Raw genomic sequence first — 72089 nt, 5'->3', positions numbered from 1 at the left:
AGCAATTTTTTTAAGTACTGGGGTATGTAAATTATTATTTATATATTCTGTATTCAATGTATAACTGAGAATAATTTCAATAATTTAAAAAGATAAATTAAACATATTATGATGTTATCTATTTTAATAATAGAATAAGGATATACAATATTTTTTACTTGTAATAGTAGTGGTGTTGATTTTTTTAAAATTTAGTTACTGCTTGATTTTTTGCATTGAACTATTGAACAAAGACCAAGAGTTCCAATGAACTTCTATTACATTTACTTAGCAATGCATTTCAAAGTAAAAGAAAAGTTTACACAATCCCTCTTAAAATACAAATACATAAATATCCCTGCAAATATTGAGCCACGATGTTACAAAGATAAGAACTGATCCTCAAATACATGAATCAAATGATTTTAGATATTTCGCTATTCTGCTTCATCTCTACTCTTCATAGTTTACAATTCTGTATCAAACATCGTGAAATTCATCCTGTTAATTAAATTAATTAATACTAACATTACATGGAATTATCGAATCACGAACGTAACCTTTTCTCGCAGTATTTTACAATACTTTTATCAATAATACAACAATTATTTTCACAATATAGTGTCTTGGAGACACGATATTTTAATTTTTTCACCCCTTTTGTGTTTTTAAACTTTCTTCAAAATAATCTTTAAGTCTTTGCTATGAAACATTACTTCTTATTACCAAAACCTATATACCAATTTTATGTATAAAATATAGACACAATAAATATAAAGATTATTTATTTTTTTCTGAATTATCACATCCTAAATATTGGTTAATGTTTAGCTATGGTGCCAAAATGGCGGCGCATTCGGTCTCCATATTGTTTGCACATGTAAGTGCACAAACAAGATGGATACAGTCAACAGTAACCGAAACACGCCTATTTTTAAAAGTTTTTTTAAACTAAACAATCTAACGTAACCTATTCTAATAAATTACTAAAATTACCCATGTAAAATGTAAAATTACTCAAAAAATTAATCATATGAAAAATGGAAAACTTTGGTAATTTATTAGAATAGGTTAGGTTAGGTTAAATCTGTGTCTTGCCGCCATGACAGTTTACGTAGGTAAAGATCAACCATTAAAACATTCAAACGTAAATTTGCTATTTACATTTCCTGTGCTATTGTTTTAATTTCCTGTATTTTTAATCTTGATGACTTAGTTATATTTGATTTATTGAACCTTCCACTCCCTAAATCGAAGATATGACTACTTTTTTCGAAGACATTTCCTTTATTTCTTACGTTTTCAAGTATTCCTTTCTTCTGTTAGATGGTTTCAGGGCAGTAGTAACCCACGTTCTAACCTAACCCAAACCTTTTCTAATAATTACCAAAAAATTTTGTTTTCCATTTTTTTTCCGATTAGTGATAATCCATAAAAACCATTAGCCGAATTTTCCTATTTGTTAATTTAAAACGAAATGTACAAACTTAAAAATAACACAAACACCATTCAAAAACAAAACGACATGCACCTTCTGTCTACACCAAACTAAAAATTTGCATAATTCTTCATATTTTCCGAATAGAAATTTTTGATCAGTGCATCTGTTTTTTGATCATTTTTTTTCGATCAGCTTGATTGATCAGTTTAATCAGCGCCATGTATGTTACATTTTTTATCTCGCATGTTGTCGAGGTTTCCAGAAGCGCTGCCATTTTGGCACTATAGGTAACATTATCCCANAGTTTGATATAATTTAAATCTCTTGAAATATCACTTGTAAACCGTTTCAACAGAAAATTTAAGAAACGTTATTATGACATTTTATCTTTAATAAGGTATAGGAAATAGAATTAACATCATTTTTTTAAATGAAGATGTTAATTCTATTTATCCGTTTTAAAAGTTTTTACGCATTTAACCTATAAAGTTTGAGGAGAGATTTCCTTTAACCATCTGTTCCTATTATTTAATACATAATCATCATTTTTTAATACTTAATAACCTATAGTTACAATAATACGTTACGTTTTTCTATGACTAAACTAAAAAATAAACACAAACAATAACAATTATTAGATTTTAGCAAAACAATAAGTGCATGCAACGTTAATTGTTCTTAACTGTTTCAAGTTCCGTATTGTAATTTATTTATAATAACGATGTCTTAATATAATTAAGACAACGTAAATTCTTATAAAATAGACATTAATAATATATAAAGATTATAATAAAAATAGTTTAAAGCCTTTAAATTCAATTTAAAACGACTTACTCCAATTTTATTAATTTAAATGTTTTTTCACAAATATAATTTATAAATTTTTTATGCTATATCAAGTACATTTATAGATTCAAATCCATCACTTTCTTTCCTTTCTTTTCTTTTAATCAAAATTCTGTTCATATACAATTCTTGTTTTCTTAACAAAATAAAATAAGACTACTTAAATGTTCGAAAATCTATTTTAAAAAAAAATACGACTTTCATAGAAAAAAATTATGCACAAAATCGTAGGATTGTTATTAATTTAATTTATGCCAAGTAAACAGAAAAATGTTCTTCGGAATTACATATTAAATTAATTTAACTTACTAAAATATACAATTGTTATTTATAGTAAATTATTTTACTCAAATTAATATTCGTTTCGCTAAGCCATTCACTGATATTATTTCATCCGTGCATTAGATAGAACTTTATCACATTTTACTGGTCAAGCTAGTGTAAAATTTTATTGGAAATAATGAAGAAAAATGTTTAAATTTTGATTTATTATACTTTCATGGACTTTAAATCTAATTAAATATCTACGTATTTAGTTAAAATGATTTTTTTATTTATCGTGAAACATCCAGTTTACCAAGACTTTGTTTATATTTCAGTTTTAGTTAACAAATTATCGGTAAAACTAAATACTTATTTTAAAAAATTTAAAAAGTGCGAATTTTAACGACTCTATATTATTTTATTCCGGAGAAAAGAATCCTGATTGCCAATTTTAAATGAGTACAGTGTATTATAATAATAATGTTAAGCTTAATAAAAATTAAACACAATAATGTAGTCTTTATTCATTCAAACGTTATTATTACCAATAGAATAAAGAATAATAGTAACTGTGATAATTATTAGTACATAAGGATATAGCGGACTCGATTTATTTTTGAATTATAGTTCACAAAATAATAGTATTATACAGGTTTTGATTTACAAAAAAAATTATTTAAGTAACAAATTAATTTAAATAGGTTATTTTTTTATATCCTTATTATTATAAAACATCATCATCACTTATCTAGTTATAACAACTTCAGAAAGCCAAAACCTATTATTATTTCGGACTAGTAATAGATTTTTATATTGTATATTTATTTAAAGTTTCTTAGTGAATATTCAATTTTAAAAAACTTTAACAATGTAATTTATTAATCTTATAAAATGTATATTATTAATTTAAAATTCTTTTATGTATTAAGCCTACATAAGTATTGCGTGATGTTAATCTGATAGATAGGTGTTAGGGTCAAGTGTCTCCAGTTACTTTTAACCAGTCGATGTGAGGAAGTGACAGGTCGTGTAACATCAAGTCTTGTTACGATACTATGTAATTCAGATAAATTGTAGTTGTTTTACCAGTAGTCATTTCAAATTTTACTAAAGTTATTACTCAATTTAGATAGAAGGTTTATTTATCCGTTAAGTTAAAATGCATATATAAATTATAAAACATTTAAAATTTGAAAACAAATTAACAAATTCGATTATACAAATTCTGAACTGTTCGTACAACAAGTAGATTAGAGTCTGACGCAAGAAAGTTGGTCTAAAGTTGAAAATTTGTTGCCACACTGAACAACACAAATTGACAAAAATGCATTGCGCTAAAGATTACATGTTGTCAAATTACCAACGGCTCTCAGTTCTTTTCAGTGATGAAAAGAAATTATGGTAGGCCAGATGAATGGGCTGATCACTGATATGATTTAAGGAAAAAGGAGCACAGTTTTTTCAGAGGATAATAGATCTTTTATAGTGTGGGACTGCTTTGGATTTAATGTTTTATCAAATTTAATGTTTTTAACTGGTAGACAGACATCTAAATATTATCATGCCCAAAATGATAATATTTTGTGTTTAACTCGTTATGTAACTGCAAAATATCGAAAAACAATTATATGACATTGTACAGTGCTATAAATAAAAGTTAGTAACTACTTGCATTCTTAAGAAATACTTAATATTTAATACACTTTCTGCTGTTTATAAAAAACGAGAATACAGCTTCTCTCGCGTATTTTATAAACACGTATTTTTCTATTAGAAAACATTACACAATTATTTCTATACATTGCCCTTTAATAATTGAAGAATGTAGTCAATTATTTATTAAATATAAATAATTACGAAAGTGATTCATCCCCTCGTGCCCGCACACAAAGGAAAATTAAAAATTTTTCCTTTTTTTGCTAACCTCTGAAACGTAACTTACTGTTTTGCATTAGTACTTTCTTTCGTATAGCATGAATTCGCATAAATACATCGTGTAAAATTACATTTCACTCANTTCAGCCAGTGTTGTTTCTAACTATTCAAATTAATCTAATTTATTAAACTTAACGAAGAAAAATACTTAGAAAACAAATAGATATAATTAATGTCCTATATAAAACTTTCCTAAATAAAATTGGCCTTTCGCTGTTTATTTGTTTACAGAATATAGTATCGAATGACATTAACTACACGTACTACTTCTAATCTAATTTTTAGTTTTACAATATCTCTAGATGATCTATTTATTTAAAAATACAGTGAAACATGAATGTAAAAAATTGATATAACTTCATATTATTTTGTGTTAAATCTATACGGTAATTATGACATATTTACTAGTATTTGATGTATTTGATACATATTTATTAAGTAAACACTGTTGTGAAAAGATTCAATAAAAAGTAATAATAATTTTGAGGTCATATAAAAAATTTAGAAACTGAAAATAAGTGTATAACTTGTTCAAATTTTAGTTATCTTTTTAAAATTATTTTATAAAATTTGAGGCTATGATAAATACACTTAGAAAAGCTATGTTTAAACTAATAGTTTTCTACTGTAATTACTTCTTAAAATTAACGTCCGGTATTTATAATTGCTTATTATATTGTAGCCTTCAGCTATTTCTAACTACTCTATGTTTCGAATCTACGTTGTAAAAAATCGAGCTAAATCTGCTTGATATACGTAGAACGAATGTATTAAATTATAAGTAGGGCAACAAAAAACGTTAAAGCTTAATAACATATTAGACGTATGGCTTGGATATAAATATTGATTTTGTTATGTCACTGAGAAAGAATTTGAAACTTTGATAAAATAAAATATATATAAAATATAAAGAATTACATTTTTAATATTCTATTATCATATTATATTAAATTTTTTTTATAAATTTATGCTATATTTTTCTTTACAATTTTAAGAAGACTGAAGATTTTATAACAATTTATGATGTCTTAATATAATTAAGACAACGTAAATTCTTATAAAATAGACATTAATAATATATAAAGATTATAATAAAAATAGTTTAAAGCCTTTAAATTCAATTTAAAACGACTTACTCCAATTTTATTAATTTAAATGTTTTTTCACAAATATAATTTATAAATTTTTTATGCTATATCAAGTACATTTATAGATTCAAATCCATCACTTTCTTTCCTTTCTTTTCTTTTAATCAAAATTCTGTTCATATACAATTCTTGTTTTCTTAACAAAATAAAATAAGACTACTTAAATGTTCGAAAATCTATTTTAAAAAAAAATACGACTTTCATAGAAAAAAATTATGCACAAAATCGTAGGATTGTTATTAATTTAATTTATGCCAAGTAAACAGAAGAATGTTCTTCGGAATTACATATTAAATTAATTTAACTTACTAAAATATACAATTGTTATTTATAGTAAATTATTTTACTCAAATTAATATTTGCTTCGCTAAGCCATTCACTGATATTATTTCATCCGTGCATTAGATAGAACTTTATCACATTTTACTGGTCAAGCTAGTGTAAAATTTTATTGGAAATAATGAAGAAAAATGTTTAAATTTTGATTTATTATANCATACTTGAGCATTTTTATAAATAACTCGAACCTATGTAATACTCGTTTATAACTTTTATATATTTACTTTTAAAAACTAGAACTGTAGATTATCATAACTCAAAAACAATTAAATTCATGTTTAAAACAATTTCTTAGAACAATAAACATATTTATTATTTCCCATAAAGATAAGGAAAAAATAATAGGTAATAAATATTTTAAACCAACTCTTTGTATATACGTAATAAAAGAAAATCAAAATTATTCAAAAATATACATAGCCTATTCTAAAACTGGTAGATAATTTATTGTTTTCTGTACGAAACAAGTTCTTTGAACATATATTTATCTTAGAAAGTCAATAAAAGATCTTTTCGCCAATAATCGTGTTGAACGTAGCTCATTCAACTTATCAGATTTTAAATTATTTGTAGGACCCTAGGCTAAAAAAAAATATAATTTTATTTCCTTCAAAATGTATCAATTTAAGAATAGTCTACTCAATTAAACTATCCACTTTTATTATTTATTATTTAATAGTTTATCTAGGCTTTCCTGTAATGCTTCCTTTAAGATTTGCACTTGTTTTATATCAGAAAAACTAACAATAAGATAGGGATTATATTAACAAATATTGTTTATTTAAAAAACAATAATTTAATTTTTTATGTATTATATAATCATTTATAAATAAACATTCCTCATATTGTGATAATAATTACTGATTTGATTATCTTTTAACATTTTAAAAGACTTCCTTCTCACGTTATACATAATGTAGACGGTCTACTATGTGTTTTTCAATAATTCTTATTTACCATTCCGTACCCAAATTGCCTTGACACATTAAACTCTTTGCAACTCACGCATAAAGTACATGGAACTAACTGTTGGACATCGATCAGCACCAATGATTAATTAAAAATGACATTTTTTTTCAATCAAAGATCATTAGAATTCCTAATTAAACTAATTAATTTATAAGCAGTTTGGCATAGTCATTGAAAGAATATTATTATAAATTTCATTTTAAGAATTTCAAACATTTCATTTTGTAAATAGTAAAATATTTAATTTAAAATTTCATTAATAGATGGCAGTGGTTAAAAAAAAAGTACAGATGATAAATCATGGACAATACATTAAACGATTAAATGGAAAAATGACAAATGAAAATTTTTTTAAAAATATTAATTGATTCTTAAAATTGAATAAAAGGAATTGGGAACTGCATAAAAGTTTTTAAAAATATTTTCCAACAGAATCTAAAATCTCAGAGATTTGTATGAAATTTCTGATAATTGTCTTCATTTTTTACAATGAATTAATATCCTTATCTAATTTTTATTAATTGTAAACATTTTTAAACATTTTCTATTTCGTATTAAAATATAATTTTCAAGAATTTTAAACAAACGTAGCAAAAAATTATATTCATTATCAGGTGGCATTATTTAATAAATTCCATTGGATGAATTACTTTTATCGTCCAACTTTGTTCTTAAATCTAAGCTTTTAGATATAGAAGATTTCAGAAAATTAACCATTTAGATATGAAAGTTTGAGAAAAAATAAAGAATTAAGCATATGTGTCTACGTAACGGGAAACGTATGCATATTGTAGGTTGTTCACCCTGTAACATAGGCTGACACGTGGCACCGCCTACCAGCTCGGTTTGTTTCGGAGAGAGTGGACTAGTTTTCTTGTACAATCTCCCTCAACAAGATACTCCGAACACAAAAGGACACCATATATGACCAGAAATGAATAGCATCAGGAAGAACGTACATCACGAGCATTTTACTATCAAAACTTGAAGTACCTAATTATAACAATTATGACATCTTTTCTGCCAGGATAATCATAACTTTAAGGAAATCTCAATAATAACAAAATGATTGATTCAAATATTACTTATATGCAAAACAACAAAAATAAACATACAAGCGAGAATATTTTATCTTTAGAAGAGAAATACCTTCATTGTTACATCGTACTATAAATCCATCTTACAGTAATTTTAAAAATAAATTGAAATTTTTAAATCTTTTTATATATAAAACTCCAAGGTTTTATTGCGTGATTAATTTTTTATATTTTTTTTTCTTAAAAAGTGAAAGAAATTTAATATCTGAAGGAAAAATTTATTTAAAAATTAAATTTTTTCTTTAATTTTTCTGAAAAATTAAACTTTTCTGTACGAAACAGATTTAAATGAATGCAAATGAAATGGTAAAATAACGAATATAATGTTCGTCTTTAATAAAAATAATTTTCTGTGTTATGTTAATATAATGTATGTATTGATATAATAGCTGAAATCACAAAGCAAAATAATTAAAAAAACAGAAGAAATAGAATAAAATTCTGTTCACACGCACGTTTATCGCACCCAATCCCTTCGTCAGACCTATTTGAACTATAGATGAACACACAAAATTTACATATTCGTCAAAATTTATTCTATTGTATATTGAATGGAATTAGCCTATTTTTTATATTGTTCATTTTATTATTTAAATTTTTTTCGTGATTTAAATCACGTTTATCGTGTATAATTTATTTCTTGTTTTACATTTGTTCGACCTTGCAGTCTTTTATTATATTAAAATAATTATTTTAATGATTTCTTTATTAACGTCAATATATAAGAAACGTGATATATAAAAAGTATATATATAATTGGCAATACAATTTTTGAAAATAAATTACTTACGCATCTAAAATAGCGGATGAGTTTTCTACTATTCAATTCCATTCTCTGAGATTTTCTTGTAGAAAACAAAAATATGAACAATTTAAAATAATTAGATTTATTTATCGAGGTAGCAAATTGTTTTCTAAGAAAGGTTTTTCGCTTGAATAAATTATAAAAAATAAAGTAGGCCTATTGTAAAATATTCAAATAAAAATATTTAAGCATATTTACTAAACAGTAAAATGATCTTTTTGTAAATAAATAATACAGTTAACCTTGTCGGAAAGTGTACAGTACTTTCACACCTTTCAAATTACATTTCTTTGATAAAAATAGAGGAAGGAGAAACTAAAATGAAGTTTAAAATATTCAAAAGGTCAACTAGTTTTTAAATATATTCTAACAAAAATTAGATAATAATATAATTATCAGATGTTTTATTCATTATTCACATTTACTACTATGAAGTAAAAAAAAAAGAGGAAAGCTATATTTTTCTTTTGTGATTACAGACTAACAATTACTCTGTAGATCTAATAAATACATTTTTTCATAGTAGACCTATATAGTCTTATAGAACGAATATTCGGTGACAGTCTTCACTCTTATTTAAAATAAAAAATTATCTTGTAGTTGTAAAATTCGTGACGACAATATGGATCTGGAGTTCGTCGTGATCCGATGAAAGCAATTAGGTTATGCAACTTTGACGTGCTAATCTGGATTTATAGCTTCTCTTTTTGATTTTGACATTTTGTTCCAATTTATTAAGTAACAGATTTTTCCATATCAACCATTTACTTTCTGAAATGTAAGTTTTTTCCCCTCTTTTTTAAGTTTTAAACTCTAAATAAATAAGCAAAAAATATTGTAAACATTAACATATTCATATACTTTACCAGATATTTTTCAAGATATATAACTTATTTTGAAATTTCAGTTTTAGCAGAAGTCAGAGAATTAGGAAACTTTGAGTTAGACAAAAATATATGGACTCCTTTGGAGGTCATTAAACCAGAATTTTTATAATATAATCTAAGTGAATTCTTCTATAATTTTTTCTTTTTGAAAATATTTTAAAATAAATGAAAAGTGCCCTTGTAATAAATTTATTATTTAAATTTATTTAAATAATAAAACATAATTTTTATTTTTAATTATATTTTTAAATTTGATATTTTTATAAAGATCATGACAATTTATATTTTTCTATGTAGATTTTTACAAGGATTTTTAAACATGGTTCTATGAATGATTATGAACAATAAAGATGTAAGAATTATCTCTTAACTTTAATTATTTTTTACTTTTTTTTAAATCGAAAATTCTTAATTAAGTTTATATAAAAAATATGTCTTTTTATATTCTAAATTTGAAGCAAATTTTACTAATTTGGCCTATAAAATGATGATAAACTTTTCTACATATCAATAATTATTTACTGTTTCAAATATTTAACTGATTTATCCTTGATCTACTCATCATCGTTTCGTTTTGTCCTTCATATGAGTGTAAAACAAACACTTAACACTTGTTGAATAATTATTTTAAAATAAACTAGAAATAATTAATAAATAAAATATTTTAAGTAAGTTATATTAATTAAACTATTAGAATAGACATACTTAATATTAATAATGTATCTTTGAAATAAACTTAAGAGAAAAACTATACAGAGCAATCATTAATTCAGAATTTTGTTATAATTTTTGTAAATTCTTAAGTAGAAACATACACGATCGACAAAATTATAGGTAAAATGATCGAGAAAGTAACGAGTGTTTTCTATGACCCAAATTCCTTTGATGTGTTGGTCCGAGGTCTACAGAAGGTCGCTCTGGATGAATTATATAGAGTTTGCCTCGAGCTTATTGATGACACTAAGATAGAAAAATATTCAAATTACTGTTAGTAAATAGAGCAACGTCTGGTTAAGTTGCAATTCTCGTCCTTATATATTTTAAATGACCTGCGAATGTCCGTTCTAAAGTAATAACAACAACGTGTTTAATAATATTCATGTAAGCAATTTATAATATATTACACAAAAATAAATAAAAAGCAAAATTTTAAATTGCCACCTTTCGATAAACTGGAATAATTATATAGACCTAGTTAAATGTGTCTATTATCCTGATGACAAAAAGAATTAACTGAATTATAAAACCTAAATTATTTTTGACAAGATAAATAAGAAAAAATACTTTACGGACTATTGTTTTTTACTTGTAAAACTGGACGATAAGAAATTTTTCTCCGATAAAATAAAGTAAAAAATTTAGATAATTGCTTCGTAACTTCTTGGCAAAGTTCCGAAACACAATCATTCTTACTGTCACTTCAACGCAAGTTTTAAAATTGCGATGAGATAACGCTTGGTATTCATGACACTAACAGAGAAAACTTATTTGAAGGAATTAAAGAGGAATTAGACTAAGAAATTTGCCACTTTAATTCATATTTTATTTAATTTATTTAGAAATAACCACCATCAAATAATTATTACATTTTCTTAATTAAATATAAGTATTAAACAATATGTCTCTATTATTTTCTTTTGTGTATTTTAACAATTACTTTATTTGTCAAGAACCTTATAAGGAAAATTTCAGTCATGCTAAATTTAGACAAGTAATCAAATTTATTGAGGTATTCTTGAAGACAATTGGGGAAAAAGTAGCATTATATGGAGAAAAATCTATCATCAACATTCGTAGATAGCAAAAGCATGACTCATTTGGCCACGATTTGGTAAAAAGTAATATAATTCTATGTCATTAGTGCATTTTCTAAATTTAAAAGGCAGATTATTTTAAATTCAAATTCAAACAATTTTACAGATATAAAAAATAATAAATAAAGGTTTTTACTTCCTCTCTTGTAGTTATTAATTAACGTATTGTTATATTCTAATAATAGATTTTTCCCCTTTCTTAAATAAAGATTTATAAAATTAAAAATTGATAATATATAATATTAAATTATTTCAAACTTTGATAATTCATAATTTCCATTTAAAATAGGAAAAATACTATTGAATAATATAAAAATTTTATGAAAGAAATTATTATTTTTTCAATAAACATAATGAACAATTAAAACCGGATCAATAAATGTTTAATATTAGAGGAAAATGTTAGAAATTTTGTGTTGTCATTATAATATGCTACACAGCAATACCAAAAGAACTAAGTGAAGGTTCAACGAACCATTATATTTTCAAGTTAAAAAAGAAAGAAAGAAAAAAAGATAGATTTAAGATAAAGAAAAGATGTAAGCTAAAACAGATTTAAATAGAAAAAGATTAATTGTATGTTTTATATTTCCATTTTTCATCACGATAAGATAACATTCTTGATGCTATTTTATACGATAGAATTTTTCAAAAGTAATTTAATTTTTCATATAATTAATCCCCTTTGTCACTTATAATTTAAGATCATATCATCAACTTTCTGTTTTAAAATAAATATAAGCTTAACAAAAGAAAAATATTCACTTACGCCATTTTAATGGAAAGGCTTAAACGATACCAATCGAGTAAAATGAGATTTACGTCATAAAATTAAGTATAGTTAATAGATCTAGGTTATTTTTCCCAGTTTTTAATAATTAAAAATCATAAATTTCATTTCTCTTTATAAATAATCAATGAAGGTCATTCACTCTTACATAATATCAAGTCAATATATGTAATATGGAATTTAAATACGATTTCGTAGTATTTTGAAATAAATTGCTTAAATAATAAGACGAAAATATTGTAGTAATATTTTTATATTATGAATAAATTAAAGATGACTTAATTTTTTCCAAAAATTACTTTAGTTTTTAGTATTTTTCAAATGAAAAACTTCGTACGATAATTTACCATTCCTTCTAAAAAGATCTGTCATAAGGAAATTCAGTTTGTCACCCTTTTCGAAACTATAAAAGTTTCGGATTTCATCTCCCGAATTCCGTGTAGAAAAATTCTTAAATGTTATTCACCTTTCATTAATTTATACATGTAAACCATATCATATAATTAAGATTTTTTAACTCTCAATCAAATTGTAATTATTTGTCCAGAAGGAAATTTTTCTGTAGAAATAAAAAGATAAAAAAATACCAAAATATATTATTTTCTTTAAAAAATAAAAAGAAATACTGTAAAGAACTTGATATACAAGTAAATATTCTTAACAAGACAGAAACGGCAAAACAGGTGAAATGGCAATGATTGTAAAAGAAAAATATGTTATAAAGGAAAAATTTATTTTAAAATCTAAAAATGTGATATTTTTTCATATAAAATTTTACAATCATAATCAATATTTTATATATTTCTCGTGATTAATTTCGTAATAATAAAACAAGAAACTGATAAGAAATAAAACAGCCGCTATTGTATAAAAAAATTAACCTTATCTATAAAATCTTTTTAAAAATAAATTTTATTTCATTATTTTAAAATTTTACATCTGATTAATCTATATTTTAATGCAATTTTCCGGTTTTTGAATTATGGTGGAAAGGTCCTCATGCATCATTTCATCTTCAATATAAAGCATATCTGATGCCATTATATCATAAACGAAAAATTTCATCATTATAGATATGAAATTCATATCTGTCGTAAGAATTTCGAATTACCAGTAGTCTATTTAATGTATATCGATCGATTTTAATGTACACATTTGTTTTTAAGCATTGAAAAGGCAGAATTTTAAACTTTACAATGCTGCATCTTTATTTTTAAACATTATAACATATCGTAGATCATTTTCCACTGGAAATTCTAAGTTTATACGTTGTAATGTCGCGGCCTTGGATAGAACCCTTGTGGCACCCGGAACCTAATAGTTACCAATCACATCGACCTTGGATCCAATGCTTTGTTTTCACTTAAGTATAACAAGAGTGTGTCCTTGGTTTGTTCTTGGTTATTAAGATCACGATTCTCTCCAAGCCGTTAGAACGAAAATATAGCTGTTGGCTGACAAGTAAAGAAATAAATAGATCATTTAATTTACCTCTGCGCTCGGATAGAACATGGAGTGTGGCCGATTCTATTCAGTTTCTTATTTTCCTGTTGATATTCTATGATGTTGACATAATTGTCTACTCTTAGATAAAAGTTTATGTAGAGAAATAACAGGAAGGAATTATTTTATTAAATGATTTTATGTCTGAGTTAATTTTTTCTGATAAATTTTTGGATAATTTATCTATTTTGATAATGTACAAAATGACCTATTTCACATTGGTTACTTTCATTCGGAAACATTTGTTATTCGTAGAATAACTTGACTAAAATTTACTATTTTCAATTTCTTTTCTTTACAAAAGGCTTTATCTAATTAGCTAAATATTCAAAATTATTTTAGTCAGTCAAATTATTATTGTGTATTTTAGAAAATATATTATCTATGCCAAATTTTTTTCTCGTTATTTTAAGGACACGCGCTTTTTATAATTATTTTTTAGGAACTAGACTTTCGAGACATAAAAAGAAATATATTATTCCTAAATTAAACGCTGATAATTGTTTTAGCCTACATTTTTTGAAACAATTGCATTTAAAAATTTCTCTTATTTGTATGAAAGTCTAACCGTTTCCAATTCGACAAATGAGAAAGTTATTATTCATTGACGTAACAATAGCATTATTATCCTACGAGAAAACTCATTGCATCTTAAAACTCGACTAACGATTGTCCTTATTCACGTTCTAATCACATGTTACGTTTGATTAAACGAGAGTAGGATGCGAAAACATTCAAGATGATCAACGATAGCTATCATATTTATTGCACCGATCTCAATTTTTCTTTATAAGATGTTGCTACAAATTTGCTTAAGGGAGTTGGGCAATGTTCCAACTCTCAAACTTGGATCTGCAACTTTTTTGATAGTTTTTTAAGGTATCGGCAACTTTGATGTCTACTGGCTTCCTAATTTCTGGATAAGTGTGACTAGTTTTTTTGTTTCTGCTTTACTTATAATGGACGCCTACGATATGTTAGAGCTAATTAGGCTAATGAACGATTGGAAATTGTCATGTAAATGTTGTATGCTTATTAGAGAAAATTTTAAACAAATCGATACAATTTCCAATCAGTTATAAAGCATATTTATCAATTTATAGAAATAACAGACTTACATTTCGTGAGAAATTTATCGTAGCCTTCCCACTGTCAGACCTTCAAACAGAAGATTGGGTGGGGGTGGGTGTGTCACGACTTTTCAGATCATGATATTTCTTACGACCTTTCTATTCTTACTGCATATGAAATCTGATTTATAAGAATTTTTACTTCATAAATAAAGTAAAAGTTTGTCTAATCCACGCTTATATAGTCAGTTTAGTCTACATTCCAATCTAATTAGGCTATGTCCTTTTATTTAAATGATCACTTACATTTTAAGTTTGCCGATTGATTAAATAAATATTTAAAGATATATAATAAACTAAAGATTAGTAAACATGTCTTAACCTCAAAATTTACGAAAGACATTTCAAACGGAATAACAAATAAATAACAGGTGCAAAACGTTTAAAATTGCCAGTAGATATACAAGAAAAACTGTCTAATTTCTAAATTTTCTCAATACTTTCACATTTATTAAAATAATAATTAAATAAATTTTAAACATCAATAAGAAATTTGTTTATGATTTTTTAAAAATTACTTAATTGTCGCCATTTTGTGAATTAATTTATTATTTTAAAACTTCTATTTTTAAAATATTTTTATAATTCTCTTGTTTAAATTCTTATAAATATTTAAATATTGTTAAGGCTTTAACAGCCAACATTCTTTTATTTTGTTGTAACAACATCCGTTTTATACGATAGGTTATAGGTGAACAATGTGACTAATTTACTTTATTTCTTTATCGTAGTTTGTAATTACACAGACATATTAATTTTAAGTATCGTGATATCTTACATATTTATTATCAAAATGAATCGGTGCATTAAACGAAGACCTGTAAAAATATTTCATAGAAGATATAAACGTAGCTATTAAGTGTATAATTTCAAGTTAATTTGCTACTGATACTGATCTTTAACAATGCTTTTCAGACTTTTAAATTCTCATTTATCAAAGCCTTTGTCATAGGTACTGTATTTACGATACACTCAATTCATCAGCCAAATTTTCTCTTCATAGGAGAAATTTAAACAGGCCCACTTCACATTCTAACCTAATTTCTCCTGAAACTAAACATAGATGGCTGGAAAAAATCTCCACCTATATGACAGTCTTTCTACACGCTCATAAGTTGATTGATCGATGAATGTTTCATCAATTTAGGACATCAGCTTATTAACTACATCTTTAAAATTAAAGATTCATAGGTTTTTATTAAAACTTCCAAATTAGAAAAGTAACCAATAAATATTAATAATTTTAATAATCATAATTCATCAGTTCAATTGTATACCTCCATTGAATAAAATATTTAAATTTTAACTACGAAATATTGTATTTTCAATGGTTTTTATTGCGTGAAGGATGCGATAAAATTATAAATCGATGACAATTAATAGACAATTAATTAATGTAATTGAAAATAAAACAATAAGTGACAATAAACAGATAAATTACATAAAAGTAACATATATATATATGACAAAGAGATTTTTATCACACCGATCAAAAAAAGGGCGTTTGCAAAATCTGTAATTAAGAGGTTAAACGAGTTTCGTTATTGATATATAATATCAATATCCTTGGCATTTTAACAATATGATGTAATAAGAAATTAAAAATTATTTCAGTCAATAAAAGTAAATCATATTATCGACCTTGCATACTGAGTTCTGAGTATTGCAAGGAAACATTAGCTAATAGATTTAGTAATCTGAATGGAAAACTTATATAGATACACACTTATATAATAAAATAAACTCAATTATATTTGACGTATGTCTAAATAATTTCAAGATATTGTAGAAGTGGTTATATGTTGCTTTCGGGATTCACCTGGAGGCGTTACAACTACTTTTCTAAGCATGAAGTGTGTACTTATTTTAATGAAAAATGTTCACGAAACTGTAACATCAGCCAAACAAGCGAATAACTGAAAATAAAAGTTAAAAATATGCATATAAATCTGTTCATATAATTGTTTTACATAATTTAAATTTAAATAAGGTTTCATTATTCAAATACAAATTACAAAAACAACATCATTATAATTTCAGCTTGTACAATCTTCTTTTCCTACAGCTTATTTAAACATATGTTAATTAACGAAACAATTATGTATTACGTATATAAATATGACGTTTATGTTTAACCAGTTAACCATTTTTAAATATTAAAATCTTACGGAAGCGAAAAGTAGGGCAAAAGAGTATCTTCTTACGGGACCAAATTACGTGAATAGAAAGTGCAGCAGCAGTTAATGCCCTAAAGCATTAATAACAGTGAATGTGGCATGCGATCGACCGGCTGTCCGCCAGGAAACGGGCCTAGTTTTTTGACACGTGATCGGTTTCGCGATTATGCCACCAGATGGCGCGGCCGTTTGTATCCCGTTATTCATTGAATTGACACATATTAGAACGCGGTTAAGTTTGATGTTTTGTTAGTTCGAGTTAAAGCGGTGTCAGGTGCTGATTACTCGTCCGTATCTCACTGGGAGAAGTTTATAAACTTCTTTTATCCATTCACTTTTTCAGATATCAATGCAAGCTCTTTGAATAGCTGGGGAAAAAAACGGAATGATGATACCTTTCTCCTTACTCATCCTTGTTACTTTATTAAGTAAGTATTTACATTCTTTTAAAAATGTTTATTTATTATTTTACATTAAGTTATCATTATCAAGAGCGTAATTTTTTTAAAATAAAGTTATTGATATATATTATAATTTAATTTTCATATGTCAATCTCGTTTCTACTGAAGAACTAGAGCGCTTTAATCTGTATATCGAATGCAACAAGTAGATTAGCTAATATAAAAGTATAATTTTTACGTGATAGTTTTATATCTACTATTAACTGTCTTTGCAAATAATATATTTCCACACCACATGTGGATATTTAAGAAATATAGGGCCTATATATAAAAACATTGCCTGAAGTCATTTTACCAACTTTTGTAATTTAATAAATTTAACCCATTTTCTAATAAAAGGACGCGTATATTAAGATCACATTTTAATATTAGTGCATTTATGAAGTTAACGTTTTTAGAACAAACTAATATATATAATTTTTTTAAATATTAAACTTAATATATATTATATTTCCTCTTTAAATATGCACTAATTTGAAAATTAAAACAGTTCACATGCTTATAATGTATTTAATACTCATTTAGAGGAAAATAATAATAATTCTTTTAAAGGTAAAATAATAATAAAAAATATAATTTTTTATTTTTTTTAACTTCAAGCTCTCTTTTATATTAATTAAACTTATCAGAAATAAGCAACTTACTTTAGTTTTATTTTATTAAATTAATTCTTTATTATTTCATTATTTGAAAAATTATGAAAATTAGAATTCATTGCGAATTTTTTAAAGCTTTTACAAATTCTTAATTTTAATATAAAAAATTATACAAATTTATCGAAACTTTATACGAAATCTTTTGTAATTGCATTTAGTAATTGCAAAATTATTAAATAGTTTATCAAGAGATTTGATTTCAAAATTTACAAAATTAATAGAAAAAAAATCTTGTTTTTATAAGTTTGAAATATCTTTATTGTTACAAAATTATAATCGTAATATTTGCAAAAAATATTTTATGTAAAAGGTTAAAATCGCTAATCTAGTTTTCTAATGGAAAAAAAGAATTTCGGCTTAGTGTAAGAAAAAGAATTAAAATCTTAACAACCATAAAATTTTTTTTCTTTCTTTCTTTTCTGCTGTACTGAACACGGATCAAATCCTCATCAGTACTTAGCAAATAGTATTCAAATAATTCCTTTTGTTCTACCCACTAATGTAATGCCTACTCTTACTATCAAATATACAATTAAATCCATTCTATTGCTAAAAAGAAATTAATGTATTTAGTAGATGTTCGATGCAATCAAGCTAGAAGAAGAGCGTAGGCTAAAACTATTATTGTTAAAGGGTGTGGTACTATCAAAATCCAGGTTACTTCTTTTCGAGCTTAAGACAAGAGAATTACAGACTTCAAACTGATATTTAGAAATATTTCGAGACTAATGAGGCCTCTATGAAGCAAGTATCGTATTGTTAACAATACATGAGACATTAAAACAAATGCATGAAGCTTTCTGTAATCTATATGCGGAAAATTCCTGTGCTACATCGAAATTATAATTAGTTCTAAGGGTGAAAAAAGTTTCAAACCATAATTATAAATTACACTCTTTTTTGAATAGTCATATAATGGTTTTTAGCGTGTTTTAGTCACGTGATGGCAAAAAATTAATAATTTTCGAATGACATAAAATTATTATTATTATTAATTTTTACATTTATCTTTAGAAAATGGACGAATAGTAAGCTACAATAATTTTGACTGATTTTCTTTTATGAAATAATATTTAAAATCAATTATATAATGCCTTTTTTGCAGGTACAGGTACCTCATTATCAATAATATCGTCAAACGGAACAGTGAGTATTTGTCTGTTTTATGCAAATCTAATTGAAACTATTACATTATCATGATAAAATAAACATTTTTCGATAGAAAGATTTAACTATATTACTGATAATAACATCATATTTAGCGGAGTTAATGAGTTATAAATGGCAAATAAAGCTTTATCATGTTTAGTGAAGTGATATTTTATAACATCACAAAAGAAATTATAATTATTCTTAATAAGATTAATTTACCAGAGACAATTTGATTGTTTATTTTATAAAATAAAAATTGCATTAACATTAAAATAATGATTTTTGCTTGATTGAATAAGTGGTTACAATTGTTTTGACTAGAACGTAACCTTATGAAGATCGACCTTCTTTCAACTGAAGCGTTATATTGAAGTTTGCATTCGTTAGAGCGTTAAGAAATCTGTTGTCTACTTTTTGTTAAGACTAGAAAATTACTCTTATTGCGGTCGTTCGTCGATTTATAACATTTATCCTCAATCGTATAAAATTTTAACCCAACGAAAAATACTTCGAGTAGCTCATACAAATAAAAATTTCTTGCCTTACCCTATTTATTTAGAACTTTTGAAAATTATGTAACCTCTCGGCCATTCTTAAAAGAATTTAAACCATAAAAATATAAATAATAAATTCCCCGGAAGACATCAAAATAATTGTCATTTACATTATCCAGTCAGTCACGCTTAAGGGTCTTAAACTGCAAAGGCCTATAGCCTATGGGAATTTTCAATTGAACATAATGAATGCATACGGGTGATATGGGTAACAGGCTAAATGCTTAAGGTTAAGGAACATTAGACTACGATTAAAAATAAAAAGGAAACGTGACTAGACCTATAGGTAAACGAAACAAAACAATGCAAATGAGATCAAGTTCAGGTATTAAAGAAATGAAAGTTATAATTCGAGGAGGAAACTTTTCACTATTCGGAAGGAAATATGAGCGTAAAATAAGATCGATGAGATTGTTCAGTATGACTATAAGATACGATAGCCATGTAGAAAAATCAGTATCCACGAACCGAATAATAGACATAAGTTGAACTAAAATATGTTAAGTTTAACTTCAATTTTTATATTTTAAACTGGACTATGTTTCTTATATTTTAATTATTTTAAAAAATATAAAATTAATTTAAAAACTATATAACAAAAATTAAAATTTTTCAATATAAAATACGAATTTGTATATATAATAAAATAATTAATCCATAATTCTGGATTAATTATTTTCTTTCCTTTTTCTTTCATTCTTTATTTCTATGTTTTACATTTTCATTCTTTACTTCTAACTTTCCTGTTTGCAGCAGCATATTTTATCTCATTATTAAACTACAACTGTACACTATACAGATCTTTACGAATTAATAAAAATTTTTTGAACAGAATACGAATGTCATTTGGCAAAAATAAATAATCTTAGAATATGCATAATCATTACCATACAATATGAAGAATGCATCACGTATATAATATATACATATATATAATAAATATAAATAGGATATACATATAAATAGTACATGTATATAGGATATATACATATACTATTTATATGTATATATCCTATATACGTGATGCATTCTATATACTTAATATGTACAGTACTGTACTATATACTATATGCATCCTATATACTTAATTACTTTATAATATTATTAAATAATGTATTATAATATTATTAAATATTATAATACATTATTTAATAATATTATAAAGTAATTATTTCTTTAATAACTTAAAAATAAAGAACGATTTAATTAGTATAAATCGTTCTTTAATATGCTCTTATCGCGCTGTGATGAACCTATCTTCACTTGTACTTAATACAGATTCATGATGAATGACGTATTTTAATATACAAATTCATTTAATTAATACATAAAATTAAGTATACGAAGTACAGCACATGATATTAAAATTTACAATAAGGTTTTATGTATATCTTAATATGAACACGTATGGAAACATTAATCAATCAAATTAAAAATGTGGAGGTCTACATGTAAATCAAGTATTGTCATTCAACAATTCCTTATTTAACGATAATTCCTTTATTCTTCGTAAACAGACTTAAAATTCAAAATATAATTGTAACTTTATTGCTTTTAGCAGACATAACATAATTCCTTTTGGCAAGTTATAAATTCTATATCAATTAAATATTAATTTAAAAGTAAAAAATCCTTGAAAAGTTATGTGCAAAAGTTTTAATTATAAGTGTAGGATCATAAACAGTAAATATCCTTCCTAGTAAATAGCAAAAATATCGCGATATACTTAAGTCAGGAATGCAGAAATCAAAATACCTGACAAGATAACTGTCGGCTGATTTCCAAATTACTTTCGTGACTGGAAGGTACAGTATAAAGTTCCCTTTAAAATATCTTTGGGTGCCAAAATTCACTATTAATTTAGTATCAAGAACCTTATCTTGAACGACATTTGAAGGCTATAATTATCATAAGAAACTGGTATGGTACTCATTATTCAAAAACCATAACCTAATTTTGATAAAGCATATAACCTTCGAATATTTTTCCTTTTCTTGGTCGTTTTAAGGCACTTGATATTTACAAGTCGAATTAATTTTAAATAATAAAATGTTAAGTAGGATGCCGTTCAATGAAATCTAAAAGGTCTTTAATTCTATTCCTTAATATCTAAATGTTTCATTCATATTTTTGTATGTCAAAGAAAGCGAGTTTTCCATTGATATGCTCTGGAGTTAACCCCAAAGTCTAAGAGGATAGTAAAGTATTTATCGTTATCGAAAGTCATGAACTAGTATTAAATAGGTCGGACGCTACCTACAATCAAAATTTTAATGATTGATTGATTATATTTATTATAAAAATTTTTATTGATGTGGCAATTTCACTAATTTTCAAAAATGTCTGCAGGTGAAATTTACTTAATTAGTTATATAATTCAAAAGCCTAATTGTAATAGAATACCTTAAATTTTAAGTATGGGCCTTATTATTTCGATATTAATTCCTCGGTGTTATTTAAATTGCCAAAAATTCATTTCAGATGAAAAATACAATTTAATTGGCGTTTTTTTTTATTCCTTTAAGAATTTTCAACATTTGATTAAATAACTTAAAATCTGATCATTAAAAGTTGAAGCCAACTTAACGTTGCAGTTTCTATTGTTAAATAATTGATTAGAATCTAAGTTCCTATCATTTTTATTGAAAAAGTCATTATTCACTATTAATAAGAAACAACAACTTAAAAAAGGAATCTAAAGTTTCATAGTCGAGTGTTTATCATTTGTCATCACAATAGACTTTTTATAAGTATGCTTTATAATTGGATACCCTGAAGGACATGGATGTACTCTTTCTTCTTCAGCACGCTTAATTCTATACACCGGTTATGAGGTTATTGTTTTCGACACCTAGATACAGGTAGAACGGATACATTAATATAACTTTTTTTAAGATTCGGGAAGAGTTATAACTAAATGATCTAATATTTAGATCCATTGAAAGTGAATCACGAACAAAAACAGTGTTTTTTGAATAACCTCTCATGTTCTACAAATAATTAGGTTAATATATTTATGAAAATATTTAAGCTGCTTCCTAACATAAATAATGATATTCAAAACTTAAGTTTATATCTTGTTAAAGATGATGCTATTTTAGTAATATGTGTCGAATGTAATTAGTTATTTTTATTTTTTAAAAATTTAATCTGATAACAAGCATATTGTAGCGTTACCCATAAGTTTTTTTTTATCTTGTAAGTGGAGGTGACTTGTTAACCTTACTTAATTCTTTATGTCTGAAAAAATAGTAAGGTACTGAAGATATGTATAGATCTTAATAACAGAATAATAGCACATTTGGTAATGTTGTCTGTCGTGTTTTTTATTCTAATCTTTTTCATGGAAATATAACACTATAATTATTGTTAGTTTTATAGTTTGAATTAATTTAAACACATATCCGGATAAATACCGTTCTAACTAATGCTCAAGGATATTATTTTATGATTCAATATAAATACTTACTTTATATTTTTATTTCTCATTCAGTTAAAATTGTGTTAGTAATCACATATTAAATTCTTAATATAGCTGTTATATATTTAAATAAATTTATAGTATATGAATTTCTTTTATATTCGTTTCGACAACTTGCTGAAGTTACTTCCTGATCTTTAAAAAAAAATTAACTATTTTCCTAAATTTAATTGCTTCATCCCAATTATCTGTGTTAGCGATCTATTTTATTTCTTCGTAATCTTATTCATTAAATAAACACATCAGATGACTTAAAAAGCCTACTTTAAAGGAAGAGGTTTGCCTTTATAAGTTGAATTTATTTAATATTTAATTATTTTGATAAATAAATTTATATGCTATCTAAAAAACAAGCTTACTCTAAGTTTACATCTAAATATGATTTATGAATTAAATAAAAAATTTAATCCATAAATGAACAATATGGTCCTTTAATCACGTTTTATTAAACTGTTTATAAATGCTCATCAAGAAAAAAATAGTCTAATTTCAGTTTGTCAGAAACAAGGTCGCCAGGTGGTCACTTATAACTTTTACCCACCCTTTTACCTTGAGTTCAGGATTAATTTGCTTATAGGCATGCAAGCGTAAGGATACTTTTTGCAGTTTTCAGTTTTTAATAAACGTGACAATTTTAATAAATTTAGTTCATTTTTTTTCCTATTTCAAAATCTTTTCTTTGTTAATTATCTTAAATTTATATTAGACTATATTTTTATTATTTTAATATAGTATTTTAATTATAATTAACGTATTCCGTATATCCATTAACATCAACTATAATGCCTCCGTAAAACGAGTTTAAAATTAATAACTAAGTAATATGGGCATTACTATTTGTAAACAACTTTATCGAAAACTTACAATAAAAATTATTGATTAGTATTATTAAAACATTGAACTAAATATAAACCATGATTGAATGCTAACATTGTTTATGAAGTAATTTATAATAAATTCAGGTTAACGCCTGTGGCTAATAGTCGAGCAAAAAGATCACGTATTTAAATTAATTTCCTTATTTTAATTTTGCTAAAGATGTTATAGGCTTGTATACTAAACATTGCAAAAATATATATTTAGAAAAAATAACAACAAAAATTTATTAAAAATCATATTTTGATTGTGATCTGAATTATAAATTTACATTTTAATACACTTACTAGATAAGAGATAAATATTTTAATAGTGTGTTAGTTATATATTCATCAATAACAGTGTTATTTATTATAACAATTAATAAGTTCTCAAGTTAGCCTTTATGTTTTATTAATCACGCATTGTAGTTTGAGAATTTTACATATGTATATCAAACATCATTATTTAATTTTTGAATATATTTGTGATAAAATTAACAAAATTAATAAGAAATAAATGGTAAAGCTTTATTAAAATTTATTTTAAAATTTAACAAACCGATTTATTTTATCCTAATTTTATTTATTAAATTATAATAAACTTATTACGAAGTATTGATCACAATCAGATATGCAATATTGTATTACGTATGCTTTAATAGTACATTTATAAATGATATTTAGCTTTAAAAAGTACAAGATATATAAAGTATCGCTACATTACAACGTAAAAAACCATTTTATCATAGTTTATTAGCATATTATGAAATGTGAAATTTATTGCTTATTGATTACGAAATTAGCCTATTAATGATAAAATAATGCAAATTAAATAAAAATACAAAAAAACCGTATAAAAATACAAGAATCGAATTCAGTAATACAGACCAAGGAATATCTAAAATCTCGAATTACCATCACGTAGAATGCTGAAATAATCGCAAAGAAAATTCAATACAAATTCTCAAATTACACAGCATCTTTTAAAACAAAGCATGGATTCTGATAATGGAACTAGACATATCCTGAGGTAATAAAAACATTCGGCGTGATGCTGGCAGGTGCGAGGTACATGTGTTGTTGCTGTTTAGGGAAAAAAAATATTTAAAAAAAAATGAAAAATTATTCAATATTTCCTACAGTTCTTTACACAATACAAACTTCCTAAAGTTAACATTTCATACTATTATAAAAATCTATTTTATCTTTATAAATATACATTACATAGAGTTATTCACAGAATTAAAAGAAAAAAAATCTTCCTGTAAATATCTAGAAATTCATTTTATGCCTGAAGCCAAACCTGATTCTGTCTACAAGAACATAATTTTGAAAAATGGATGCAAATAATGGTAGTAGTGCAGATATTCCTGTTTATGTAATAAATTTCAGGAATAATGTATAATAGGTTTACTAGTTATTTAATAGAATAAAAGAGATCTTTTGTATATATAATTCATATACTGGGTCTGATTCGGATTATTCTTAACTATTTTAATTATTAATCTACGTTTAAACTCTGTTTGCAAGTACAAATATATTATCGTCAAAGCAATTAATACCCAATTAAAATCTATATATTTTAATTTCTTAAATTCATTAGTTTTGTAATAACTATTTTGAAAATAATATTTATTTCAAAATGACACAAAATAGATTTGGCCTATATTACATTTATTAGGCCTTATAATTCTAAAATAACAGAGCTAAAGTTAAGCAAATGTCACATTTGACTTTGAATTTTTAAGTAATAAATATATGTTGTGAATGTAGTTTTATACTGGTCTAAACATAACTTTATTTAAGTTAATACTTTGAATTATAGATTCATATACTAAAAATCCCAAGTTTACAAAATGGTAATTTTGGGAGCAAACGAGTAGTTCTGCGATTAATGTGAACTAATTTCAAGACAGGGTTTTTATGAAAATAGGTTATTATTTTTTCAATAAACGCTATTAAGTGATATCTCTTATTAAATATTGATTAGATAAGGTTTATTGATTTTCTACTGTGTACGTATTTTGAAAAATGGACAAAAAATAAGTTATGGTAATCAGAATGCATTAAAAATTAATTACATTTTTAAACGAAATTTAAAATTATTTAGAAATGTTAAACCAAAATGTTTATATTAAGCGATCTATTATTTTTAATTTTAAACAAAAATTGCAAATAAATTAAAGTAACACTGTATTGTTTTTAATTATTGAATTTTTTATTACTAATAATAAGAGTAAGACACTTAATTTAAATATTATACTGTATTAAATTTATGACTGTAAATTTAATATATAATGATTAAAAAGAGAATTCATTTTAACTAAACTTTAAAAAAATAAAGATGATATTTATATGCGGACGAAGCAGATACCATTTGCATGCATTATAGAACATGCTCCCAATAACCCAGTCACTCAAGATAAGAAATGCCACACCTTGCATTGAGAAGTTTCATTCATTCTCTAGAGAAGGAAGTTTTGCTAAATCTCTGTAGATAGCATGCTAGTATTGCCTGGAGATCAGACGACAGACTACATCATGCAGAAAGGAGAACAAGCGTGTGGCTAATTTAGTAACCATGAGATAAGAAAAAATCTGTAACTCTTAAATATCTTTTAGAAATAAATTGAGAAGGAAACATATAACATTTTTTTCCGTATAAGTTAATTCTGTTTGTTAGTGGCTTAACAAAATTATAAAATTTACACGTTCAAAGAAGTTTTTAATCGTTCTAATGACATTTTAAAATTAAACTAATTATTTATCAATCTATTAGTTCCTGTTTAATTGATTTAATTAAGCAGGAAGTGATATAAAACATACAATTAAATTAAATATTTTTGAATATTTTTGCGATAATCTATATAAACGAAAAAACCTGCGAATGATTCGTAAGTTAATTCAGGTTAAAAGTATCAAAGGTATTTAAATTTTTATGGTAGTTAAAATTAGATATCGTGAAGACATTGTCAATACTTATTCATTAATATTCATAGCCATATTGCCAAGATGCTCCTGTAGTTTGACGACTGCATTCGTTTTTTTTTTTAAATATTTAAAGCTATAGGCTAAACTCGATTCTTTATTTTTTCGACACTTCCTCAATGTTTATTGTTTATGAATTTATAAGGCATTGCTGTAGGGTTTATTTTTTTATCTAAGAAAAAAGTTTAAGTTCTATCCTGCGGTGTTTTATTTTTCACATTCTAAATAGGACTGTACAGTATAAAAAATCGAGATAAATTTTCATCCTGATATACATTTAAATTAAATAGAAGTTATTAAATTTTAAAAATCTTATTATTCATTTTATTATTAATTTAATAAGGACTTAAACAGAGATAAATAAAATCAGTTTTATATACTTATTAAATTATCAGTGCTAAAGAAAATTTAATTATTTAGATTTGTAATAAATTAGATCATGAAGCCATTAAATAATCTGGAGCCATTTTAAAAAGGAAAAAAAATGGTTAAAGGCATTAAAACACTTTAACGATAAAATAAAACTGATGTTTTTTACCTCATTAAATTGGCAAAGTTCTGATGAAAGATTATTCACAATATCACTATTATGGTTATATTTTATAAGAAATGTACCGATAATCGTGATCGTTAAATTATCTTACAAGATCATTATAGAAGTTAACACAAATTTAATTTATAACAATCTATTATACAATCAATTTTATTTTCATATTCGATGCTAAATTTCGATGAAGCAATCTTATATCGATATTTATAATTTAGTAATTTTATTTGATTTTTTTTTTATTAAAATAAGTAATCATATAAAAATTAATTCAGATCTTTATATAAAATTAACAAAACTTCCATAGTTGAAATTCAACTTCTTGTTCAAAATATTAAATTATATAGCTAACTTTATGATAACATCAAAAAGGAAAAATTATTTTGCTGGTCTTTATATCTTTCAAACTTTATGAATATTAAATAAGTTTGTTTAAAGGGAAAAAAATGACGGGAAATGCTTTTGACGGGTTTGCTGCAATAAGTTTCATAAAAATTTGATTGTTATATAAAAGTTCACAGATTTTCAAATTTTGTTTGTAAACTGTACTGTACGTTTAAAATATTTATGATATTTACTGAGTTTATAGTTATTAATTTAATCCATCTTGCTAATATATCGAAACTAAAGGAATTTTTTTTATCTCAGTACGAAGGTATCCAACAATATTGTTAGTATTTTTTCCTCTTATGGTATTTTATAAATTTATTTTCGATAGCCTATGTTATATTATTTTTGTAAAGTAAAATTATTTTAACAGAACAAAGTGTATTGTACACTATATACAAAATTTCTTTAAATATTTTAATATAATAATAAAAATTTAAGTTATTAAAAATTTAAGAAGTATCGAAGAAGTTATTCATTTTTTTTTACAAAATTTATATTAAGACCAAGCAGACACCGGTCCAACTATTTATTTTGAGATATTTACTAGTTGAAAACTGCAAAACACATGATATATTATAGGTGTTAGTAAAAGAAGAGGTTAATCCAGGAAGGAATAATACCAACTTTCGAAGATTTCCTTTTACATGGAGACGAGCACATTTTCCCATTATTCCACCTCGTCTTAGAGTAAAATCTATCAATCGAGTGGTATCGTCGACAACCAGCACAACGACAACGACGACAACAACAGAAACAATTCCAACTGATTCAAATATTCGACCAATTGATATATTTGAAATTTCTTCATCGGATAACAGTCCAGCTATTGTATGGCCTGTGCCAAGAAGACCTGCATCTAGAAGATTCCGAACTCCTTCATTCACAACTTCTGCACCTAGGGTATTACCAAAGTTGCTTCAACCGAAACCCACTCGCCCAGCAATATACAGTTTGGATGGATTTGTACCGAAACCTTCTATACAACGAATAAGCACTACTGAAGCACCACTAGAAATTCGCCGACAATATCTTCTTACTAACAACAACAACAACAATAACAACAACAACCACAACAACAACAACAACAATAATAATAATAATCTACACGAGAAACGAAAAAAGAAGGTATCAATTGTCATTTTGAAATATATTTTTTAAGAACCTAGATTATTATTTATCTCTATATTTACTTCCTTTTAGCAGAAAAGTCGCCAGTCTCTTTACGAAGATGACGATGATAAAGGTGATAAATATGGTTTAGGTCGACGTAAAAAACCTGTTAGCAGATATACAGCTTTCGCCAGGAAAGGTATACCAGGTATAGATTATCCCGTCAATGTCAGAATACCTCAGACAAACTTTGATTGTAGCTCACGACTTGGTCCTGGACTGTATGCTGATCCTGAAACAGACTGTCAGGTAGGTTTGGACAAAATAAGGTCAGATAATGAGATAACTATTTGCAGATATAACTGCCTTTATATTCATAAAACTACACTGAATTTAAAGCTTAGTAGTTACACAGCTGATAACTGATAAAGAACCCTATGTTATTTCTCTATCTATTCAAGACAGAGAAGGGAACAACAGTCAATGTTCATTGTTTCGAACAAACAGAATTCAAAAAAATTTTATAAAATTATTTAAATATTTCTCTTAACGTTGTGGTGGACGAATTCTCATTCGTCCACCACAATATTAAGAGAAATATTTAAATTACATATTGATTGTTTTCTTACATACTGATATGAATTCTATAAGAATTTTAAACTATTATTACTTTTTAAAATTTCTTATTGTTATTGTCTAAATGTCTTCAAAGATCCAGCATACGATGTCAGAATATACACTCAAAGAAAACATACCTTGAAGACATATTCTTATGTCTGCAAGGTATGTTTGCTTATAAAGTATACTTAAAATATAGAGTATGTATTAAATATATATTAGTTAAATTTTCTGCGGACCAAATTTGATCTTAATAGGTCACTTTAACGCTCACCATTAACATCAATAATAATTTTATCATCATATTGATGATGATGATAAAATTATTATTGATGTTGAGTGTTGATTTTATATTAAATTTTTATTATAATTATATTTAATATATTATATAAAAAGTTAGAAGAGTTGTACAATAAAAATAGTTCAACAGCAACACGAAAATTCCAAATTAAATAAATCTTTCTAGTTAGAATAATTCATATTATTTTAAACAAACTCAAACACTTTAAAGTTACTTGATACGGATTATTATAAATTAAGCTTTATTTAGGAGATTATTAGTATGCTCTTGTCAGATTAATTTATGAACAAGGAATCGAAAGATTTATTGTTCAATTTATATGAAGAAACCTAAATTCTCAAAATTAGGGCATTATACAACTATAATCTAGAACAACTTTTATGTATTCGTATCATTTTTCGAAATATATCAAGTCAAGTTATAAAGTACAACAGTTTATATTCAACTCAAAATTTTATAAATTATTCTTTTTCAGGTATGGCACATGTGTCCCGGTGGTAGCCTCGTACCGCGTCACAGTTTTCTCTGTCCAAACGGAACAATTTTCAACGAATTTAGAAGAATTTGCGATTGGTGGTACAATGTGCGCTGCGAAAAGGACGACACGAGGAAACGAAGGTCTGTAGACGAATTGGCTCCCGTCTTCCAACTTTAAATATTGATCCACCGTTTATAAACATTATCATCTATGTAAATATGTATTCATCTGGAGAACAGTGTAAAGGCTCAACTAACTAAACTTCTTATTCCTTCAGCAATCATTATTTATGGGATTTTGATTAAGATTCAGTTCGAGATGACTGATATTTAAAAACAAACAAAAATATTTCATTAAGAATACGACTTATTCTTATGAAATTTTCCATTTTGTATATAGTCTATCCTTTGTAAACGAAATGTATGTTAGATATAACAACATTACATTCATTTAATAAAATTGCATTCTGTAAATTTTCAAAAAAACTGTAACTAAAATATGCGCTTCAATAGAAGATACAACTGAAAGATATACGGCATGTAAATTTAAGATGTATATTTTTCATATAAATATAAAAACTGACTAAAATCAAAATTTTAAGTCATGGAATAATTCAAGAAAGGGAATTGTTAAGAAAAGACTTTTATAATTGCATAATTTGCACAAGTATTTTTATAATTGTTTTAAAGTAAAGTTATTATTTTTAATCTTTGAACGTTTGAGTTAACGGTTTTCAATATTCTTCTATCGGAAAATACTTTTATAATTGCATAATTTGCATAAGTATTTTTATAATTGTTTTAAAGTAAAGTTATTATTTTTAATCTTTGAACGTTTGAGTTAACGGTTTTCAATATTCTTCTATCGACATCTATTTTATTAATTTTTCAGAAAATAATAAAATTCACAATCCAAATTTCTAATCAATAACTAAATTTGGACTATCAGAAAAACTCATTTATCTCATTTTAAAATTTAAAATTATTACGTTTATTAAATCATTTTTTAAAGTGAAATTTTNATAACTGCCTTTATATTCATAAAACTACACTGAATTTAAAGCTTAGTAGTTACACAGCTGATAACTGATAAAGAACCCTATGTTATTTCTCTATCTATTCAAGACAGAGAAGGGAACAACAGTCAATGTTCATTGTTTCGAACAAACAAAATTCAAAAAAATTTTATAAAATTATTTAAATATTGATTGTTTTCTTACATACTGATATGAATTCTATAAGAATTTTAAACTATTATTACTTTTTAAAATTTCTTATTGTTATTGTCTAAATGTCTTCAAAGATCCAGCATACGATGTCAGAATATACACTCAAAGAAAACATACCTTGAAGACATATTCTTATGTCTGCAAGGTATGTTTGCTTATAAAGTATACTTAAAATATAGAGTATGTATTAAATATATATTAGTTAAATTTTCTGCGGGCCAAATTTGATCTTAATATCTTGACAGGTCACTTTAACGCTCACCATTAACATCAATAATAATTTTATCATCATATTGATGATGATGATAAAATTATTATTGATGTTGAGTGTTGATTTTATATTAAATTTTTATTATAATTATATTTAATATATTATATAAAAAGTTAGAAGAGTTGTACAATAAAAATAGTTCAACAGCAACACGAAAATTCCAAATTAAATAAATCTTTCTAGTTAGAATAATTCATATTATTTTAAACAAACTCAAACACTTTAAAGTTACTTGATACGGATTATTATAAATTAAGCTTTATTTAGGAGATTATTAGTATGCTCTTGTCAGATTAATTTATGAACAAGGAATCGAAAGATTTATTGTTCAATTTATATGAAGAAACCTAAATTCTCAAAATTAGGGCATTATACAACTATAATCTAGAACAACTTTTATGTATTCGTATCATTTTTCGAAATATATCAAGTCAAGTTATAAAGTACAACAGTTTATATTCAACTCAAAATTTTATAAATTATTCTTTTTCAGGTATGGCACATGTGTCCCGGTGGTAGCCTCGTACCGCGTCACAGTTTTCTCTGTCCAAACGGAACAATTTTCAACGAATTTAGAAGAATTTGCGATTGGTGGTACAATGTGCGCTGCGAAAAGGACGACACGAGGAAACGAAGGTCTGTAGACGAATTGGCTCCCGTCTTCCAACTTTAAATATTGATCCACCGTTTATAAACATTATCATCTATGTAAATATGTATTCATCTGGAGAACAGTGTAAAGGCTCAACTAACTAAACTTCTTATTCCTTCAGCAATCATTATTTATGGGATTTTGATTAAGATTCAGTTCGAGATGACTGATATTTAAAAACAAACAAAAATATTTCATTAAGAATACGACTTATTCTTATGAAATTTTCCATTTTGTATATAGTCTATCCTTTGTAAACGAAATGTATGTTAGATATAACAACATTACATTCATTTAATAAAATTGCATTCTGTAAATTTTCAAAAAAACTGTAACTAAAATATGCGCTTCAATAGAAGATACAACTGAAAGATATACGGCATGTAAATTTAAGATGTATATTTTTCATATAAATATAAAAACTGACTAAAATCAAAATTTTAAGTCATGGAATAATTCAAGAAAGGGAATTGTTAAGAAAATACTTTTATAATTGCATAATTTGCACAAGTATTTTTATAATTGTTTTAAAGTAAAGTTATTATTTTTAATCTTTGAACGTTTGAGTTAACGGTTTTCAATATTCTTCTATCGACATCTATTTTATTAATTTTTCAGAAAATAATAAAATTCACAATCCAAATTTCTAATCAATAACTAAATTTGGACTATCAGAAAAACTCATTTATCTCATTTTAAAATTTAAAATTATTACGTTTATTAAATCATTTTTTAAAGTGAAGTTTTATTAATAAAAAATAAAATAAAAAATATATAAGTATAACCTATAGAATAATAATTATAGGATTAATTTTTTATATTTTTCATTATAACATAAAAAAATCTCAAAAATTTATAATTTTTCATTTTTTATAATAAATATTGCGAAAAAAAGTTTCATGAAAGATATCTGCAAATATATCTTTTAAAAAAATAGCAGATTATTTATATACATACAAATTTATATTAAATTTGATATTTTATAGTAATAAGCTATTTTCTTAAAAGCCTGGAATATAAAGTATCCTTAGATTATTTATTAAATTTACAGATCTTATAAAATTATTTATTAAATATATTTTATAAATATAAGTTCATGTAATCATGTTGTATATCTGTATTTTAAAGGAGATAAAAATTATATTCATCTCGTTCTGTAAACTCTATTTTCGTTAAGAATAATTTTGCTGTTTAAATTAAATTTCATAAGAAATTTTTAAATATCGTTCTTGAAAGTTGATCAAATCTTTTATAAAACTTCATCATTTTTTATTTGGCCAGTTTATGTAACAAAATCTAAGCTTGTTATAATGTAGCTAGATTTAAATTAAATAAAGATTAATCATGAAGCACAATACAGATTTGTTTAATTGAATAATTATTTATTTTATATTTTTATATCTTGAATAGTTATTTTTTACCGAAGCAGTACATTTCGTTATGTTTATCCAAATTTTTCGGTGTCTAAACATTAATATTGATACTTAAACATTTTTATTCTTATGAATTATTAAATAATACTTTATGAGAAATGCAATATAAATTCTAAAATATATACAGTGAAACCTGTGTAAACCGGACTCTTACGGTACCGAATATTTTTTCCGATTTGGCAGGTTCCGTTTTGGACAGGTTTATATACTTATTAAATTATCAGTGCTAAAGAAAATTTAATTATTTAGATTTGTAATAAATTAGATCATGAAGCCATTAAATAATCTGGAGCCATTTTAAAAAGGAAAAAAAATGGTTAAAGGCATTAAAACACTTTAACGATAAAATAAAACTGATGTTTTTTACCTCATTAAATTGGCAAAGTTCTGATGAAAGATTATTCACAATATCACTATTATGGTTATATTTTATAAGAAATGTACCGATAATCGTGATCGTTAAATTATCTTACAAGATCATTATAGAAGTTAACACAAATTTAATTTATAACAATCTATTATACAATCAATTTTATTTTCATATTCGATGCTAAATTTCGATGAAGCAATCTTATATCGATATTTATAATTTAGTAATTTTATTTGATTTTTTTTTTATTAAAATAAGTAATCATATAAAAATTAATTCAGATCTTTATATAAAATTAACAAAACTTCCATAGTTGAAATTCAACTTCTTGTTCAAAATATTAAATTATATAGCTAACTTTATGATAACATCAAAAAGGAAAAATTATTTTGCTGGTCTTTATATCTTTCAAACTTTATGAATATTAAATAAGTTTGTTTAAAGGGAAAAAAATGACGGGAAATGCTTTTGACGGGTTTGCTGCAATAAGTTTCATAAAAATTTGATTGTTATATAAAAGTTTACAGATTTTCAAATTTTGTTTGTAAACTGTACTGTACGTTTAAAATATTTATGATATTTACTGAGTTTATAGTTATTAATTTAATCCATCTTGCTAATATATCGAAACTAAAGGAATTTTTTTTATCTCAGTACGAAGGTATCCAACAATATTGTTAGTATTTTTTCCTCTTATGGTATTTTATAAATTTATTTTCGATAGCCTATGTTATATTATTTTTGTAAAGTAAAATTATTTTAACAGAACAAAGTGTATTGTACACTATATACAAAATTTCTTTAAATATTTTAATATAATAATAAAAATTTAAGTTATTAAAAATTTAAGAAGTATCGAAGAAGTTATTCATTTTTTTTTACAAAATTTATATTAAGACCAAGCAGACACCGGTCCAACTATTTATTTTGAGATATTTACTAGTTGAAAACTGCAAAACACATGATATATTATAGGTGTTAGTAAAAGAAGAGGTTAATCCAGGAAGGAATAATACCAACTTTCGAAGATTTCCTTTTACATGGAGACGAGCACATTTTCCCATTATTCCACCTCGTCTTAGAGTAAAATCTATCAATCGAGTGGTATCGTCGACAACCAGCACAACGACAACGACGACAACAACAGAAACAATTCCAACTGATTCAAATATTCGACCAATTGATATATTTGAAATTTCTTCATCGGATAACAGTCCAGCTATTGTATGGCCTGTGCCAAGAAGACCTGCATCTAGAAGATTCCGAACTCCTTCATTCACAACTTCTGCACCTAGGGTATTACCAAAGTTGCTTCAACCGAAACCCACTCGCCCAGCAATATACAGTTTGGATGGATTTGTACCGAAACCTTCTATACAACGAATAAGCACTACTGAAGCACCACTAGAAATTCGCCGACAATATCTTCTTACTAACAACAACAACAACAATAACAACAACAACCACAACAACAACAACAACAATAATAATAATAATCTACACGAGAAACGAAAAAAGAAGGTATCAATTGTCATTTTGAAATATATTTTTTAAGAACCTAGATTATTATTTATCTCTATATTTACTTCCTTTTAGCAGAAAAGTCGCCAGTCTCTTTACGAAGATGACGATGATAAAGGTGATAAATATGGTTTAGGTCGACGTAAAAAACCTGTTAGCAGATATACAGCTTTCGCCAGGAAAGGTATACCAGGTATAGATTATCCCGTCAATGTCAGAATACCTCAGACAAACTTTGATTGTAGCTCACGACTTGGTCCTGGACTGTATGCTGATCCTGAAACAGACTGTCAGGTAGGTTTGGACAAAATAAGGTCAGATAATGAGATAACTATTTGCAGATATAACTGCCTTTATATTCATAAAACTACACTGAATTTAAAGCTTAGTAGTTACACAGCTGATAACTGATAAAGAACCCTATGTTATTTCTCTATCTATTCAAGACAGAGAAGGGAACAACAGTCAATGTTCATTGTTTCGAACAAACAAAATTCAAAAAAATTTTATAAAATTATTTAAATATTGATTGTTTTCTTACATACTGATATGAATTCTATAAGAATTTTAAACTATTATTACTTTTTAAAATTTCTTATNGGAAGAAAAAAAAAAACAGTTAAAAGTACATTCAGAATAAAGTTAATTTATCATTTAGATGTCTACTCGATAAACACATCCTTGAAAAAACAAGTCCCAAATATTTCTTAATCGAAATTTTTTTCATTTATTAATACATCAGTGATTGAATCAAAACTCTACTTTCTACGAAATACAATTAAGAATGATGCAAAAAATAAGAGAGAAGATAAAAAAAATACCGGTATTAGAATGCAGAAATATATTTAAATGTCCTAAGAAAGGTTTCATACTTTGCGGAAGAAATCTTTTTTCCTGTGTGTCTAAAGTACGCGATGGAAATCGCACAAAGTTCTATTTATAAGTATATTTATAACTTCCCTATTGTCGAACTACGCTTTAAGCAATAGTTTTTCACTCTTCGGTAGGAATTTAAATGAAATGATAAAAAAGGAATTAATTTAAATAATTCGCTATCGTTTCCGGTAGATAGGCTTTAATTATTAATAAATTAAGAAAATTTTCGATCTAACGTAACCCATTTTCTCTTTGGTGCAACGTAATTTTAGAATCTCTTCCGCAATTTACCAAATATAAAGTGTTTGCGAAAAATAAACCGGAAGCAAGATGCGGAAATATTTTATTATCTTATGACATTATACTATGGCATTATTTTTTCTTTCATTCCTGGATGTAATCTTAAAGCATTTGTCCTTTCGTTACGTGATCTATATTTATATTCTTTATGCATATAAATGAAACACCTAAACTAAACTTAAAAATAACACTATAGAATCCGAATATTTTCTGTACTTTATTTAGATATGCATATTAAGATAAAATCATAATCTTAATTAAATTTTTGATTCTTGTAATTATATATATCGAGATATTTATAGCTTATATTCTTTTCTCTTTGAAATTATAACGATATATAAATAAATTAAATAATTTATATGATTAAATTTTTATCTTATATTCATTTACAGAGGCAGAACTTTCATTATATAGGCCTTTTACAATGTCTTTATTACATAAATACGGATAAAATAAAATAAAAATTCGCTACTTATTTTTTAGAATTTATAGGTATTTATTGGATATAATAAAGAATAAAATCAAACTTTGTTAATTATCAATTCGACTATTATAATTTTTTAATGAAATTTTTTATGAATGATAATTTAACCTGGCCAGAGGGAAAGGCGGAGAAATGTTATTCTAGTCAAAAGATGAAGCTCTGAAGGGAGAAAAAAATAAAACAAAATAGCAACAATAATATAAGCTTATAGTAGTAAGACATTTCTCAAGTTATAGCTCCAGGCATCTCTCAGAGTTTTGTTAAACCTTTCGTAATCAGTTTTCATTGTTTATTTTTAAATATTATTTTAATCCAATAAAATAAAAATAAATGGCCTTATATGTTTAAATACTTATCATTTAAAAATTATATTTAACGATAATTAAAAATAAGATGTATTTGAAATCATTGTATCTAGTGTTTTGCATCCCAATGTTTGATTTAATCATGAATTTATGTTTTCTATTCGTAAATATATATAAAAATTTAGAAGTCTTCAAAAATCATTTTATATAATTTCAAAAACATAATTTACTATATATTAAAAATATATATGATTTTAGTGATATTTTATGAAGAATACTAACATTTACATACGATAATCCAATTTAAATGTTTATTGTTCGATAAAAATTAATGTCATAAATCGGATAATAGAATATTAAACTGAAATCATTTATGAATAGCTAAATTCATTTTTTTTCTTTTAAACTTTAGTTTTCTTTGGCAATCCTTTTAATTGTTAACTATTTTATAATTCTCCCCCTAAATCAATTTACTGGTATATTCGATTATTAAACTGTACGAAAATTTCCTAAAATATTGTATGTAAAGATTTGTGGAAATTTGAATATTCTTATTAGAAATCTCCATATTCTTCAACACTATCGAAAGTTAAGTGATAATTTAGGCGAGGTCGCGCGATTAGTACCAACTTACAACTTTTATCTTGATAGTTAACTATTTCAATGGTGTCAAGGTGAGACGGGTCTATGCACTGTGTTATAAGCGTTGTAATCAGTTCAAATGGCTCCAAGACAGGGAGTGTTCACCGCAAACAAAATATTAGCCTCCAGTTAAGTTAACAAGAGAATGACAAAAACAAATAACAAAGTACGTTATACTTATATTTGAATAGAATCTACAGAAATGACTATCGTAAGCAATCATTTGATTAAGGTACGTTAAGAGATACGAGAAATATTTTTTGTAGCAGCATTAATTCACGTAGATAGTAAATTAATCTAAGTAATTTATCAGAGAAAAAGAAAAGAATATTTAAATAAAGATCAGTAATTAATCAGTAGTGAATTATCGTAAAATGGGACAAGGTGGAAGTTGAAATAATGAATGATAAGGGTAAAACTAGTACAAATAAATCACTAAGAGAGAGTGATTAAGAAATTTGAAATGATTTTTTAAAGATTTATATTGATATAATTATGCTTCAAAACTTTCCTTCTTTACAAACTGATAATTAAATAATTCTAATAGCAGAAAATTTTTCATTTCCTTATAAAGATACAATAAAAACTGAATTATCATAAGATTTTTAAATCTGATTATATGAAATTCAAATAAAAGTGATAAAATATTAAATAATCAGTATTTCTACAAGCTTGTTTATAACTTCTGACCACTGCATAATTTCTTTTTTAATATACATTATATTCGTATTTCGCTTTGTGTTAGATTTCGACACAATCATTTTTCATTTTCTGTGAAGGTTCTTGACTGACAACTAATTTTGCAAAAACAAATTTACTTCATGAATACAATTCCTTTCGGTAATATTAAAATTTAATCACTATTTGCTACTAAAGAAATGCCAAAATTTTGAAGTTTCAGATAAATTAGAAAATTAATATTTGTTTTAAAGCATTTTCCTCAAATTAATTAATTCTAAATTTTTTTTACTATCCTCCTCATTTTTTTTTTAAAGTTAAGGAAAATTTCTGTTCTTTTTTTCAGAATAAATTATGAATTAAAGAATTATATTTTAATTTCCATTTTAATAATGATACAATTTTTTCTATCTTTTACAGTTAATAAACTTATTAACTTATATTCTTATTACAAAACAAGTTTATCATTATGTTTTTCAGGGTATGTCATTAAATAATTTCCTTTAAATTTAAAAATGCCTACGCGAGACATTTGCTTAGATTATTTTTAATCAACCAAAATAATCTTTTCAATTAAGAACAAATTGTAATTTTTAAGTACTACTTAAAGTGATTTGGCTAAAAGTAAAGTTTAGCCAAATCACGTAAAAAATTAATTCTAAATATTCATTCATAGAATAAATCAGGTTAATACTCAAATAACACGATGCACAACGAATAAAAATTGGTCCAAATCTTACATGAAAGACATAACTAGCACACTAACAAAATGATGTTTAACGATAGTTTATGGACAAAATTAATGTTTAAAGAAAAAAATCTAATAATAGAACAACGTTTCCTTTCGTGTTCAAATTAAAAATTAAAGATTTATATGCAAAAATAGATTATAAAGTACAAACCATCACGATATAAATTTTATTAATCGAATTTTTAAGAAAGTGGTAGGCAAGGAACATTTTTAACACTCTTACATAATTATACATCGTAATGCACGAATGCACTTCATAATCGAATTGTTATCATACATTCCTACTAACACGAAACATAATACTTTATGAAATTTATGATGTATTGGAATTGTACGTGGTTCTTTTGTAAATATCAAGATACTAACTATTACGAAACATTATTTTAAAAAATGGAACACTAAAGAGAAAACTAGATTTTACAAAGCTATATTTGTAAAATCAAAAGTAATCGTTATTTTAATTAAAAATTGTATATGATTAATAAATAAATCATTAAAATTAAAAAAAAAACTGATATAATGATGATACGGCATTTTTGAATCATTATTTCTGTTAAAATTTAAATAAAAAAAATATTATCTGTATTAATATTACATACTATAGTAATAAAGTAAATATAAGTAACTCATTTGTTTAAAATAATAATCTAAATTAAAATAATTAAGTATAGGTAATGCAATATGAAAAATAAAAATTTTTGAATGTTAATCAGAGAAATTATCGAATAAAAATTCAATGCCTTGTTTATATAAAATATATTCAAATTAAAAATTGCTACATGGAATTTTACTTAATAGAGCTGTCTCATATATTCTATTGTTAAAACTTTTTACTGTATTTTATTTATTTCAAGTATGACATGTATAAGGCTTTGTATTTTAATTTAGAGAGATTGCCCTAATAATTTAATAAAATGACTTTGATGAATAAAAAATAATTTAATAATAATAATTAAAGTTGAATAGTGAATAAAAATTTATGAATTAATCATTTAAGAAATACAATTAATTATAATATAAATACGGGTATACCACCGATTTTCCGACATCATTTGTTCCATAGCATTGCCAAATTATCTGTTTTGCTGAATCAACGAAGGTCAAGTAATAACAATTCAATAATACACTCTGATCCATTTATTATGTGCATCCTATGTCTTTAAAGTTCCATGAACTGCTGGAAATATTTTGCGAATAACTGAACTAACAAAACAAAACAAAAAAGGAAACTAAATATTTCTACCTTGCTTAATCATACATTCTTAGCAATATTCATGAAGAATTCAAGTAATATGATTTACTATTCGTAAATAAATTTTTGCGAGAGTGGCTTATCTGTTTAAAATGTAACTAGCCCGTCGCTAAAAAGCGCATACCATACATAATGCCATCTATGGTCACTCAATGATCTCAAAATCTCGTATACGCGATCTAGTAATTTTGTCCGGATGAAGAAAGTCGTGGATATCAGTTGCCGGACAATCAAATGTGTACCTATACATATGTATATCAGTAAAATGCACAAAATATGTGTTTCGTTAAAGTATCATTAGACTTTCACAGAGAAACAGCATAGTAAACTAGACAATACTTTTTCCATTCTCTTCGTTTCTATTAAATAAACTAAAATGCAATTTTTTAAATTAATAATTTTTAAAAAATCATAAAATGGATAAGTTTTAATAAAATTGTAAAATTTGAAATGAAATGAATTTACAATACTTTTACTTTAAATTAAATGTAAATCTTTACTTTAGACACAACACAAAAACTATATTTTCGATAAATTATTTTCTTTAAAATGACGAACAAATATGTTGAGATATCTTAAAAGCTAGACGTTTATTTCGTAAAAATATTTTTTTTTTTTAATTCTTGCAAACTTGTATAATTAAATTTAAAATTTATTATATTTATAAATGAAATTGTAATAATAATAAAAGATTTTTTCTGAGTTTTAAAGTCATTTATTCATTAATATTCGACCTTCATTATTGCAAATAACTTTTAGTACCTACAATAAAGCATTTATTGTAGCATTCTTCCTGTTTTTATTTACATTCATTATTCACTAATGTAATTTTTTATATATAATTTACGCAAATTTTACAATACAATATTGTTTAACAGAATACAAATCAAATACAGTATGTAATTTAAAATTTCTGAATAAATAAAATGTTCTAAAGATTAAATTAAACTTTATTGTTATTTATTTTTCATTAATTTAAATACTTAATATATTTTATTTAAATTTTTATTAATAAATTATTTCTCTCTAAATATACTGTTTAAAAGAAAATTATTAAAATGAGTGTGAATATATCGAGACAACAGTATATTAGAATTAATTCTCATTTTCTTCCAATGTTACAATATTTATTAAATAAAGCGTTAAAATATTATTCTTATTATTTGTTAAATAAAATTAAATATTAAAAAGATTAAATAATTCATAAGCTTACTTTCTTAATGAATTGTTTACGTTATTTAAACATTGAATTAATTTACAACCTTACTAAAATATAAGGAAAAAAATTAATTTTGAATTTTTTAAAAAATAATCTTTAAGTATAAAAAATATATTTATATTCGCAACCAACTTAAACAAAACTGAAATTAAAGGAAATATTCTACATTTTGTATAGTCGTATTTAATTGTACTAATTAGTAAAATAAAATAAGACTTCATAATTAATAATGGAAATTCCTGATATTACTATTATTTACATTGGTGTTACTTTCAGTTTTTACATAAATAAAAAATCAGGTAATAAAAAATACTGACAAAATATATTTCGCCACTAGCGCTAGCATTGAAATATTTGGAATATAAATGCTTATATTTTAAAGTTTTCAAGTCAAAAATCAAAAGATTGTTTCTTATAGATATTTAAAAGTATGTGAAACTATAAAAAATAATTCAATATAATATATCGTCTGATTAATTAACATAACTTTCACTGAATAAATTATTAAAATAGAAATTTTGCGTTTTCATTGATAACTATTAATAATTAAGGCAGCACTTTTAATAGAATAATTTAATTAAAAACACAATATTGTTTTTTAAATTAAGTAATTACTGTATTAGTTAAACATACATTAAGCTTATATTACATTTTATCAAATCCCTTCTATTATTTGTTTGTTCGTAGATTAGCTATTTCTATCTTGAAAATCGTTATAAAATCTTAATTAGCAACGAAGATTTGACATTATCTTTTAAGATAATTAATTGATCTATAGAATCTTAAATTATACTTATGTATGAAAATATATAGGCCTATATTATATTGAAAGTGCGTGCACAGTGTCTTCTAAACATAACTTCTAAAGATGCCATATTTTGTAAGATCGTACGTTATGTTGTCAATAAATCAGTAATTTAGTTACATTAAATTTATTCATGATTATTATGATTATCTTTATTGTTCTGTTTATGAATTATTGAATAGTGATTTGATTCTAATAATTTCTTCCAATCCTGACTTAAGAATAAGTACTTTACTTAATTGGTAACATTTTAAAGTATTTTGGTTCGCAGGATATTTTTTAAAAATTCTAAATATAGATACAGACTAGATTTTTATACAGATCCCTTAATTAAAAATGCTGCTATCCATTTGAACACAAACTCGAATCATTAAACAATTAAAATTTCATTATTATTTTTATCTTCTTTATACTATATCTTTTAATCGAATTTTGAGTAAAAAATTCATATCTCTGCATTACAAAAATGATATTTATTATATTATAAAGTATAATGATAAAAGTGTTAAAATAATGGACAAAAACAACATTCGAAGATCTTGGATAATCTAACAGGAGTAAGAGAGGATACCCAAAGAAAATATCGCCAAAGTCGGGACAGGATGCTTGATCTAAGAACATGACCTAAAAGGAAATATTTGAAATCATTCTTGTACTTGTAGATTATAAAATATTACTATCATTTCATCCAAAAATAAATTTGGAATTTTCAAATCTTTTGTGGGATAAGTTTAGCTTGTGTTTTCATTATGTCTCGCAATGTATTATTCTTGGAATTATCAATTATATAAAGTATTTATTTAAAAATTTATAAAGTAACTAATGAATGTGTGTCTTTATTGTGCTTTACCAATTATTATTTTTGGTTCTATTATATTTTATAGGCTAATATTAATTACTACAACTTTTCTACTTGTATGTTTACTTGTTTGTTCTACTTCTACTTGTTTGTTTATTATTTGAGTTTTATATGCATTTTATATCATTTTTATTCTTTTTACATTTCGTTTTCCATCCCTTAATCCTGCAGAGAATTCTTTAAATTATTAATTCATGTAAATATGATATTAATTATAGTGCTTTGAAATCTTAACTATATTTTTAATTGCCAAGTAATAAAATTGCTTTCAAACTTAAATATTTGCCTATGTTCAGTTGTTTGAAAATGCTAATTGTGTCCAAGCAATTCATTTTAAGTTCTTTTTAAAACAACTTAAATAGATCTACAGTAACTTTAATAAACTTTTATTTAAAATATTTCATTGCAAATATAAATAAATCATTAAATTATTATTATAAATAAATAATAATTAAAAAGTTTTTCTATTTGTTGTTATCCAATCAAACATTAAATTACTGTACTCTGTAGTAAAAATTTCTAACATCTTATTATTTCATATAAATATGAAGTTATAAATTCATTTTTTAACCGCCCTATTTACTATTTCAAGCTAAAACAAATTTTTATAACATTCAAAAGTTTCGTTTAAAAATTCATTAAATTAAATACCTTATTTAAATATTTTAAATAAAAATGCTTTTATTATTTTACTATTAAATTACATAACATATTAATTAATACATAATTTATTTTTAAAATAATTTCTACAATTTTATTTAAATTTCATATCTTTAATAAAGCTGATATCATAACATTAACAAATTCTTTAAAAAGTGTAATTAAAATTTAAATAACATTGAAAAATAATTTATTGAGAAACGAATAACAAAAATTAAATTAATGTTTCAAGAGTTTCGACAGCATTTTGCAAAGCGTACATTTGTTGCTAATATCATTTCTCTTATCCAACCCACTGTCGAATGCCACACTTGTTGGCGCAAATAGTTACGCCATCTTTTCTCAAATAATATTCTCCCTCTTCTGTTTTATACATAGTATTTCGTACGGGATATATATGCACTTCGATTACATATTTTAAATTTTCTTCATTAAATGAAATGCAAACGTCTTGTGTTCTGAGCACCGGAATAAAATTTATTTTATAATTAGTATGTGACAATTTAGGCTCTATTTTATTAGTCATTATATTATTTATTCCGCATCTAAATCCATCTCTTTCTGCACGAGTGGCAGAAATTCCTTTGATAGTAAAATTACTATTTAAACCAAAGTATACAATACTATGTTTAGAGGTGTTTAACATAGAACATAATAATTTTATCATTGTAAAATATGATATATTTCGTATGTTGTTTATTTCATGTTTTATCTCAAGTACATCATCATTATTTATATGTAATATATCTCCTGATAAATACACTTCTGAAGAAAGATCTTCTAATATTTTGGAATTCATATCTAATAAAATTGATATACTTGTATATTAATTTTTTTAAATTAAATAAAATAGTTGAAAACTATATTTAAAATAGTGTAATTGCTAGTAACATTATAAAGTAATATTTATTAATATATAATATTTTGAATTTTGATTATTGCGCGAAAGAGTCATATGACCAGTTTCAATTTTACCGACAGATCATACCCAATTGTAATCAGCAAACTTAACAGATTGCAAATGATATACTACGAAATTATACATAAAAAAGAATAACATCACAAAAACAGTTACTGAATTGGATAGCGCAAAGTCGACTGACACATTTCAGGACGCTAATCTGTATGAAAATGAGGAGAAAAAAGAGTTGATACATGACGAGTCAAAGAATTTCATTGAAGCCATTTAAAAATGTTCATTTACAATGGAGTGTAACATAAACTTCAGATTGTAGTTTTTTATTCCAAAATATAATCTGTTGTAGACATCGCTTGAGATGGTAATTTAACATTTTTTTGACCAATTCAAAACGCAACGTAATTTTGAGCTGGATACTTAAGTTCGCAACAAAGAAAATATTCGGACAGTAAGGGAATTTTCTGAATATGGTTCACGTCGATCATGTTGGCTCTAATCTTGTATCCTAGATTTTTCGAATCTGATCTTATAAGATATCAAGTTGCACCTTACAAAGGCATAGTTTGTGTTGAAGATGAAGTATGCTTTTTAAACTGAAATTATCGTACATCGTCATCTTGATCTGCGGCATCGAGTTTTGATAATTTTGTGGATTGTTTAAAGTTAAGACAATGCATTGCAATTGAAGAAAGTTACCTTAGAGATGTTATCTATCATAAATATAAATTGCTTGCTTTGTTCATAAAATTTTGGTCACTTCATCTTTCTCTTTAAGTTTATAAAATAAAGATTGATAAAAATCATCAACGATAATATAAATTTCGTTATTGTAAAATGTAAAAGTCATACAAAACTAATAAATTATATAAAATGTATATTAAGAAGTAGAAAATGAAAAATCTTTAACTTAAATCTTAAACATTTTCTACTTCTTCTAAAAATCTATTTTCTAAAAATCTTAAACATTTTCTACTTCTTTTTCTAGATCCACAACAAATAATTGAATACGTATTATGATATCAAGGAAGTGTTTAAACGTATCATCAAATGCGGAATAACTTTATATTAATTTTTTTATAGTTTTGAATTATAGATGATATTTTGTTGTATACTAAACTGAAATTATAGTATAAATATATCAAACATCCCGAAACAACGTATATCCTGAAGTATATAAACATCTAAAATAACAAAATAATAAAACAGATAAAAAAGTTGGTTAAAGGTTGCAAACGTTCGTTACTGTTAATAAATAATTCTCAGTGAGAGAAGGTGTTTTTGAGTACGTATAATTTAAAAGCAATTATTTTCACAGTTTTATTATGATTTTTTTATTTAAACAAGTTTTATATCAAGTCTTTTGGGCGTTAAGGTTAGCAACTTTCATCACGTGCAGAGCCATCACAACCTATCTAACACAGATCATTTTTCAAATATTAATAGTAGACTAGCATTAATTAGTAGGGATTGATCATCCTCTCTTCTAGGAGGAGGTCAACGAGTACTTTTGCTCGAATTACTTCGACCATCTTCCGCAACGGTCCCTTCTTTCTATCGAACCAGCGGTATGGTGGATTTTGGAATTGGAAAATCCAAGATACTGATTACCGGCTTGCACAAAATATGATTTAAGTGGTTTTCGACGGTGCTGAATTTAAATATTTAGTCCGTTTTTCAAGAAGTTTCATTCGTTGTCAGATGACCATTTGATATTCGGCTGTGAATGGAACAATTTCTTAGAGGTAACATTCGTAGTAATATAAATCAAATACTTATTCAAATTCTTTAGTACAGTACTTATAGTACGAAAGAATCTAGTATTCTTAATGTTTGTTGTTATTTTTTCCGAGCAACGCCGGGCTCTTCTGCTAGTAGATACATAAACAATCGCTTTAAATCAGTGGTTCTCAACTTTTCTGAGACCGCGGAACACTATTCATACACATTTTATTACACGGAGCATTAGCATCAATATATTCAAAAATTGATAAGCAATTCCATGTTTACTATTCTCGGAAAATAATGAATCAATAAACTAATAAACTTTAATATATTGAGTAAAAATTGAAACATGAAATTATCTACAATAGGAATAAATTTGAATAAATACTTTAAAATCTTTTCTTTCGTGGAACACTTGAGGTAGGTTTGCGGAACACTGGTTAAGAATCACTGTTTTAAATAATCGGACTATAAATCCGCTATTTATTTAAGGCGGATTTTGGTTGCGCATCTATAACGTTGTTAACACCGTTTTATATATTTTAAAATTTTTTCAAGATAATATCATGATTGGAAATTCTCTAAAATTCCCTCGTTACTTGTGACAATCAATTGGATAATAAATAAGAAATTGGAAGATCAAGCTACAGAAGTGATTCAGAAATAATAGTGATAAGTACAAGAAATATTTCGTTTTATACAGGTCCATAGAAACCGACGACCTGTAGGAAATTCTAGATGAGATTGGTAGATTATCGGTAGAAGTTAAACGACTTGATCATAATTTGGAATGGAGTTGTTTATTAAAAAGAGGAATTAATGCAGCGTTGCTGCAGTTTTATTAGCAATAATTAGGCCGATATATCGTACAATAATTAAACAAACCTGGAACGAATCCAAAGACAGATGATGATCCAGTCGAATTTGAGGATTCATACTCATGACCGTATTCACAAGTAAGGATCAAGAGTTAGAGTTGAAAGTTAACTAATTCACGTACTAAAAATAAGGTGAATGGTAGTTGGTTAATTTCTAACTCTTGATCGTTGGTTGTGAATAGAGCAGTCAGACATTTTTCTCCTCTAGAGCTATAAGTACTGTACATTTTATTACAATGTAAATATGATATTAATCCGTACATAATGTTTTTTAAGCATATAGGCCTATAAATATACTTTACGTTTTAAGCATATATGCCTATAAATATGCTTTACGTTTTATGAAAGAAGTACAAATGAGTGAGTGCAAGTTACAGTTGAATGCCGTGACAATAAAGCAGGTTAGGGAGCATCTTGGGGAGAAATGGCAAAATAAATAGGGAGATTGGAAGACGAGGGAATGCTTGTATGAAAGTGGATGGGGGCACAGCACGATTGGTTCGTAAGAATATGTTTCCGAAGAAGGCAGATATGACTGTGTACAAGGGTGTGATCCTCCAACTCTATTGTATGGTTGTGAGGCATGGATGTGGAGAACGAAGCATGAGAGCAGAGTGATTGCAGCTGAGATGAAATATCTGAGGTGTATATGTAGTGTGACAAGAAGAGATCTGGAGAGTAACGAGGATGTGTTGTGTAGTGCGATGTGAAAGAGAATGCGATTGAACGAGTACGTCAAAGATGTCTGCGTTGGTTTGGCCACGTAGAGAGAATGTATAAGGTGTGTATGAAGTTGTATGTGGAAAAATATGGAGGAAAAGAGAGGGCATTGAAGACCGAAGAAAAGATGGGCTGAGCAAGTGGAAGAGTATCTGAAAGAGAAACAGATTCTAAGTGAAAGAAGGCGCCGACTGTCTGAAAAAAGTCATAAATGTGAAAGAAGCAAAAGAGGCACGTACGGATAGACAGAAATGGCGCAAGATTGTCAAGATTGTGTGAAAGTTGGGTGTGTTCTTGGTATGCTATGTCCTGTCCATATGATGTTCCTCGGAGGACTGAAGCTTGCAGGGTGTTATGCACAGGAAAGACACTTTTTTCTTGGCCATCCCTTTAGGGAATGACAGTATAGTAGTTATAGTTAATATCTTAAATAAACTTTTAATGCATTTCTATGTTTCAAACTTTTTATGACAAATTTCGTTTTTTCTTTATTTTTTATCTTGTTTTTCTATCAACACATTTCTTCACATAATACTTTCGTGATATTAGTTTTGCAGCAATATTTTATATGCATAAATTTAACACAATAAGATTAGCCAGCGAATTGAAGACATAATTTGCGGATCAAATTCCTGTCTAACTGACATTGAAACCAGCCGTATATCCACTTTCTCTCGGCATTCTTGTTAACAAGTTAAGTCAAATCCTTTATTTAAGATTCACATTTATAAAATTACAATTTTAAAATGTTCTAAATAAATTATAATAGATTATAGATAATCATATACTTACCCGAAGGGAATTTATTTTGATTTCGTTCATAAAGAATGTTAGCTTCTTGATTCATATTCTACAGATTTAAATAATACATTTTATTATTTTATGTAAAATAAGCCAGTTCAGATTTGATTTAATTCTAAGCCTAATTCTAAATTTTCAAAGTTTAGAATTAAGCTTTTATTTAATATGTAAGAAACATTTAAAAAGAAACCATTTACATAACGAAAACTTCCGTAAATAGACAGCAAATAATATTAAAATATTTCGATTAGTATTGATATAGGAGAATAAGCGAATTTAAATTCGCAGAAATTTTTGAAATATGAGACTTTTCATTGGAAATTAGATTTTGAAAACTAACAATTAAATCTTCATCGGATATTAAGTCTTCATCAAATTTATTAGAGAATAGCCCGATAAGTTTCTAACCAATTAATCGTCGTCCTGCTTCATTAGTAAATAAATGAACGGTATCGACTTGTTTTTTCCTTGTTTTTCTACTGTAAGTCTAACAAAAAAAAAATATTTTTTATCTTATGATGCAAACATATTTTAATCGTGCTTAAACTCGTAGTTTTACTAAAGAATGACTTTTTTGAATCTGTTGTTAAAATTTCATGTACTTTTCTGATAGCTTCTCATTCTCTAAGAGAGATTGATATCTCTCTTAGCTGAGCTATATCAATCTCTTTCTTTTATAATCTCATGTTAATTTTTCTATTTCTTATTCTACAAATGTATGTCATAGTAAGTTTTAAAAAGAATACTAGAAAATCATTCTAATGGCGTTTCCATTCAAGCCATTTTCCTTGAATTAAATTATATTTGATGCGCTAAACATTTAACACTTTAATTCTTACTTTTCAATTTGTCATTTAATTTGATGAGCAATTCCGTTTTAGTGAAAAGAGTAAATGCTGTTAACCAGAAAAATCTAGCAACTAGTTGCGTAACTTTCCTGCTAAGAGTTGAAATTGTGTATGACGTCATTTGTTATGAACTTTTATTTAAAAATTTTCTATTATTATTAATTGAAATCTCTATTAAGTGCGATACAATTGGAGATATGACACATGATCTCTCTATCTCTCCGCCTCTTTGAGCTTTAACCACCAGAATTTAATATCGTTTCAATCTTCAAAACACAAACCTACATGAAAAATTTCAGAAATTTTCGACAAAAGACACAGGAGTTATTAAGCTTCAAAAGTGGGTGAATAAAGTCGTGCTCCCACCCACATACACAAACATCCATACATACAAGAGAAACCCCCAACTTCTTTTTACATTTCTCAACGTTTCAATATTACCGAGTCGAAAAATGTAAAGATTTTGGGGAGGGGTCATTTTCGATCGATAGCCATACTTTCCCTCTTTTACATAAGCCGAGAAAATAAAACAATTGAAGTTTTTATTTTGCATATATTTAACGTTAGATAGTGACACATTGCTATTTCATAGTTAAAAGAGATAAATTTGCCTTGTTTTGCTAAATCTATTATTATTAATTTATTGATAATAATAAATGAAAATACTTAAGCAAACAATAGTCTAAAAGAGGGTCAGCATGAAAACATGGTTGCTGTGCTCTAATACTTCAGATCACTTTCGACCTAAACTGTTTTTTTTTCATAATTTCTCAATAAATTCCAATCAAAAGGAAAAGATGCGAAATGTACTGTATAGTAGTACTCATGTTAATGAGCGAATGCACAACAAGGTAAATGGAACATTTATTTTAAATTTTGTATATAAAATATCTGACCGTTTATAAAAGTCAGTTCAATTTTACAAATGACTGATTAATAGTGAATTGTAGAAATAATATCTTTTAGAATTTACCAGATATTTTAGATTTAAAAATCATATTTCTAGAAAATTAAAATATTTTATTAATTTTTTTTTTCTATTGTCGTATTGATTAGGATTTCTTTACAAGAAAGGGTATGAAGAAATGTTCTTAGATTTTACTGATTTCTATTATGATCTACTTATGATAAATATTTATCATAAATACTTGTTTATAGGCCTAAATATGAAGAATAAAGATAATAATCAGAGAAAAATATTTTTCTTTTATCAATATTAATAAATTAACTTTAAACATTATGTGGCTTTAAACATATGACTCATCTAATTATTTTTATGACCAGTCGAGAAAATTTTTTATATTAATATTTTTAACAAAAAACGAAAAATATGATGAACTCATTGATGTATTTAGCTTCAATTTACTGTACTTTACTAAAATATGAATGCCAAATATATTGATTGATGTGAAAATATAATTTAAGTTATTTTAGCAGTCTATCATATAAATTTGTTCATAGGACCATTACCATATTTATGAAAATATTACTATTGTATAATTACTCAAATGTTAATATTAAGCTATTCAAGTTTAATTAGTCCTTTTGGATTAGTTAAACTTGATACAAGAGACGTATAATATAGAAATTTGAAATCAATCCATGATGATTAAATAGCAATGCGATTGTTTTCAGAATATGCTATTCTTCAATAAGTCGCCATTATAAGTTTTACGATTAATTTCATTCAATAGATCTAAATAAGTTTACAGGACGTTTCACGACATAGTCAAAACTGTAAGAATAGATTCCTTATTGGAAAACAAGTTATAAAGATTATATAAGCATATACCCGAATGACAACATCCGCATTTAAACAGGTAGCCTACATCTTGTTTACAAACAAAGAGAAATTTACAAGGAACTGGATCACCAACACCAGAAATACACATATTTGGATTCGAGAAAACCCGCATGCTATAGCGGTAAACTTTGACAGCGTTTTGAGATTAAGATATTGTATGTTGTTATTGATGGCCAATTGTTCAAACCTCACATTCTCCCAGTCCGACAGGAAAACTGTACGAATACTTTATACATAAAACTCTGCCATCCTTCTTAGCAAAAACCTTTTGAATACATGATGTCATATGTAATATCAGCTTGATGTAACTCTGTCACATTTCTTTCTCGGTGCCAAATAAAATTCTGCAGTATGATGAGAATGAGAACAACTATTTGTTAATTTATTGTAGAAAGGTAAAAAAGCTACTGTAAAACTTTACTGTAAAATAAATTGAAGTGCCATTTCTTAAAATTTAGTAAATTGTTTTTCTTTTACTTTATTAATTTATTAACAAATTAAAATAAATAGAACAAGTTAATAAATATTATATNGTTAAAAGTACATTCAGAATAAAGTTAATTTATCATTTAGATGTCTACTCGATAAACACATCCTTGAAAAAACAAGTCCCAAATATTTCTTAATCGAAATTTTTTTCATTTATTAATACATCAGTGATTGAATCAAAACTCTACTTTCTACGAAATACAATTAAGAATGATGCAAAAAATAAGAGAGAAGATAAAAAAAATACCGGTATTAGAATGTAGAAATATATTTAAATGTCCTAGGAAAGGTTTCATACTTTGCGGAAGAAATCTTTTTTCCTGTGTGTCTAAAGTACGCGATGGAAATCGCACAAAGTTCTATTTATAAGTATATTTATAACTTCCCTATTGTCGAACTACGCTTTAAGCAATAGTTTTTCACTCTTCGGTAGGAATTTAAATGAAATGATAAAAAAGGAATTAATTTAAATAATTCGCTATCGTTTCCGGTAGATAGGCTTTAATTATTAATAAATTAAGAAAATTTTCGATCTAACGTAACCCATTTTCTCTTTGGTGCAACGTAATTTTAGAATCTCTTCCGCAATTTACCAAATATAAAGTGTTTGCGAAAAATAAACCGGAAGCAAGATGCGGAAATATTTTATTATCTTATGACATTATACTATGGCATTATTTTTTCTTTCATTCCTGGATGTAATCTTAAAGCATTTGTCCTTTCGTTACGTGATCTATATTTATATTCTTTATGCATATAAATGAAACACCTAAACTAAACTTAAAAATAACACTATAGAATCCGAATATTTTCTGTACTTTATTTAGATATGCATATTAAGATAAAATCATAATCTTAATTAAATTTTTGATTCTTGTAATTATATATATCGAGATATTTATAGCTTATATTCTTTTCTCTTTGAAATTATAACGATATATAAATAAATTAAATAATTTATATAATTAAATTTTTATCTTATATTCATTTACAGAGGCAGAACTTTCATTATATAGGCCTTTTACAATGTCTTTATTACATAAATACGGATAAAATAAAATAAAAATTCGCTACTTATTTTTTAGAATTTATAGGTATTTATTGGATATAATAAAGAATAAAATCAAACTTTGTTAATTATCAATTCGACTATTATAATTTTTTAATGAAATTTTTTATGAATGATAATTTAACCTGGCCAGAGGGAAAGGCGGAGAAATGTTATTCTAGTCAAAAGATGAAGCTCTGAAGGGAGAAAAAAATAAAACAAAATAGCAACAATAATATAAGCTTATAGTAGTAAGACATTTCTCAAGTTATAGCTCCAGGCATCTCTCAGAGTTTTGTTAAACCTTTCGTAATCAGTTTTCATTGTTTATTTTTAAATATTATTTTAATCCAATAAAATAAAAATAAATGGCCTTATATGTTTAAATACTTATCATTTAAAAATTATATTTAACGATAATTAAAAATAAGATGTATTTGAAATCATTGTATCTAGTGTTTTGCATCCCAATGTTTGATTTAATCATGAATTTATAAGTTTTCTATTCATAAATACATATAAAAATTTAGAAGTCTTCAAAAATCATTTTATATAATTTCAAAAACATAATTTACTATATATTAAAAATATATATGATTTTAGTGATATTTTATGAAGAATACTAACATTTACATACGATAATCCAATTTAAATGTTTATTGTTCGATAAAAATTAATGTCATAAATCGGATAATAGAATATTAAACTGAAATCATTTATGAATAGCTAAATTCATTTTTTTTCTTTTAAACTTTAGTTTTCTTTGGCAATCCTTTTAATTGTTAACTATTTTATAATTCTCCCCCTAAATCAATTTACTGGTATATTCGATTATTAAACTGTACGAAAATTTCCTAAAATATTGTATGTAAAGATTCGTGGAAATTTGAATATTCTTATTAGAAATCTCCATATTCTTCAACACTATCGAAAGTTAAGTGATAATTTAGGCGAGGTCGCGCGATTAGTACCAACTTACAACTTTTATCTTGATAGTTAACTATTTCAATGGTGTCAAGGTGAGACGGGTCTATGCACTGTGTTATAAGCGTTGTAATCAGTTCAAATGGCTCCAAGACAGGGAGTGTTCACCGCAAACAAAATATTAGCCTCCAGTTAAGTTAACAAGAGAATGACAAAAACAAATAACAAAGTACGTTATACTTATATTTGAATAGAATCTACAGAAATGACTATCGTAAGCAATCATTTGATTAAGGTACGTTAAGAGATACGAGAAATATTTTTTGTAGCAGCATTAATTCACGTAGATAGTAAATTAATCTAAGTAATTTATCAGAGAAAAAGAAAAGAATATTTAAATAAAGATCAGTAATTAATCAGTAGTGAATTATCGTAAAATGGGACAAGGTGGAAGTTGAAATAATGAATGATAAGGGTAAAACTAGTACAAATAAATCACTAAGAGAGAGTGATTAAGAAATTTGAAATGATTTTTTAAAGATTTATATTGATATAATTATGCTTCAAAACTTTCCTTCTTTACAAACTGATAATTAAATAATTCTAATAGCAGAAAATTTTTCATTTCCTTATAAAGATACAATAAAAACTGAATTATCATAAGATTTTTAAATCTGATTATATGAAATTCAAATAAAAGTGATAAAATATTAAATAATCAGTATTTCTACAAGCTTGTTTATAACTTCTGACCACTGCATAATTTCTTTTTTAATATACATTATATTCGTATTTCGCTTTGTGTTAGATTTCGACACAATCATTTTTCATTTTCTGTGAAGGTTCTTGACTGACAACTAATTTTGCAAAAACAAATTTACTTCATGAATACAATTCCTTTCGGTAATATTAAAATTTAATCACTATTTGCTACTAAAGAAATGCCAAAATTTTGAAGTTTCAGATAAATTAGAAAATTAATATTTGTTTTAAAGCATTTTCCTCAAATTAATTAATTCTAAATTTTTTTTACTATCCTCCTCATTTTTTTTTTAAAGTTAAGGAAAATTTCTGTTCTTTTTTTCAGAATAAATTATGAATTAAAGAATTATATTTTAATTTCCATTTTAATAATGATACAATTTTTTCTATCTTTTACAGTTAATAAACTTATTAACTTATATTCTTATTACAAAACAAGTTTATCATTATGTTTTTCAGGGTATGTCATTAAATAATTTCCTTTAAATTTAAAAATGCCTACGCGAGACATTTGCTTAGATTATTTTTAATCAACCAAAATAATCTTTTCAATTAAGAACAAATTGTAATTTTTAAGTACTACTTAAAGTGATTTGGCTAAAAGTAAAGTTTAGCCAAATCACGTAAAAAATTAATTCTAAATATTCATTCATAGAATAAATCAGGTTAATACTCAAATAACACGATGCACAACGAATAAAAATTGGTCCAAATCTTACATGAAAGACATAACTAGCACACTAACAAAATGATGTTTAACGATAGTTTATGGACAAAATTAATGTTTAAAGAAAAAAATCTAATAATAGAACAACGTTTCCTTTCGTGTTCAAATTAAAAATTAAAGATTTATATGCAAAAATAGATTATAAAGTACAAACCATCACGATATAAATTTTATTAATCGAATTTTTAAGAAAGTGGTAGGCAAGGAACATTTTTAACACTCTTACATAATTATACATCGTAATGCACGAATGCACTTCATAATCGAATTGTTATCATACATTCCTACTAACACGAAACATAATACTTTATGAAATTTATGATGTATTGGAATTGTACGTGGTTCTTTTGTAAATATCAAGATACTAACTATTACGAAACATTATTTTAAAAAATGGAACACTAAAGAGAAAACTAGATTTTACAAAGCTATATTTGTAAAATCAAAAGTAATCGTTATTTTAATTAAAAATTGTATATNTATAATAAATAAGATTTAATCTTAATAGTAGGCTAATGGATTCCTAAATGGAAAATTACATAACACTGACATATGAATCGAATAAAAAAAATCTACATAAAGGTAACAGACAAGATAAAAAACTTAATGGAGTGTCCACAATACTCTTCATACAAACCAAAATGAAAACCATTCTTGCAATTTTATCTTAACAATATTTTCTGTAACTTTGATATATAATATCGCACCCACAAAAGCCTATTACATTAAATTATCAATATTAAATGTTTGAATTAAACTTAATTTAATTTTAAAAGTTTTTATAATATCGATGTTAACTAAGGGAAAAAAGTTATTAAAAGCTTGGAAATATACATGTAATATAATGTAATTGGGGTATGACGGCATAAAAATGTTTGATTTAATGTTTTCTTTTAATATTCTTCGAAATTATACTTGTTTACTTTAAACGAATACAATTCAAAAACTTTTTCCTCCTTAAATTATTTCTAACAAGGACGAATTTCAAACAAAAACTTTAACATAAAAAACAAACTTCTTATATGTCGCTATATCGACATTATATTACATATATATTTTTTGAAGATTTGAAATTCTAAATTTTAAATATCCATATAATGCTGAAGAAACAATATAAAAATTATACTGAAATATAAAATTTGGATTTCAAATTAGTCGCATTTTTCTACTTGTTTATCTTTGAAATAATATTTATAGACATACATTTAATTTTATTATACAGAATAAATTAATTGCAATGTTTAAAATTAAATATTTAGTTATTAAAGAGTATAAACTTTATTTATAATTACTTCACATAAAACTTTTATCTTTCAATAAGGGATTCTGCTAAAAGTCTATGGGAACAGAAAAGATATGTTGTTAATTCTAATTATATTCGTCTACTTATTTAAGAATAATGGAACCATGGCAGCTCTTAAGTTCAACTCTTCCGTTTTATCTGTAGAAAAAGAGATTTTAAAAAGTTGAATAATTATAAAATAAATTCCATTGTATTGGATAAAGTGTGCTTGGGTAGACGAATATACTGTATGAAGAATGTTATAATAATACATTATTCGAATTAATTTGAATTTTTCAAGCTTTTAAAATAAAGTTTACATAAATTAATGATGATAATAATAAATTCGCATGAATAACTTGATTAATAAGATGACTTTATCATAAAACTTTTTAAATATTTTATTTATGTTGTATTTATAGGTCTATCATAAGCTTAGTAAAATTTTGTATGAAAGTTATAAAGTAAGGTTTTTATTGATGCGTTTTAATTAAAATTTTTATACAACAATTGAATCTTTCATTTTTATCTTTTCCAAATATTAAATAACAAAATTTTGAAATATCGTTGATTTATTTTATTTTGCAATATGTTTTATTACTACCGATTTCAAAAATAAGTTATTTTCTTCTGTGATTTAAAAAAATGCTTCAAAAAATAAAATCCGTAATTTCCTTGAAAATAAATAACAATAAAGTACATAGCTTAAGCCATTTGGTAGCATGCATTAAATATGTTTGATATTATTTAATGCACGTTATCAAATAGCTTAAATTTCAAATAAAATGAAATACGAAAGAATTTATAATTTTTCTTTATTTAGAAAGAATTTAAAGAATAGATATAGATNGATATCATAACATTAACAAATTCTTTAAAAAGTGTAATTAAAATTTAAATAACATTGAAAAATAATTTATTGAGAAACGAATAACAAAAATTAAATTAATGTTTCAAGAGTTTCGACAGCATTTTGCAAAGCGTACATTTGTTGCTAATATCATTTCTCTTATCCAACCCACTGTCGAATGCCACACTTGTTGGCGCAAATAGTTACGCCATCTTTTCTCAAATAATATTCTCCCTCTTCTGTTTTATACATAGTATTTCGTACGGGATATATATGCACTTCGATTACATATTTTAAATTTTCTTCATTAAATGAAATGCAAACGTCTTGTGTTCTGAGCACCGGAATAAAATTTATTTTATAATTAGTATGTGACAATTTAGGCTCTATTTTATTAGTCATTATATTATTTATTCCGCATCTAAATCCATCTCTTTCTGCACGAGTGGCAGAAATTCCTTTGATAGTAAAATTACTATTTAAACCAAAGTATACAATACTATGTTTAGAGGTGTTTAACATAGAACATAATAATTTTATCATTGTAAAATATGATATATTTCGTATGTTGTTTATTTCATGTTTTATCTCAAGTACATCATCATTATTTATATGTAATATATCTCCTGATAAATACACTTCTGAAGAAAGATCTTCTAATATTTTGGAATTCATATCTAATAAAATTGATATACTTGTATATTAATTTTTTTAAATTAAATAAAATAGTTGAAAACTATATTTAAAATAGTGTAATTGCTAGTAACATTATAAAGTAATATTTATTAATATATAATATTTTGAATTTTGATTATTGCGCGAAAGAGTCATATGACCAGTTTCAATTTTACCGACAGATCATACCCAATTGTAATCAGCAAACTTAACAGATTGCAAATGATATACTACGAAATTATACATAAAAAAGAATAACATCACAAAAACAGTTACTGAATTGGATAGCGCAAAGTCGACTGACACATTTCAGGACGCTAATCTATATGAAAATGAGGAGGAAAAAGAGTTGATACATGACGAGTCAAAGAATTTCATTGAAGCCATTTAAAAATGTTCATTTACAATGGAGTGTAACATAAACTTCAGATTGTAGTTTTTTATTCCAAAATATAATCTGTTGTAGACATCGCTTGAGATGGTAATTTAACATTTTTTTGACCAATTCAAAACGCAACGTAATTTTGAGCTGGATACTTAAGTTCGCAACAAAGAAAATATTCGGACAGTAAGGGAATTTTCTGAATATGGTTCACGTCGATCATGTTGGCTCTAATCTTGTATCCTAGATTTTTCGAATCTGATCTTATAAGATATCAAGTTGCACCTTACAAAGGCATAGTTTGTGTTGAAGATGAAGTATGCTTTTTAAACTGAAATTATCGTACATCGTCATCTTGATCTGCGGCATCGAGTTTTGATAATTTTGTGGATTGTTTAAAGTTAAGACAATGCATTGCAATTGAAGAAAGTTACCTTAGAGATGTTATCTATCATAAATATAAATTGCTTGCTTTGTTCATAAAATTTTGGTCACTTCATCTTTCTCTTTAAGTTTATAAAATAAAGATTGATAAAAATCATCAACGATAATATAAATTTCGTTATTGTAAAATGTAAAAGTCATACAAAACTAATAAATTATATAAAATGTATATTAAGAAGTAGAAAATGAAAAATCTTTAACTTAAATCTTAAACATTTTCTACTTCTTCTAAAAATCTATTTTCTAAAAATCTTAAACATTTTCTACTTCTTTTTCTAGATCCACAACAAATAATTGAATACGTATTATGATATCAAGGAAGTGTTTAAACGTATCATCAAATGCGGAATAACTTTATATTAATTTTTTTATAGTTATGAATTATAGATGATATTTTGTTGTATACTAAACTGAAATTATAGTATACATATATCAAACATCCCGAAACAACGTATATCCTGAAGTATATAAACATCTAAAATAACAAAATAATAAAACAGATAAAAAAAGTTGGTTAAAGGTTGCAAACGTTCGTTACTGTTAATAAATAATTCTCAGTGAGAGAAGGTGTTTTTGAGTACGTATAATTTAAAAGCAATTATTTTCACAGTTTTATTATGATTTTTTTATTTAAACAAGTTTTATATCAAGTCTTTTGGGCGTTAAGGTTAGCAACTTTCATCACGTGCAGAGCCATCACAACCTATCTAACACAGATCATTTTTCAAATATTAATAGTAGACTAGCATTAATTAGTAGGGATTGATCATCCTCTCTTCTAGGAGGAGGTCAACGAGTACTTTTGCTCGAATTACTTCGACCATCTTCCGCAACGGTCCCTTCTTTCTATCGAACCAGCGGTATGGTGGATTTTGGAATTGGAAAATCCAAGATACTGATTACCGGCTTGCACAAAATATGATTTAAGTGGTTTTCGACGGTGCTGAATTTAAATATTTAGTCCGTTTTTCAAGAAGTTTCATTCGTTGTCAGATGACCATTTGATATTCGGCTGTGAATGGAACAATTTCTTAGAGGTAACATTCGTAGTAATATAAATCAAATACTTATTCAAATTCTTTAGTACAGTACTTATAGTACGAAAGAATCTAGTATTCTTAATGTTTGTTGTTATTTTTTCCGAGCAACGCCGGGCTCTTCTGCTAGTAGATACATAAACAATCGCTTTAAATCAGTGGTTCTCAACTTTTCTGAGACCGCGGAACACTATTCATACACATTTTATTACACGGAGCATTAGCATCAATATATTCAAAAATTGATAAGCAATTCCATGTTTACTATTCTCGGAAAATAATGAATCAATAAACTAATAAACTTTAATATATTGAGTAAAAATTGAAACATGAAATTATCTACAATAGGAATAAATTTGAATAAATACTTTAAAATCTTTTCTTTCGTGGAACACTTGAGGTAGGTTTGCGGAACACTGGTTAAGAATCACTGTTTTAAATAATCGGACTATAAATCCGCTATTTATTTAAGGCGGATTTTGGTTGCGCATCTATAACGTTGTTAACACCGTTTTATATATTTTAAAATTTTTTCAAGATAATATCATGATTGGAAATTCTCTAAAATTCCCTCGTTACTTGTGACAATCAATTGGATAATAAATAAGAAATTGGAAGATCAAGCTACAGAAGTGATTCAGAAATAATAGTGATAAGTACAAGAAATATTTCGTTTTATACAGGTCCATAGAAACCGACGACCTGTAGGAAATTCTAGATGAGATTGGTAGATTATCGGTAGAAGTTAAACGACTTGATCATAATTTGGAATGGAGTTGTTTATTAAAAAGAGGAATTAATGCAGCGTTGCTGCAGTTTTATTAGCAATAATTAGGCCGATATATCGTACAATAATTAAACAAACCTGGAACGAATCCAAAGACAGATGATGATCCAGTCGAATTTGAGGATTCATACTCATGACCGTATTCACAAGTAAGGATCAAGAGTTAGAGTTGAAAGTTAACTAATTCACGTACTAAAAATAAGGTGAATGGTAGTTGGTTAATTTCTAACTCTTGATCGTTGGTTGTGAATAGAGCAGTCAGACATTTTTCTCCTCTAGAGCTATAAGTACTGTACATTTTATTACAATGTAAATATGATATTAATCCGTACATAATGTTTTTTAAGCATATAGGCCTATAAATATACTTTACGTTTTAAGCATATAAGCCTATAAATATGCTTTACGTTTTATGAAAGAAGTACAAATGAGTGAGTGCAAGTTACAGTTGAATGCCGTGACAATAAAGCAGGTTAGGGAGCATCTTGGGGAGAAATGGCAAAATAAATAGGGAGATTGGAAGACGAGGGAATGCTTGTATGAAAGTGGATGGGGGCACAGCACGATTGGTTCGTAAGAATATGTTTCCGAAGAAGGCAGATATGACTGTGTACAAGGGTGTGATCCTCCAACTCTATTGTATGGTTGTGAGGCATGGATGTGGAGAACGAAGCATGAGAGCAGAGTGATTGCAGCTGAGATGAAATATCTGAGGTGTATATGTAGTGTGACAAGAAGAGATCTGGAGAGTAACGAGGATGTGTTGTGTAGTGCGATGTGAAAGAGAATGCGATTGAACGAGTACGTCAAAGATGTCTGCGTTGGTTTGGCCACGTAGAGAGAATGTATAAGGTGTGTATGAAGTTGTATGTGGAAAAATATGGAGGAAAAGAGAGGGCATTGAAGACCGAAGAAAAGATGGGCTGAGCAAGTGGAAGAGTATCTGAAAGAGAAACAGATTCTAAGTGAAAGAAGGCGCCGACTGTCTGAAAAAAGTCATAAATGTGAAAGAAGCAAAAGAGGCACGTACGGATAGACAGAAATGGCGCAAGATTGTCAAGATTGTGTGAAAGTTGGGTGTGTTCTTGGTATGCTATGTCCTGTCCATATGATGTTCCTCGGAGGACTGAAGCTTGCAGGGTGTTATGCACAGGAAAGACACTTTTTTCTTGGCCACCCCTTTAGGGAATGACAGTATAGTAGTTATAGTTAATATCTTAAATAAACTTTTAATGCATTTCTATGTTTCAAACTTTTTATGACAAATTTCGTTTTTACTTTATTTTTTATCTTGTTTTTCTATCAACACATTTCTTCACATAATACTTTCGTGATATTAGTTTTGCAGCAATATTTTATATGCATAAATTTAACACAATAAGATTAGCCAGCGAATTGAAGACATAATTTGCGGATCAAATTCCTGTCTAACTGACATTGAAACCAGCCGTATATCCACTTTCTCTCGGCATTCTTGTTAACAAGTTAAGTCAAATCCTTTATTTAAGATTCACATTTATAAAATTACAATTTTAAAATGTTCTAAATAAATTATAATAGATTATAGATAATCATATACTTACCCGAAGGGAATTTATTTTGATTTCGTTCATAAAGAATGTTAGCTTCTTGATTCATATTCTACAGATTTAAATAATACATTTTATTATTTTATGTAAAATAAGCCAGTTCAGATTTGATTTAATTCTAAACCTAATTCTAAATTTTCAAAGTTTAGAATTAAGCTTTTATTTAATATGTAAGAAACATTTAAAAAGAAACCATTTACATAACGAAAACTTCCGTAAATAGACAGCAAATAATATTAAAATATTTCGATTAGTATTGATATAGGAGAATAAGCGAATTTAAATTCGCAGAAATTTTTGAAATATGAGACTTTTCATTGGAAATTAGATTTTGAAAACTAACAATTAAATCTTCATCGGATATTAAGTCTTCATCAAATTTATTAGAGAATAGCCCGATAAGTTTCTAACCAATTAATCGTCGTCCTGCTTCATTAGTAAATAAATGAACGGTATCGACTTGTTTTTTCCTTGTTTTTCTACTGTAAGTCTAACAAAAAAAAAATATTTTTTATCTTATGATGCAAACATATTTTAATCGTGCTTAAACTCGTAGTTTTACTAAAGAATGACTTTTTTGAATCTGTTGTTAAAATTTCATGTACTTTTCTGATAGCTTCTCATTCTCTAAGAGAGATTGATATCTCTCTTAGCTGAGCTATATCAATCTCTTTCTTTTATAATCTCATGTTAATTTTTCTATTTCTTATTCTACAAATGTATGTCATAGTAAGTTTTAAAAAGAATACTAGAAAATCATTCTAATGGCGTTTCCATTCAAGCCATTTTCCTTGAATTAAATTATATTTGATGCGCTAAACATTTAACACTTTAATTCTTACTTTTCAATTTGTCATTTAATTTGATGAGCAATTCCGTTTTAGTGAAAAGAGTAAATGCTGTTAACCAGAAAAATCTAGCAACTAGTTGCGTAACTTTCCTGCTAAGAGTTGAAATTGTGTATGACGTCATTTGTTATGAACTTTTATTTAAAAATTTTCTATTATTATTAATTGAAATCTCTATTAAGTGCGATACAATTGGAGATATGACACATGATCTCTCTATCTCTCCGCCTCTTTGAGCTTTAACCACCAGAATTTAATATCGTTTCAATCTTCAAAACACAAACCTACATGAAAAATTTCAGAAATTTTCGACAAAAGACACAGGAGTTATTAAGCTTCAAAAGTGGGTGAATAAAGTCGTGCTCCCACCCACATACACAAACATCCATACATACAAGAGAAACCCCCAACTTCTTTTTACATTTCTCAACGTTTCAATATCACCGAGTCGAAAAATGTAAAGATTTTGGGGGGGGGTCATTTTCGATCGATAGCCATACTTTCCCTCTTTTACATAAGCCGAGAAAATAAAACAATTGAAGTTTTTATTTTGCATATATTTAACGTTAGATAGTGACACATTGCTATTTCATAGTTAAAAGAGATAAATTTGCCTTGTTTTGCTAAATCTATTATTATTAATTTATTGATAATAATAAATGAAAATACTTAAGCAAACAATAGTCTAAAAGAGGGTCAGCATGAAAACATGGTTGCTGTGCTCTAATACTTCAGATCACTTTCGACCTAAACTGTTTTTTTTTCATAATTTCTCAATAAATTCCAATCAAAAGGAAAAGATGCGAAATGTACTGTATAGTAGTACTCATGTTAATGAGCGAATGCACAACAAGGTAAATGGAACATTTATTTTAAATTTTGTATATAAAATATCTGACCGTTTATAAAAGTCAGTTCAATTTTACAAATGACTGATTAATAGTGAATTGTAGAAATAATATCTTTTAGAATTTATCAGATATTTTAGATTTAAAAATCATATTTCTAGAAAATTAAAATATTTTATTAATTTTTTTTTTCTATTGTCGTATTGATTAGGATTTCTTTACAAGAAAGGGTATGAAGAAATGTTCTTAGATTTTACTGATTTCTATTATGATCTACTTATGATAAATATTTATCATAAATACTTGTTTATAGGCCTAAATATGAAGAATAAAGATAATAATCAGAGAAAAATATTTTTCTTTTATCAATATTAATAAATTAACTTTAAACATTATGTGGCTTTAAACATATGACTCATCTAATTATTTTTATGACCAGTCGAGAAAATTTTTTATATTAATATTTTTAAAAAAAAACGAAAAATATGATGAACTCATTGATGTATTTAGCTTCAATTTACTGTACTTTACTAAAATATGAATGCCAAATATATTGATTGATGTGAAAATATAATTTAAGTTATTTTAGCAGTCTATCATATAAATTTGTTCATAGGACCATTACCATATTTATGAAAATATTACTATTGTATAATTACTCAAATGTTAATATTAAGCTATTCAAGTTTAATTAGTCCTTTTGGATTAGTTAAACTTGATACAAGAGACGTATAATATAGAAATTTGAAATCAATCCATGATGATTAAATAGCAATGCGATTGTTTTCAGAATATGCTATTCTTCAATAAGTCGCCATTACAAGTTTTACGATTAATTTTATTCAATAGATCTAAATAAGTTTACAGGACGTTTCACGACATAGTCAAAACTGTAAGAATAGATTCCTTATTGGAAAACAAGTTATAAAGATTATATAAGCATATACCCGAATGACAACATCCGCATTTAAACAGGTAGCCTACATCTTGTTTACAAACAAAGAGAAATTTACAAGGAACTGGATCACCAACACCAGAAATACACATATTTGGATTCGAGAAAACCCGCATGCTATAGCGGTAAACTTTGACAGCGTTTTGAGATTAAGATATTGTATGTTGTTATTGATGGCCAATTGTTCAAACCTCACATTCTCCCAGTCCGACAGGAAAACTGTACGAATACTTTATACATAAAACTCTGCCATCCTTCTTAGCAAAAACCTTTTGAATACATGATGTCATATGTAATATCAGCTTGATGTAACTCTGTCACATTTCTTTCTCGGTGCCAAATAAAATTCTGCAGTATGATGAGAATGAGAACAACTATTTGTTAATTTATTGTAGAAAGGTAAAAAAGCTACTGTAAAACTTTACTGTAAAATAAATTGAAGTGCCATTTCTTAAAATTTAGTAAATTGTTTTTCTTTTACTTTATTAATTTATTAACAAATTAAAATAAATAGAACAAGTTAATAAATATTATATAACTAGCAGACCCCGCCACGCCTTGTTGTGGCTCAAAATGTATCTATTATAAATGTATACATTGGTGTTACTTTCAGTTTTTACATAAATAAAAAATCAGGTAATAAAAAATACTGACAAAATATATTTCGCCACTAGCGCTAGCATTGAAATATTTGGAATATAAATGCTTATATTTTAAAGTTTTCAAGTCAAAAATCAAAAGATTGTTTCTTATAGATATTTAAAAGTATGTGAAACTATAAAAAATAATTCAATATAATATATCGTCTGATTAATTAACATAACTTTCACTGAATAAATTATTAAAATAGAAATTTTGCGTTTTCATTGATAACTATTAATAATTAAGGCAGCACTTTTAATAGAATAATNCCTTCTTAGTGTACATTCTGTTGACGTACCCTATTAAAATGCAATCAAAAATGCAAAAAACCGCATCTAAAATAGTATAAATAGAAGCAGAGTTCTTTACGGTAAGCCTTCCCCGTAAGGCTTACCGTAAAGAACTGTCCATCCCCCATGTTTAACGGAATAATATACAGCCTATGTCCACCCTGAAGTTCCATTCTAAATATTGGTGAAAAAATTTTTGAAATCGGATGAGTAGTTTTGGAGATTACCTGCTGCATCCAAACTTACTTACATACAAACATTACCTCTTTATAATATTAGTATAGATTTCTTTGATTAATAATTTATTAAGATAATTAAGTTCATTAATTATTCTAGAATTCGAAGTATTCAAATATTCGAATTCTGCTTAATATTCTAATTCAAGAAAAGAGATGCTTGCCCATCTCTAAAAAAGAAAAATTACGGAAGTAACTTTATCGATAAAATCTAACATTGTACGAGTATAAAATCAATTAAAACATTACAGTTGGGAAACTAATTTAAGCTATTTATAAAATTTAAAAAATAGAATTATATATAGAAAAAAAATAATAGCTTAATAATTACGATACAATGCAATAGCGAAAGCAGCATCACTGAAGTTTTTAACTATCATGTCATAGGCTTAGAATAAAGTCTACGTGAAAAAAGACGAACACTCATTTCCATGTTCGAAACGCTATATTGAGAAAGCAATTAACGAATGAACATCTTTATAAAAAAATCTTTACGTAAAATATAAATGTATCAAATAAATACGAGCATTTATGAATATTTTTTATACATTTCATGTGCATATATTTTTACATAGAAGTTGCAGATACATGGGGATAAAATCTGGGAAAAAAATTCAGCAACAAGTTGATTAACTTTTCCGGCAACATTTAAAACTGAGAATGTGGCACCATTTGTTATGATATTTTATTTTAAAAACTTTTTACATTTTTAACTATTATAAAATGGCAAAAGGCTTCATTTGAGGGTACGGATGGCTTTTATAAAAAATTATAAATGACCTAATAACGAGTAAAATCGTTATTAAGTCCGACACTACTGGAGATACACACGATCTCCACTATCTCCCAATCCTTCGACCTTTAAATTAACCAAAAAATTCAATAGCATTAATCCCCCTAATAAACAAACCACCCTACAAAATTTCAGAAATTTTCGACAAAAAGGACAGAAGTTATTAATCTTCAAACAGGATGAACAAAATCGTGCCATACATACACACACTAACATCTATACATACAGAAATTGCCCTCGAATTTTTTCTTATTTCTTTCAAGGTGTCCTAAGTCCAAAAATGTAAAACTCATGACCGATCGCCATGCTTTCCTTTTGTTATATATAACAGAGCTGGGAAAGTAAAACTGGGTTCTTCCTGAAAAATATTGGGACGCTTCAATTTCAAGAGAAGCAATACATGTGTATTTTATTCTGCCAGTGACAGAATACATTTAAAATGTCAGAAAAAGAATATTACTTCTAGGAACAGCGTTTAGAATAAATTCTTCCTGTCACTAGATAGCAGTCGGAAAAAATACGGGACAATCCCAGAAAACCGGGACATCAGGCAAACCTGCAAACACTGTATATATCTGATACATTTAAAAATAAAATCACAAAATAATTACATAACTTCGTTATTTCGTAAATTCCATATCAAGTTTAAATAAATATACATAATTCAATGGACAATAAAGACTTTGCAAAATATTGAATAATATTTTATGAACATTTCTATATTCTAAAAGTATTTATTTAATGAACATAACAAATAATTTAACTTAAAGCTAATCATGAATCTATTATAAACATAAAAATTATAAATCTCTAGATCATAGATGAAGTCAATATTTTTTAATAAATACTAATAATAATCAGAGTTCACTCAATGTGGAATGAAAACAACTGATTTCATTGACGATTAATTTCATCATAAATTAATCATAATTTCACGAATCCGAAGATTTGAAGATAATTTTTGAAAAATAAAATTTTATTTCTCTACTTTTATGATACTGGCTTCACATTGTAAACATGTTGGAAAACATGTAACTAGAATCATATGTGATTACATGCACATACATACGCGTAAATTCTACTGTAATTATATTGATTTGATTATACTTCTATTTTACCGCATGAATTTTGAAATCAATATTTATTAGCAAATAGTCATATGTACTATCCAAATTAATTCAATATAAGCGAATAATATTTTCAAAAATAAATTTTTTATGCTTTTTTTATATCATAAATAATTTTGTAAACAACATATTTTGTGTAAATCGAACATAAATTGATTTTCTTATTATTTTTATGAAAAATCTCAATTATAAAATTAGCATAGACGTAGTATAGCTATTATGTTGAACATAAATATACCGGCAAAAGAAAAATTTCATAATAATTTGAAATTTATTTTAAATAGAATCTTGCTAAGGAATGTAAAACTTGCCTCAAACTCAAAGCTTACGTCTGTTTTATTGCTAATATCAGTCGAATCAATTTCGGACATAACCGTAGTTTTTGATTCTTTACTTGAATTAATGCCCAAATCAAAATTTTCTTTTTTACGAGCATTTCTTTTCTCAAAATTAGAAAATTTTCTTCCTTCATCTTCCATTCGTACGCTTTCTTCTCCATTAATACGATGATCGAATGTAAAGTGTTGTTTTTCGTTATTAATTTGCGGATAATTGTCAAATTCTTCCTTAAGTAATGGCTTGATTTCATTTCTATCTGATAACGTTTTAAAAGTAAATTTCCTTATTTGATTAAGAAAATATTGAAGTTTACCATTCATTTCGCCGAATAGAACACAATCCTCAACAAAATACATCAATTAAAAAGTTTTGAAAATTCGAACATATCAGCCCAAAACTCTCAATTCATATAATTCTATTACAATTTTTACAGTTAAATTTATAATTAATTTAAATTTTTGAAAACAATAAATATTATTTTAATTTATTAAACTTTAAGTTTTAATTTTAAAGAAATTCCTTAGTATATTATGTATATTATTAGGCTTGCCAGATAATGGCTTTAAAAATGAGAACGAAATAAACGAATTTTTATTATGCGATAGAGTTAAATATCTTTGATTATATTATATAATAAATATCGGTTTGTTGAAAATTTATTAAATTTAAATAATACACGAGCAGGGAAAATCGGCCATTCGAATTTTGAAGAAATCGAGATGAGTTGGACTACTCAATATAAGCCAGGGCGGTTTTTTCAACCTGTTTCTAATCGTGGCACCCCATCTTGATAATTTTTTCTTGCGGCATCCCTACTTCTTTATCAATGTAAAGTCACAGCGCTTTTATTACTTTTAATATTACACATAAGAAGCTTATATCACTGCTCGGTAGTATATGGCGACACCGAGGCCCACCAGTGGCCGAGTGGATAAAACCACTGAATACTGATAATTGGTTGCGGGTTTACGTCTCATCAACAGGCTAGCCAAGTGGATTTTCCGGGTTTTCTTTGCACGTCTAAAACCTAAATAGTTATGGGCTGCATTCCTCTTTGTCAGATCGCCCGATTGTTGTGTTGTCTTCTTCCATCAGTCCATTTTCCGCACCGCTGAATTGTCGTTGTGGCATCCCAGTTAATAATAATAATTATAGATAAAGGACAATATGAGGTAAGCCCCAACAAAATTTCTGGGTGTGCCACTGGTGTACATCCAGAAAGTACGTACTTATGTATGTTGTAAGTTCGATTCGTGTATTGTGTTAATTGGATTGGATTAATGAAGTAAGGCAACGCAACATATGGACGATCTGCCAAAGAGGATGCTTCTCGTCCTCGAGAAGCATCCTCTTTGGCAGAGGAACCTTATATGGACAATTGGTTCCTTTTTAGGAGTTAGATACGTGAAGAAAACTCAAAAAATTCCACGTAAGTAGCCCGTTGGTCAGGCGTGAACCGTCGACTAACTACTAGTGTTCAATAATATTATTTATTCGAACACTGGTGGAACAAGTTTTAATTGTAATTTTATAATAAAAATTTAGATTACTCGGCTCGACGTCCTGTCCTACTGGCGCCTCTAGAAATTTTCCTTTTCCGAGGGTCCCATACGCCCCTGGTTCATACGTTCTCTTTTTGAACGTAAAATTTTTTCCGGACCGATTTTTATAGATATATTAAAAATACAAAAATAAAAGTAGATTGAAAATGTAGGCGGTCTTTCTTGTTATAAAATAATACTTGTAAAGATTGAATATTTATATTATGTTAATTTTTTATCGTTCCTTAAAAGTTTCTTAGATGTTCTTAGATAATATTATATAAGCCGATTTTTGAAATTCTTTACAAGAAAAATTTGTATATCAGAACAAAGAATGATCAACCATCTGAGTAAAAATAAGAACTTTTTCGGGATTGATCATAAAAATATCATTTATTTATTATTATCAGAACAAGAGTGATACATCCACTGTGTCATTTACTTTCTTCCAATCTATCTAATGATCTACCACATATCCTTCAATGACAACCTAAGAATCTAAGATAGCTCTTACTCGTTTTATACCATTTTTAAAATAATATTTTTAGTTATTTTTAAATATTTAATAAAATATATATTCACGGTATTCGGCCGATTTATTTATAAAAAAACGAAAAAACAAATATTCCCACTGAAATCCTCCTCAAGCATATAGGAAATTGTTGTATTCACCAGAGAAAAATTTCAGAAATTTAAGTTATACAGCATATTTTAATCCCCCATGATCAATAATCATCTTACAATACTGGGCTCTATTT

At 25.9% G+C, this 72089-nt stretch overlaps 4 protein-coding genes across 6 annotated transcripts; 2 read left to right on the top strand and 2 right to left on the bottom strand.

Annotated features, from left to right (window-relative positions):
* Positions 1 to 17325: 17325 nt before the first annotated feature.
* LOC111635547 (serine/threonine-protein kinase pakE-like) lies at positions 17326 to 31435 on the top strand. 2 transcript variants are annotated; one of them, XM_023380543.1, is made up of 5 exons: positions 17326 to 17552; positions 19348 to 19388; positions 28791 to 29336; positions 29415 to 29630; positions 30716 to 31435. In XM_023380543.1, exons 1-5 carry the CDS (start codon positions 17510 to 17512, stop codon positions 30893 to 30895), a joined length of 1026 nt encoding a protein of 341 aa, XP_023236311.1. In that variant the 5' UTR covers positions 17326 to 17509; the 3' UTR covers positions 30896 to 31435. The 2 variants fall into 2 exon arrangements, with proteins under 2 accessions (XP_023236311.1, XP_023236307.1); XM_023380539.1 differs by having other exon boundaries at positions 17327 to 17552; positions 29412 to 29630.
* Positions 31436 to 32093: 658 nt separating this feature from the next.
* On the top strand, positions 32094 to 36866 carry LOC111635371 (serine/threonine-protein kinase pakE-like). The gene is made up of 5 exons (XM_023380319.1): positions 32094 to 32126; positions 32711 to 32857; positions 35648 to 36193; positions 36272 to 36487; positions 36852 to 36866. The coding sequence occupies exons 1-5, from the start codon at positions 32094 to 32096 to the stop codon at positions 36864 to 36866; spliced, it is 957 nt and encodes a 318-aa protein (XP_023236087.1).
* An 8284-nt stretch (positions 36867 to 45150) lies between these two features.
* On the bottom strand, positions 45151 to 50109 carry LOC111635461 (schlafen-like protein 1). The gene is made up of 2 exons (XM_023380424.1): positions 50056 to 50109; positions 45151 to 45825 (listed from the first exon to the last, which is right to left on the bottom strand). Exon 2 carries the CDS (start codon positions 45821 to 45823, stop codon positions 45308 to 45310), a length of 516 nt encoding a protein of 171 aa, XP_023236192.1. The 5' UTR covers positions 45824 to 45825; positions 50056 to 50109; the 3' UTR covers positions 45151 to 45307.
* Positions 50110 to 58809: 8700 nt separating this feature from the next.
* Positions 58810 to 70180, bottom strand: LOC111635447. Of its 2 annotated transcripts, none has more exons than XM_023380411.1 (3): positions 69763 to 70180; positions 63707 to 63764; positions 58810 to 59475 (listed from the first exon to the last, which is right to left on the bottom strand). In XM_023380411.1, the coding sequence occupies exons 1-3, from the start codon at positions 70144 to 70146 to the stop codon at positions 58958 to 58960; spliced, it is 960 nt and encodes a 319-aa protein (XP_023236179.1). In that variant the 5' UTR covers positions 70147 to 70180; the 3' UTR covers positions 58810 to 58957. The 2 variants fall into 2 exon arrangements, with proteins under 2 accessions (XP_023236179.1, XP_023236185.1); XM_023380417.1 differs by lacking the exon at positions 58810 to 59475 and adding an exon at positions 61728 to 63620.
* Positions 70181 to 72089: the final 1909 nt, after the last annotated feature.

The sequence above is a fragment of the Centruroides sculpturatus genome, unplaced genomic scaffold (genome assembly GCF_000671375.1).
Source record: "Centruroides sculpturatus isolate CEXI.00-Female unplaced genomic scaffold, Cexi_2.0 scaffold122, whole genome shotgun sequence".
Classification (NCBI taxonomy): Eukaryota; Metazoa; Arthropoda; class Arachnida; order Scorpiones; family Buthidae; genus Centruroides; species Centruroides sculpturatus.
The sequence above is the reverse complement of the archived record's forward strand: the minus strand, read 5'-3'. Positions and strand labels throughout refer to the sequence as shown.

What these genes read in the sequence shown, in the direction of transcription:
- LOC111635547 (XM_023380539.1), top strand. Translation starts at nt 17,510, where the DNA reads ATGATGATACCTTTCTCCTTACTCATCCTTGTTACTTTATTAA. An exon ending in ACGAGAAACGAAAAAAGAAG is followed by an intron (nt 29,337 to 29,411) that starts GTATCAATTGTC and finishes ACTTCCTTTTAG; the next exon opens with CAGAAAAGTCGCCAGTCTCT. An exon ending in ATCCTGAAACAGACTGTCAG is followed by an intron (nt 29,631 to 30,715) that starts GTAGGTTTGGAC and finishes ATTCTTTTTCAG; the next exon opens with GTATGGCACATGTGTCCCGG.
- LOC111635371 (XM_023380319.1), top strand. Translation starts at nt 32,094, where the DNA reads ATGTTTGCTTATAAAGTATACTTAAAATATAGA. An exon ending in AAGTATACTTAAAATATAGA is followed by an intron (nt 32,127 to 32,710) that starts GTATGTATTAAA and finishes ATTCTTTTTCAG; the next exon opens with GTATGGCACATGTGTCCCGG. An exon ending in ACACGAGGAAACGAAGGTCT is followed by an intron (nt 32,858 to 35,647) that starts GTAGACGAATTG and finishes GATATATTATAG; the next exon opens with GTGTTAGTAAAAGAAGAGGT.
- LOC111635461 (XM_023380424.1), bottom strand. Translation starts at nt 45,823, where the DNA reads ATGAATTCCAAAATATTAGAAGATCTTTCTTCAGAAGTGTATTTATCA.
- LOC111635447 (XM_023380411.1), bottom strand. Translation starts at nt 70,146, where the DNA reads ATGTATTTTGTTGAGGATTGTGTTCTATTCGGCGAAATGAATGGTAAA. An exon ending in ACGTAAGCTTTGAGTTTGAG is followed by an intron (nt 63,765 to 69,762) that starts GCAAGTTTTACA and finishes TTAAATCTGTAG; the next exon opens with AATATGAATCAAGAAGCTAA. An exon ending in TCAAAATAAATTCCCTTCGG is followed by an intron (nt 59,476 to 63,706) that starts GTAAGTATATGA and finishes CAATTTTATTAG; the next exon opens with ATATGAATTCCAAAATATTA.